The following is a 72,089-nucleotide window of genomic DNA, read 5'->3' as shown; positions in this document are numbered from 1 at the left end:
CTTCCGATCAACTTTTCTCAGCTGCATATGATATTGCTAACGCACCATAATCCAGCCCTGAAAACTCACAGCTGATAGATTCTAAAGCCAGACAAAATCAAAGCCATGCTTCTTGGATGATTGCCTGTGCTCTTCGTTTGATCCATGAAAAAGCAGCAGCAGGACATCTGTCTCACAACCAGCAGCCTCCTTAGTGTCTCAACAACAGTCCATGTCTCTTCTCCAAGCCCAAAAGACTTCTCTGTCACCACAATTTTCAAGGCAATACTGACTACAAACTAGCTCATACTCTTCTATGGAAAAGACACATTCAGTGGCCAGAAGAGACACAAAGGCTTCACATAAGCAGTGTGCAATAATGACTGGAAATAACACTAAAAAGCCAGAGTTTTGAGCCTGCTTGACCACTTGAATGAACCGAGTTCTGGCTTCCCTCTTAATAAAAGGGACTAATTCTTGCCTTGCCTTCTTTACAAAGTTATCAAGATCAAATGAGAAAAATGAAAGCATTTTTGAAAGTGCTTGTATGTTTGTGCATGAGTCGAAGAAAAACTCCTTTGGATCCTCTTAAAAAACTCTAAGGTCCTAGGAACTTAACGATGGTAAAATCCTGAGTGAGCTTTGCATTTCATGCCTTAGTTTTTTCCTTTTGCAAAACTGACTCTCCTCCTGGCACGTTAAGGGATATAAATATTAGAATAGTGAACCATTTTTGTCCTGTGTGTTTAAGAAGATTGGAGAGAAACCAGAGGGGGTTATGGGTAATTTGAAGATTATATTTTGGAATCTTTCCTAAAACAAGACCTCAGTAATACTAAACAATGCAACTCTCACGGCAAGGACTGGACTGCAGGATTCAAAATCTCTCCTCCTTTCCTCATTCTCATATAAACAGCAAGCTTGGGTAATTCTCTGTCACCAGGCAGCTATCCTGAGCCTTTCTTTCTCAGCACCTAGGGCAAGAAGGCAGGGAAGAAGGGGAAGGCTGATTAAAATGGCCACCCATTCAGAAGAATATTGAGTCCATGGAGGAGAAAGAGCACGAAGAGAGAGAGAAATGCTCAGAACTGGAGCACTGGAAAGAAAGGCAAGGACACAAAGGAGGGAAAGAGGCAGGAATTTCGGTGTTGTCTTGACAACCAAATCCGTCCTGTTCCCGGTTAAGTTCACCTCACAGGGAGATGTCCAGGCTCTGCTCTGGGCAAACCCCACCACTATTGGAAAGGAGGCAGGAGGGAGAGCTGGAGGACTGAAAGGAGGTGAGCATGTGCTCTGCAGGATGGGACTGGCTCCCAACTTCGACCAGATCACAGGTTAAAGCGTGCTTAACCATGATCTGGAAAAGAATTAGGGATTGGGTTTAAATAAGCAGACATAGTAGGGTTCCAAATCATGCTGTGAAAATGGGTGGAGGAAGCTGGAAGAGACTAGTTAAAGAGGACAAGGGATAGACAGATTCTGATGTCAAAGTCAAGAAAGCAGGAAAAATGCTGGAAGAAGCATGGGGAAAAGGGACTATAATGAACAGAATCACCTTGGGTAGAGGAGCTACCCAAAGGTAACAGTTGTTTTCAGTTTCCTGTCTATAGGCTGAATTTTAAAACCTATCCAAATAGAAGATTATCCATTCTGATACTAAGGCTATGAAACAGAGCTGTGTTGAGTCCAGATGTCCACATAGTACATATTTTGGGGGCACCACTTGTGGTTAGAAAACAAGAGGGAGAGAGGAGGAGGAAGTCAAGGGGCTTACTTGAAGCTGCATTTCCATAGCAAGCATACCATATTATGTAGATTGCATATTTACTGGGGAAATTCCCCCAAAGAAAACCTCTGGTGCCATCATCACATCAGCCCTAGATTAAGGTGTATCTCCCACTAGTTTACCCCTACTACCTCCCTACTCTAGTACCACACAGGTCCATTCCTCCACAGGGCACTTGGTGAAGTCTGTCTAAAAGAGGTAAAGATCAAACCTGAAGCATTAACATATGGCTGTGTCTCCAACACCAAGTTAACAGGAAAGAGCAAAATGATCTTCATCCATGGCTGAAAGCAAAACGAAATATCCTTGATCATTTATGAGGTTAATGAGATTCTCAACATCAGTGCAATCTACCACTGACAATGTCTACCTTAGTGACATACCTATCTAGGATTCTGGTACCCAAAAAGGCCTTGAGTGTAGGACCAACTAGCTTATAGAGAGTAGCAACAGAGTTTTTTCAACTTCAGATGTCCAGCTGGTTTAATCACTGTAGGCTCTCTGGTTTACTCTGGGTTTCTGAGTCAAAACTGTTCTCAATGAATCAGCTCCAGCACTGAATCCTTGAGGGGTGGAATGCACTCAAACAGGCAACTTCTGGCAGTACATACTGCTCAGAGAGGCAAGTGTACACTGAAGACTGATCAGAGAGAGGGGAGAGGGTGAAAGATGAAAGAAACTGGACTCATGTAAAAGTCAGTGGCCCAGAGAAGAGGGCAGATAAGCAGCTTCTGAATCATGGAGCAAGGCAGGGAATGGTTTCTATTACCATCACCACCAAGACAAGGACCTGTAGTTGCAAAATGAACACTCCCTCGAAGGCAAATGGGCACGGTTTAACTTGCAGCGCCACCTGGTGCCTAGAGGGAGAATTCCTGCTCCAACTCCCCCAATTGCTTGCCAGGCTTTCCAAGATGTATTTGACAAAATGATCTTTCTCTCTGCCTTCTGTGCGCGTTAAGATTCTCTCACACAAACACATCCTCTGTATCTGTCTCTGTCTCTCTGAGAGAGAGAAACGGGTTGAAAATATTCAAAATATGTTAAAGGTTACTTTTTATTTAAAAGTAGAAGTAATGCCGCTCCTCTGTCCACTGTCTGGACTCTTCTTTATGCTAAACCTAATTGATATGTATCTCACAAATAGCTTTAAACACTTACTTTCCTTTATAAAGCCTTTACCCCCAAGAATCCTTTTTTTTTTTTTACTGTGTTTATAGTCTATATCCAATGCCATTTGGTCTCACATTATTCAATATTTCTATTTGTTTCATATGGGTTATTTCTTCTCTTAGGGTGAAAGGACCTTAAAGTAGAAACAGTCACACATTAGATCTGAAAGGATAGCACAGAGGCATCAAATCTTACACAGACTTTTCAAAAATTATTTGTAAAGAGGTCACCATAACAAGAACTAAATAAAGTTAGTTTCCTAGAAAGCAAGTGAAGAGGGCTAGGAGCATCTGGATTACAGGGCAGTCCCCTGGTTCTGAAGAAACTCTGAGGCTCTGCTCTGGATATGACTGGGGGAGACTTTAAGTATGTAAGGTAGCATAGATAGATGAAAGAGGCCCTGATATGAAAGATGCAGAAAAGAATTTCTGTCTCCCAGGGTCTTTGCTACTAACAGATCCCAAAGCAAGCACAGCAGAAAGACCTCTCCAAAAAAACCGTTGAAATATACACATATTCTCTATATCAGATAATACTGCCACAGCAGTCAGAGCCCCCAAGGAAATGGAGCTTGTAAAGATGGGTGAGAACTCGCAGTTACTAAGTGCTGCCACGTGCCAGGCATGCATCAAGACGCTTTCATTATCATCTCTTACCCTCCAACGAACTTCATGAGTTAGGCACTCTTATTCCCATTTGGAGAGTAACGGAGGCAGAGGGAGGCTAAATGACTTGTTCTAAGTCACACAGACAGTAAGACACAAAGTAGTAGGATTTGAATTCAGATCTGTCTGACTTCAAAGCCCATATTCTTACTTCCCTGTGTGGAAGGAAAGGGACTGAGAAGGCCAAACAGCAGGAGATGCTTCCAGAGAAGTCAAGCCTACATGGGCCTTACAGTGGGAGGCCCAGGGCAGAGAGGGCACCATGTTCTTTTGGAAAGGAGAGTGCCACTAGGATAGGAGAAGGCCCGAGAGGCCCAAAGGAAAACCCTCTTCTCAGGCTCAATCATGGCTCTGGGAATTCAAGTTGCTCACTTAAAGACCTGTGGGGGAGGAATATAACAGAGGCTGAGTTTACGTTTGTGTGTCTTGTCCCCCAGCACTATTGAGGAATCCCTGCAATTCTCACTAGTGGTAAGAAGACGGACCAATTTGATTAGAATGGCATATGATGTTCACTTGACATAAATCTGTTAAGTGCTTTCCACATATATGGCTAGGTGCTTATGATAAAATGATGAATAAGACAGCGTCCCCACTCTCAGGATACTGACAGTCTGAAACTGTCCTTCAGAACTGTCCTGGTGCCTATTTTTTTTTTAATTTGTTTAAAATGTTGATTTATTTTTGAGAGAGAGACAGAGACAGGGAAAGAGAGAGGGGGACAGAGAGAGAAAGAGAATGTGAGTGGGGGAGGGGCAGAGAGAGAGGGAGACACATAATCTGAAGCAGGCTCCAGGCTCTGAGCTGTCAGCACAGAACCCGATGTGGGGCTTGAACTCACAAACCACGAGATCATGACCTGAGCCGAAGTTGGACGCTTAACCAACTGAGCTACCCAGGTGCCCTGGGTTCCTATTTGTAGTTATAAATGGGCAAGAGATACCAGTAACTTGCCTTGAAAGAAGGTTTTGAGGTTTAAATACCTCAGGATACTGTTTTAGTCATAACTGATGCAATGATCAATTATGCCTCTGCGTTTCAATGTATGAAAATTTATACACAGAGGTGCAAAACTCCACAGGCACAGGCACATAGCCAGTGCCACCTATCTGTTACAACTTTAAAGAGGTATTCAAGTAGAAATTGTCAGTATACAAAAGAAAAGTCATGATGTCTCTATCCTAAGATAGGTGTAGAGTAAGTGGCACCTAAGAAATCTGACAGGGAGGCCACTCATAATAGGAGAGATGTGGGGCCCATCCTGGCACGATCAATAGAAGTTGAGAGCTTCTCTTTTTCAAGGTCTAGTTCTAGGAAGAAGCATAAGACACACGATGTTCCTTTCCCCCAAGGAAGTACAATACAACCTAAGCAAAGCGATCAGTGCAGAAAATTATTTTCAGCAACCCTAAAAACTGCCTGAGTCAATAATGAGGGGCCAGATAATAATGTGACAGGAAAATTCGAAGACTTAGAGTCTGACATAATTTTATATCTGGAGCTCTTAGAAAATTATGCTGTTTTCTACAGAAATTGTGCATAGAAAGAGATCAAGTGAAATAAACCACAAGGTACCAAAGCTAAATCAAAAGAAAGAGAAATTTATGGAGCAAAGGAGAAAGCTATAATGTGTGTTTCTTGAGAAACTCCGAATCTTAGCTCTGAAAATCTTTTTCTGACTGGGAATAGGATGTCGAATAGGGATCCCTAAGGGAAACTATGCAATCTCTCATCCAGGAATGTTTTAAGAATAAAATCAGAAATATGCAGATGCGAATGAATTTATATACTACCATCATGTGCATGTGCCCCTCAATCCAGTCAGATGGAAAGCAAAAGAAATTAGATGGAAATAAGGCACTGGGACTTGCAAGGCCAATTCTAATGGTCACAGCTTTGTAAGGAAGCTTGCAGAGTAGGGAGGCAGTATGGTGCAGCAGAAATTTCATAGGCTTTGAGGCCAGGATGACTGAAGTAGAATCCTGGGTGTGATACTTACTAGCTCTGTAATTCTGGGAAGGTTATTTAATCCGAGTATCATTTTCCTCACTTGTAAAATGTGTAAATATATATCTATTTCACAGAACTGCACTGCACATTAGTACTTGAAGTACACGGCTGCTTACGTGGTATAGTTAGTATTTAACAAATGTCAGTTCCTTTCCTTTTGCACTTATTCGTACCCTCTGGAGGCAGGCCTGGAGTTTCCTTTAAGATATAATCAATGTCAAAAAGACCCTTTATCCATCTGCTACCTAGACATGCCCACTGAGAAAGAGGCCCCTGAATGGACTCCTCTTAGAGAACACCTAAGATTCTGGAGAGACCTAAGAGAATTAGTAGAGGCAAAAGAGTATATGGTCATTCATTCATAATTGTCTTTCTGGAAAATGCACATTCTTGCCTGGCAGCACAGGCCTCTCCAATGCTCCCCTACTCTCTCTCCACGCACCTTCTCCTGATTTTCTCTGGAGATGGTTTGTACAGATTGCTTTTCTAAGAAAATGAGTCCATGGCCTGGCATAAAGTCCATTGCTTGTTTAATTTTCTCATCCATTTAATTTTCGAGTACACTGCTTATTGGACTCCTTAAACCTGATCTTTCTTTTCTTTTTCATACCCATATAATTCCCGACTTAATATACTCTTCTAGTTTCCTTTGCCCACAGATCACAGAACTTTCTTCCTTTCTCCCTGCTCTTTCTACCACGCTGTTCCATTCCCACATGCCCCTCAACATACACACACAAACACACTCACTCACTCTTTAAGAAATCCTGATGTAGATGCCAAGAATGTGTCTGCTGCCCTTTTGACACAGAGTCTGATGCCATCTTCGGGGCCATGGGGAGGGCAGAGCCACGGGACGTGGCATTCGTGTACTCTACTGCTAGCCTGCCTCATATTTTTATCAGATCACTGCTCTGGGCATCTAGGCAGGGAACCAGTCCAGCTTCTTCTCATTCCTTTCCTCTATATCAGGACTCCATAATAATCTCACCCCTTACCTTGGCTGGATCTTCCTGCCCCAAACCTTCTACCATCAATGGAGCACAGTACATCTCTCCTCTTTCCCTCCAGCCTAGTCATGTCTGAGTACTCGTCCAATTTCTTAACCCTGATTCTGATGCATGCAGGGATACTGTTAAGTTTCTTCTGTTTTCGGACATGAGCAGTCTGCACAAGCTGGATTCACTCCTTGGCTTAGACTGCTACCCCCACTCCTCTTCCCCTCCCTTTGTCTCTAATTCCAAACAAGGAGTGCTCCTTCTTACATAATTGGATGTTCCCAGCACAGAAGCTGACATACGAGGTCACGCGCGCATGCGTGCAAGACTTCCCTTTGACTTAACAATGCCTTTTTTGGGCATCTAACTTCTCTTTAGCTCCCTTCCCCCACTCTCTCCACACCATCAACAATCAAGGGAGATTTATGAAGCCTGGCTCAGATCAGAACTCTTCCAACCTTGGCTTAGAAGGAGGGGTCATGAGGTTGAATTTACTCTCCTCTTTTTTTTTTTTTTTGCATGCTAGAGAGGGAGCAAGGGAGTGCCTGCTCATGATTTGGCAGGAATCCTTGGCGTCCAAGGCAGTTACGTATATAGATCTTTTAAGGGAGCAAGAGGAGTAAACAAAGTTGAAAGCAGAGCAACTTATTTTCTTAGAGATGATAATGCTGGAGGCTGGAAAATTATGACATTTTAAGGAGATGAATGTAAATCTAGGTGGCAGTTCTGTCCCTGATGCCCAAACTGCAGTGTGTTCACAATGACTAGAGAAGTGGTAGTAGCTATCAGTGCCACCAATACCAACTAGCCTTCTCTTTAAAGTGCAGAACTTAAAGAGCGAGCCCAAGTAAGCCCCAAAAAGGATACAGCTCAGATACTCATGGTTTCAGAGGCTGAAGAGACATGGTGCTTCCTGGGGACAATCTCAGAGAGGCCAACACTGAGCAGGCAGGGACCACACTGTACCTCTTCTCAGAGTAGCAAAGGTAGATGGAGTGGTGGGGGAGGTGCTACAGCTTTGGGGGGATATTGAATTCCAACTTATTTGCTTACCAAAGCACATAAAGCCCAAGAATGTAGCACTGTATGAACCTCTTTTTAAAAATAAAAAGAAGCGTAAGCTGTCCAGGGGACATGTAACATGGGCTGACCTTAGGATGCTACAGGGCTCTTTGTGGTACATAGAAATGTGCATATAGGGGAGTGTGGTTTGGATTTTACAAAATGACTGATAATCTCCTCTTGGGGAATGTAGACACTCTAAGGCCAAAAAAATTTTGTTGGTTTTTAATCCTTCAAATCCTAGAGCAAAACTCTGATCAGAAAAGATAAAGTCATTAAGCTGAAAAAATCAGACAAATATGGGTTCAAAATCTGCCTGTGGTATACTTAATGGCTTTGTGATCTGGATTAAATAACCACAATTATTGGTAAGCCTCAGCTTTCTCATCTTTGACATGGGAATCATAGCTGTTCCACAGGGCTTTGAGGGGATATAATATACCTGCACTTGTGTGTTTAGCACACAGTCTACACAAAGTAAACTCTCAAGTAAGGTTTGCTGGGCACTAAATACGCAGAAGGCGACAATGTTATCAATGTCTACACTTTGAGTCCTGAAGTAAGCCCTGTCCCATACCCTGTCTACCATGCACAGGGGAACTTGCTGGTATAGCCCACAGAGCACAGATACTTTGAGCCTCTGGAAGGGGAATTGGAATTCTTTTCTCAGATATCCATGGCTGCTTCTTGACTCCCATCTTTAAAACATTTCAAGAACACTGTGAACCCAGCACCAGCTATTTGAGAAGAGGACCATGTGCATCATTTAAAAGATGGGAATGATTTCTGGGGAAAGATGAAAGGCCTTGAATAGGGAAGGATGACACTCTCAATTCCAGTCTGTGGAGACTTAGGGTGTAAAGAGTGTCAACTGGCTATGTTCCCATTTCCATTGCTGCTAACACAAAACAAAATGGACTTAACGATAACATTTGATAGAAGTGAGAACTTTTTGACAGGAAGGAAATGAGAGAAGTGGATAAGTATAAAATATTGCCTGGAAAAATCTATGATGAACAAAGATAACAGACCACAGTTACAAAGAGTTTTCCACAAGTAACTAGCCACAAAATTCTATTCTTTCACAAGATCCATCTTGGCTTCATTCAAATTCACTAAGTACATCCAGAATTTCCCTCCTTTAACAAATAGAGATGCCACTCGATTAAAAGAGAAAAGGTTAAAGGAATGTCAAAGGAAATTTAGTTGTAAGCCCTCTCCCTGATTTTGTTTATGGTATGAACTCTACATAAGTTTTGCTCATATTCACTCACCAGACAGCTATCTACTTGCTTAACTAGAGATGTTAGAGATGTGGTTCTAGTAGAAGTCTCAAGGGCTGGGGATGAAAAGGTGAGAAAGTTAGCCTGATTCAAAGTTCTTCTCACAAAGAAAGGCACTACTTGACTCTAGCAGCTCTCCCCACCCATGTAACCAGAAGCACCTGGAAAATACCACTGAACTCTATACTTAACCTACACTTGTCTGTGCTGGAAAGAGATCTGAGTGGTCTGCTTGCCAATGTCAGACATAGGAATACTCTGGTTGTTGCTTTAACAAAGGAACCCATTGACACAAAGTCACCTAGAAAGCCCTTACATAGCTTTTATTGTTTAGGAGCCCTATTCTGTGTAACTTAGAGACATAGGTCCAGTGGGGATAGTAGTAGCTACAGGAGGAGATGGGTATAGGGTGGAGCATCCTGAAGACATGAAAGTAGAGCAAATCTGGGACCACTAGCTGGAGGAATTAGAAAGAGAAAAAATATTTTTTATCCTTCTTTCCTTTTTCTGAAGTGCAAATAATTAAGACCTATCATCTACTAAGTACCTTCTGTGCACCTAATGAGATTGATCCTATTATTATTATTATTCCTATATTCCAGATGAGGAAATCAAAGCTCAGAGAGATTAATCATAGCAGAGTAGTGGTATATTGTGTGGATAAGAACTTGGGCTTTGGAATACCTGGGTTTGATTTCTGGCTCCACCATGCATTAGCTTTGTGATCGTGGATAAAGCCCTCTGTTTTAACCCCCATTAAACTGTACAAAATGTGAAAAGCAGGGACTGTAACTGTTTTGTTCACTACAGACCAGCCTGGTGAATGAAGGAGTGAGACCAAAACAATTTCCCAGCTAGATAGAGAGGTGAGAGTATTTCTGGACAACTGTCTACCAGTCAAACCCAGAAACTGCTCAGATCAGAAGACACAATATATTTACTTCTGCACATTCCATGCACTCTACTTTATTCTTATCTCTTCCCTATCCCTGGAGAATTTATAATCATTGCCCAGTGAGGTAAATGAAATCTGGCTTAGAATTCTCAAGTCTGAAATTCTCTTGTATTTAATCTCCCTGTTTTAGATCTCCAAGAACCCTGACTATGTAAAATACTACTTCTTCAATAATCTGCCTATAATTCCCAAATATATTTCTCTCTCCTTATCTGGTATTGGCTCAAGCCCTTTGATATTCTGAGTTATTCAGACTTCAGTAAACTTCTTCCTACCTTTTTCATGTATGAATCCTAATCTTTGAATAATTTCTTCTGTTTTGAAACCAATTTGTTATGTAAGTGCCTTCAAGGACAAGGGTAATCAATTATCATATACTAGCTAGTTTTAGGATCTTCCAATTTTTGAAAAGCATTTGGAAGATCAGCAAGGGGAGGCTTAACAGAGGAAGAGAAACAAAGACTCAATTAACAACATTCACAAGTGATTGAAAACAACACAGAGAAACTCTGCTTTCAAGTATGAAGGCAATGAAACAGGAAATGTTTATTCTTTTATCTGGCATTTAATGAGCACCTTCTATATCCTGGGTCCTGTGTAAGTTGCTGGGGATATAAAGACAGGTCTACTCCCTAAAGAACTGGTAGTCTAGAACATGGTTTCTCAACCTCTATACTACTGTTATTTTGGGTAGGATGATTCAGTGTTGTTTGGGGCACTGGGAGTGGGGAGAGTGTTGTCCTGTGTAGTGTAACAGCATCCCTGGCCTGTGCCCACTAGATGAAATAGCTTCCTATCTCCCTTTCCAGTTGTGACAACTCAAAATGTCTCCAGATATTGCCAAATGCCCCTGGGAGAAAAACTGCCCTCCACCTGAGGACCACTAATTTAGGGAAAGAACATTATTTCTCTAATACACTGTGTTATATGTATTATGATCACAACTTTGAGGGTAGACCAGAGGGCTCCTTAGTTCTGGGAAAGGTGGGAGAGTATACCACAAAAAATTTCACAGAGTAAATAACATTTAGTGCTTAATTTTTGAAAAATATTTAGTGGTGGGCCAAGCAGGGAATGAGCTAGACGAGGCAGAATGAGTAGAAGAACAATGAATAGAGAAAGGCCATTCTGGCAGAGATAAGGTGAACAAAGGCCTAAAGGAAGAGAGATCACAAGAGTGTTCAGGCCATGATGAATGGTTTGCATGAGGGAGAACTAGAAATAAGGTTGGGACCAGACTGTGTCACATAAGAAAGAAGCTAGAATTCTAATATAATAAATAAATGTTTTAAATACAGTGGAGCCCTTTTTCAAACAAAAACCTACCTAGATCCCTAGCCTATTACAATGACCACAATGAAATAACTTTGATTAGATCATGGTCCGATCAGTTTTCCTCTTAGCTTCTAAAGCACCTCTGTGTAACTCTAGACCTCTGTGAACCATAGTAGAAAAATCATTTTTGTAGGCAACAGGCACCATGGAAGGACATTAAGTGCAGATTGTATGTCATATTTCCTCTTCAGAATAAAAGCCTCTAGTGGCAGAGTGGAGAATGGAGGAGGATGGAGGGATTTAGGCCGGGGAGGGGGGGGGTGGAGGAGGGTGGTGCAGGGGAACTGAAAGGCATGGAAGACTAGTCAGAATTTTATAAGTGGGTTTCACTTGGAGACCAGTCCTCAGCTACAACACACAGGAAAAAGCACATTGGCTTTGCAATTGTACACATGTAACTTCAAACTCCTGGTGTCATTAACTATGGCCTTGAGCATGTTAGCTGACCTTGCCAAGCTCTATTTTCTTATTCTATAAAGTGGGCCTACCTACCTCACTTGGCTGCTATAGGAAAATATAGGCACATAGAGGTCAGGTGCTAGCATATGATAAGCACTCAGCAAATAAAGTGCATTCTCTTCTTTCACTAGTCTTTTTATTATGAAAGCTTCTCTGATCCTATGTAATTTTGAATGTGGGAGGGGAGATTTACTTTTTTGTTAATGGATTTTCTACTTGTAGAATAGACACACAATTCTTTTTTAAAAGTAATTTTTCCTTTTGGGAGTGACCTATTATGAGCCACATGCTAACAGAAAAGGTCAGAATTTGGCTTCTTACTTTAGAATCTTCCAGAATGTCTCAAAAGAGATAAATTAAAACAATAATGGTCAAAACACAAGTACTCTGTGTATCTGTCTGGTTCTGAGAGAGTGTCTCTGGCCATTCTCGGTTTAGCAAAGCCTGTGTCAGTTTCACGGTTAGGAAGTCATCAACTAAAAACTCTATCTATGTACAGATCTTTTAGGAGATACAAGTGGTGCTGGGATCAAAATCCACATTTGAAATCCAAGTATACTTCTATTCCTTACTGTCCCGTGAAAGTACTTGCTCATCCTGTGTAAGTACTTTATTTACACATTTCTCCTTTTGGAGAAAACAATCTTTATTTTCAGAGCACTGATCTGTTTTCTCTTTGTCTTTCTCATTGCTTATCATCACAGTGAATACATACTGTCAGTGAAATGTCCACTGTAACAAGGTGAAAGGTATAGGGCTTGGGGGTTTAACTGCGTGGAGAATGGATCCCCGAGTAGTAGGCGTCAAAGTATTTTAAGACCACAAGCAATGTCTGTAACTTGGTGGATCATGCCAGAAATCCTATAGAAGCAGACCCGTTCACTCTTTAGACAATGAGGTGATTGATACAAGCCTTTTGGTACTCTTCAGGCAGTCTTCATCCCTGTACCCCTACAACAGAGTCTATGTCTTCCTATGGCTATAGATTTCCTGGACTGGACACTTTCCCGCTCCGGTGCAGAATTCAGTATCACATCCAACCCCTGTCCAACTTGAGACTCTAATATGATAGAGAACTCTGCAGTCTTACCTCTGAATCAGGGTCCCAAAGACAAGATGAAGAACTTTTTGCATGTTTTCTGTACATAGCCATCTCCACTGCTCCATTAGCAGCAAGAGGAGCAGATCCAGGGCTGTGTCAGCTAGCTCTGTCTCTGTTCCTGGGGAATGAAAAGGCATCAAAAGTAACTCAGAAGAGACCCATTCTGGTAGAACATATTTCAGTGCACTGGATCTTCACCTTTTTATCAATCATCTTATATTTCTGTAATCATTCTGTACTCTAATCAAGAGATGTTTACTTTATATATAAAAAGTTCAGTGATAGGCTCTGTATTTCTTTATAATTCTTTTGTTTATGTTCCTGAGTCACTTAGTAAACATTGTCTTTCTAAAAGATTCTGAATATAAATATTTTGCCTATCTAGCTTCTGTTTCTTCTGTATCCCCTCTCTCCCCCCAGGGAGCTGAATACATTCTGTTCCAAGTAATTCCTCCCAACTAGTGACTAACTGGAACTGGCAAGGTCCAGTATCTTCCATCCTTATATTCCACTGGACTCCAAAAAGCATCAAGGAAATGTTGTGGGCAGCAGACCTGGGGAAAGATTTTAGGATTCATTCTCCTGTAAACAAGTTGCTTTGAAAGCATCTCTATTACACAGAGCTGTTGGGTTGGGATCCAGGAGGCTTCAGGTTGATTCTGAGATAACATGTAGTTCTAGAAAGAACACTATACATTTGGTAAAATAGGCCATGACAATTACTGATTTCTTTCCTATTTCAAAGACTAGAAAGAAGACCACAAATTAGTTCACACCTATGCTAAGCTGAAGTCTCCTGAACAGATGTATTTCATGGATGGAAGCATCTGTTCTCTAACCCTGTTCAGGGGTTCCATGTTATCTGTGATTTGCCTCCCGGGAGACGTCCCTAGGAATATATAATGTTCCAGAGTGAATTTCAGCAATCTGGTGTTACTGCAGTGATGAACATTACAGTTAATCATAAATAATAATTTTGTTGGTCTAGGACAAACGGGTATTGTCTGGGCCAGTTTGCACAAGCTCTCCTCCTTAAAGGGTCCTTTGGAACATTAATGACTTCAGATTTGAATGAATCTGCGAGAACTGAATCCTTACTTTTTTCTTAATCCCACCCAATATATATATTCTTTCTGCACCGCATTTCAAGGGGGCATTAGAACTGGTATGTTTACTTTAGAGTCATTTGCTCAAAGAAGGATATTTAGGTCCTTGGGAAACAGCATCATCCTGAGCATATGCCCCCTTCTCAATTCTGTTTTTTCAGGTTTAGTGTTTACCTAGAGCTGCCACCATGTGGTGACAGCTGTCATAGCAGTAAAATAGAAAAGAGCACAACAAGCACCAAGTCCTCTGGAAGAAAATGGTGAATTTACTGTCATGTGAATATTTTGAGTTTCTTAGGGCTAGAAGAAAAGCTCAGGCAGAAACTATACCCTTAGAGTCATGATGTTCAAAATTTACAGCCTTGATTTGGCTACTTATACCGTTTTACCCATTTCGTCTTTCTTACAGTTCTGATGCTTTTGCTGTTACAACACTTTATTTATTTACCCAGTGACACATGTGTGAAGATGTGGGGTTGTGAATTTCACTTTTTGACACAGTTAAGCAGAGGTCAATAGAGTAGAGGTCAAGTGACTATTCACGGGCATCTAAGAAACAATGCTGAAATTGGCACTTTTTTTTTTCATTCTGAACCCAAGACTTTGTGAAGAGACTTTGTGGGAGACTTTGTCTTAGTGGAACTGCCCTGTCCTCACCTCTTCTCCTTTCCTGCTCTATGGTAGGGAACTGGGTGGGTCATCTGCCATGGTAGTAAATAAAACAGAAGGAAAAAATCCAGGGAAGAGGAAGAAGTCCCTTTTGCACATGTCGCACTTCAGCTGCCCAGTGCTATACCTAAGTGAAGATTTCCATTTCCAGTAGGCAAGAGAAAAGACAACGTCCAATACTGAGGCATCATCAGCATATGTGTTAGGTTTGAAATCAATAGTATAAATGAGATCACTCAAGGGGACTGTGCAGAATAAGAACAGAGAACCAGAAATAAAGCTCTGGAAGGCTAGTAAGAGAATCAACAAAGGGGACTGAGAAGGAACCACAAGAGAAGGAGAAAGAGAACCAGGAGACGGGGACCACAGACATGAAGGAAAGAAGTTTTGCAAATAAAGCGAGTAATCCAAAGATGCCAAAGCATGCCAGAAATAACATACATAAGATAATGATATCGTAAGCATGGAGTTTATCTTGCAGGATCAGAGCTCCCTGTTTTCATGCCATGTTCCCGTTTGACTCAGCTCTGGGGACTGTGCCGGATTCTTCTTTGTATGCCAGGCTCAGCTGAGTACCTTAAGCATCGGTTTTTAACACATGGCTTGCTTAGCTGAACAGAAGAGAAATTAAATGAACAAATCCCAACTGTCACAAGTTCCAAGTAGATGGTACACTGGCTCCCTTCTCTGTGGGAGCAGGGATCTTGTCACTTACCTGGATCACTGGTGCTGAGGTCTTGGGCTGGCACGGCTGCATCTGACAAGTAACTGTCCACACAACCTTTGGAGGTTTGTTCTGGGGCTTCTGCTGGATGCATTTCTAGTAACTTTGTCTGTTTTTCAATAAAGGACTCCATCCCAGACATGGATAGGATCTCTGACTCCTGAGGAAAGAGCCAGTGGCACGTCACATAATGCATGAAGAACATACGAGAGCAACTGTGGCACTTCAGAGTATCCCTGTTCCTTCCCTGCAAAAGTATCATGAGTACAGAACCCAAATGACTCTGTGACCACCTCAGGGAAGTTTTTAGCTTCTACCTAAACTGCAAGTAAAATAACGCCTTTATTTTCACACTTGCTGCAAATGCATTTGGGTCATCTGCTCTTTTCCAGGAACTGACTTTCCTTCTCATTCTGCCACCTTTTATTCCAAACCCATGGCCCTTGAGAAGCCAACCTACCGACGCAGAGTCAGTAGGAATTACACACTACTCAGAGAAAATATTTTAGAATAAAAGTTAGAGACCCAGATGCTGGTTAGGTCCTTCAGCAAGGCACCGACATTCCTCCTAACTTCGGAAAATGTCTCAATTGTCTATAACGGCAGGGTCAACCTCCCAGTGATTAATTCCAGGAGTTATCTAGTTATCTTACCATACTGCCTTCCTGGAGACAATAGAGAATCTTCTCAGGTGCTTCTGTTATATTCAGTGCTGGAGCAATCTTACTGGATGAGAATCTCAGTCTGGACCTGGTATAGACACAATGAGCAGAAACAGAATGTAATTTTTGGTTTTGATCCCCATATGAAGGGCTGATGGGTATTAATACCTTAAAACAATGACATACATACTTATTTTAGGGATCTTACTGTGGTCAGAGTTGCCAGGAGAGACCTGGCCCTGAAATTTCCCCAAGTGATAGACATTCAGGCAATTCTCAATACACAGTGCAACCACTGTGCGTTGCTACGGCTACGGCCACAGTGCGTTTGTGAAAGGGCTTTTGCTAATGTAAAACAGGGACCAGTCTATCATGGCTGTATTCCCATAAGCTAGAAGAATGGCTAGCATATACCACATTCTCATTAAAAATTTGTTGAGAATTAAAGAGACATGTGGAATAAACCAAGGTTTTTGGTGGTGGTGGTGGTATTCTATTCGCACATCCATTTATTATTCTTGTATTCCAAATAAAACCAGGGAAGGGCCAACAAGTGCTAACCTCAATTTTTCAAGGATCTTATAAACACAGATATCATGGTCACCCTTCAAAATATGGGGTCAGTAAAAAAAAAAAAGGCTAGAAATTATGAGTGTTACTGCTGGTCCATCAGACATGAACACAGAGACAAAGATAGTCAGTCTGACATACAGACACAAACATACAAACTCCATTCTTCCCTCTCCCCACTCCACCACACACATAAACACACACTGTCTCTCTCTTTCTGTCTCTTTCTCTTCATAATGGCCCATATACAGATATGGAGTTTGAACTAAATGTTAAGTGTGGTGTCCTTCCCTTCCTCATGTTGGCTTTGAAAGGGTACATTTGGGACCTTAGTGCAGGAGAGAATAGCTGGCCCCTCCTGTTTATTGCTAGTATATGCATCTTTGGATCTAAGATTTACAGAAACAATGGCAAACAGAGATCAGTTATAACCCTTAATTCTTCATAGGAAAGAAACATCTCAATCTTCCAGGAAAATAGGAAAAGTAGAATATCTCTATTCTAGAGTTTTCCTTCTAATTAAAAATTGCTGGTCAGTTTAAGTCATGGGTTCCCATGGGGAGACAAACAATCAGCAGGGATGCCTATGCTGGATCTTAGGCTCTTTTGGGTTGGTGGAGCCTGGTTTTGCTTAATAACTGGTATGTGTGACCCATCTCCTCTATCCGAGGGCTTGACAGTGGGGATGGGTTTCGGCTGAAGACTGGCAATCAACCTGAGAAATGGAAAGGGTCCCTGGATGACTGAAGGGCTTCTCACTTGCTAGGCTTCTTGCCTTCTGTCTGGGGCTTGCTTTCTGTCTCGGCCTCACTCAGCTCTTCTGTGGGGCTCTGGGGTTCAGAGCGAGGAAATGCTGTCTTCAAGGTGTCCACGATAGCACTCACCACCATCTGCAGGGGTCAGAGGTGCAGGGTCAGACAGGAGCCACCAAACTGCAGTCGTCTCACGCTGCTTTATGTAATTAGGATGAGCAGACAGCTAGGCTAGCTAGTGGGGTCTTACTCACCAGCACAGTCAGGTATCAGGCAGATTTACTGGCAACTATTCTCCCTTTTCTCTATGGCCATAAAAATCATCTTCCTCACATAGTTAAGACAAACAATGCCATGGGAAAAGAAGTCAAAACAAACAATGAGATAAAAACCTGGGAGTTCTCTAGTATGGTGAAATACTTTTCATTTTTCAATTTCTTTCCTTGTACATAAAGGAATGATTTTTAGTTTTGAAATCAATAACACTTTCACCAAGATGTAAATCAATGGAAGTAGTAGTATACGTAGGAATATGTGGAAAAAAGTAAGGATTATCAAATAAGAAATGCAGTCTAGAAGCATACATGCTCAGAGTAATTCCCAAAGTAAAGAACTGGTTTTTCCGGTTAATTCAAACAATTTCTCTTCTTTACAGAAAGAATAACCAAAAATCACTCATGTCAAAATTAAGGAATCTTGAGTTGATATGAACTCATAAAGACCAAATAAAACATTTCTCAGTGAAGAGTAAGAGTTGTCTATATTTGTCAGAACAGGAAAACGGCATATAGCTATTTGATAGAAAGGAAAACATACAAACAAACGAAACCCTAAAATACCCAAGAAATGAAATCTTTACTTTTCCTTTGGTGCTCCTTTCTAACTGACACTGCTGGCTCAGAGCAGCATCATGCCTTCCTGAATTCATGCCTATGTTTACCCTCTACAAGGAGCACAGCCAGCACAGCTGAGACAAGGCTGTAGTGGCTGAGTAAGACTACAGTAAAGCATAGGGGATAACAAACTGGGGAAAGAACACAGAGGACAGCATGTATAGGTAACGTCACTTAGAAAACAGAACTTGTTCTCAAGGCTCACAAGATTGTAGGTCTGTGGGGAGGGTCTTTATCTGCTTTGTCACCATTGTGTCACTGGCAGCTAGTATTGTTCATGGCTTTGAGCAGGCAAGCAGTAAGTGGATGGTAAGTCAGTGAGTGAACACATCTGTGTGGATGGACATATCTGCATGGAACTCTGGGGATTCTACCTCATTCTTTTCCAGTTTGCAGCTTTTTCCTTACAGGAATGAATGTCTCCTAATTCCTACCACATGAAATTCCACTTTATCATTTTATCCCCTGAAGTCTAGAGTGAGGCCCCCCGCTTCTGCCAATGAGTCAGTGCTTTCTAACCTTTCAAAAAATATGCCATCTTTTGATAAACATATGTCTCAGACTTTTGCCCTGGGGACTCTAAAATCAGCTGGTCATCACTGTTTACAGGATATAAAGTATTACATGAATGTCCTCCTCCTATCATCTCCAAAGGTTCTGAGATCCCCTCTTGAAAGTACAATTCTCTCCACTCTCTGTTCTCTAGCAGACAATCACCACACCAGTCTAAATTCAGCTTAGTGTGCTGTCTTGGGGCTCTTTTCCCTGAGTGACCAACACCAGGAATGATCCTCACCTCCAGAAGAGACTTTCCTGCCCTCACCTATCTATAGATCTACAGATCTATCCTTACCTCCCTCCACTAGAGTAACAATGTCATAAAATCCCCTAGGAAACATGTGTACATGTTCAGTGTCAGGGGGAGTGTATCTTTATAGTTGCTCACTATAGTCCAGGAAGGTGATGATCCAAGCAATATTTGCAACAGGTCCTGGAAATTCTAGTCCATGTTCTACTGGCTCCTTTCTGCTGTCTTTCCCCACCCTTAACCTCTCCTAAAAAATAAATTTTTCGGTCCCTGCCTACGCTCTGATGGGACACTAAAGCTGAGCACGGTGGCCCTGCAGGTACCTTGTCTATTCTTGACACCATGAATGGTTTCTTGACAAAGGCAATACGAGCATCTGTGTTCAGAGCAAGGAACTCCTGCATCTCCTCACTGTTAGCGATCTCCGGAATGGCACAGAGTTGCTGCAAAAGACACAAGACAGACTTCAAAGAGAAATTCCTGTCCCCAGGTCTCTCCAGCTTGGGTTGGGTATCTGGTAATTAGAATGATAGCATAACCAAAAGAGAAGGATACTGACCTTTAGGAAGGATTCCAGGAGGCTCTTGCGGGCTTCTACTCTGTCACTATCCATGTTTCCAAATGGAAGATCTGGAAAGAGCTTTTTAGGACCCTTTACATCTTAAAAATAAAAACAAAAACAAAAACCCAAACTCATTCACTTAACATTTACTGAGAGGTATCCATATAAATCATAACATATATGTAAAGAAAACAGAACTGTTGAATATATTCCTGGGATTTTTTTAAATTTCAGGAGTTCCTAATATATCCCAAGGAAATAATACCTATAATCTACTCTCCCACTAAGGTATATGAGGCCATATACTACCATGGTTATAGATGAGTGCCCTGACCTCCAATTGACCAAGTTTATTATTTTTTTAAGGTTTTTTAATGTTTATGTTTTGAGAGAGAGACAGACAGACAGAGTGCAAGCAAAGGAGGGGCAGAGAGAGGAGTAGACACAGAATCTGAAGCAGGCTCTAGGTTCTTTACTGTCAGCACAGAGCTCGATGCAAGGGTTGAACTCACAAACTGTGAGATCATGACCTGAGCTGAACTTGGACGCTTAACTGACTGAGCCACCCAGGAGCCCCTTTCTTCTCCAACTTTAAAGTTTTGCTCCCATCCCTACTATAAGAATGACCTAAGGCAAGTTGTTTAATCTTCCTTTGACTTTGTTTTCTGTATAATGATAGTACCTGTTTCATAAGCTGTTAGGAGAATTAAATGAGCTAATATATGTAAAGTACTTAGAAGAGAATCTGGCATATATTTTCAAGCTTAATTCAGTAGTAGCTATTGTTATTGAGAAAGAAAATGCATAACTGAAATCCACAACTTATGCCTAAAGTTTATTTGGGTGATCATCAGTTTGTTTGTTTTTTTAAAGAAAGTAGCTGCTTACTAGCTTATATTCAGAATTACATTTTATTAATTTTCACATTGTTCCTACATCTTATAGGAGTCAAATAATACACACACATAAAGCCTAGTTGTTAAAAGAAGGATGGCAAGCATTTCTGGATACTATTTTAAGAGCAACCCATCTATGCATCTGGAAAAGTTAATTTAATGCCTCACACTGCCTCACAGACACAGGTGCAAATGTGAGAGCTTATTAAGCTTAAACTAGATGGGCCCCAGAACAAACCATTCAGCGGCAAAGAAGTGCCTCAGAAAGAAAGTGATCAGTGCTATCCAGCACTAAAACTCAAAGCATCTGAAAGCAAATCAAGGCGAACACAGGCCCCTTGATGCTGTGTTCTTCTTCACCATCCCTCCTCACAAGGGGCCTCCAGCCTCTCAGATCAGGTAGCTAGATATGTAAAGCAAGCAGGCAGTCCAGCCTGGGGAAACTCTGACTTTTGATGAACTTCCGTAGATCTGATTTCTCCTCCAGACGTGTCTGTAGATTTAGGAACTCGCGGTAGCGGCGATTCACAGTGTGGTAGGCCAGCTGCTGCAGGCCACTGCTGTTCTCACCGTCCAGGGCCGTCTCATACTGTTGAATGAACAAATTTGTTTAGTGCAGCAGCTCAATGGCCACAGAGTAAGAACGGAGTAGGGGAAGAGGGAGAAAGATGTTCCTATTCTGTTTCTGAACCTATTAGATCTGATTGCCGCCCTGAGTTGTAATGAGTAACTCAAATTCCCAGGGCAGCTGAATTAAGGAATGAGATGTGTTTCCTAACACATGGGGCCCAGAAAGAGCAATGAGTTTAGCTGTTCTCCATTCCCTTCTTCCATCTCAAAACTCCCTCCTGCAAACACTTTCTTTACTTATAACATTGGCTACATAATTAATTTTCAAATCTCAAAGACACAGTATAAAACAGAAGATAAAACAGCAATAAAAGTGACACTGTCTCTTTCACTCCTAAATGATGGGTTTGGACATTACAAGGGGTTCACCATTTGCTATTATACTCAACCAGTGATTATTTATGTTAGTTGGAGGAAGAACAAATAATCCAAAATAGCTGACAAATAAAATCATTTGTTTGCCTGGAATGCATTAGGACCATGTGTTTTTATTTTGCTTTGGGCAGATTAATTATTATTCTTGGAGCTCAACTGAAATTTGTTTTCCTAAGTACATATCATCTGTATGACTGGAAGTCACGTGAAGACTGGAGATGTTGTAAAGAGTCAGTCTGCTGTCTTGATATGTGCGGAGGGCCCGTATGTGGGAAAAGACAACTTGTACTAGATGTTCCCCCGGTGTGAACACCCTGAGCAGCATGAAGGCTGTAACTTAGTACAGGGTAGACTTTTTTGACAGAGTAGTTATAATGACATAATGAAATGATGTGGAAGAACTATGTATGTACTTGTCATTAGGAGTAGGTTACTATTATTGTTTAGAGAAGGTATTATAGTGTGGGGCAAGTGATGGAAGAAATGATCTCTTTGTTGGTGAGATTTAAAGCTCTTAAAATTCTCTAGAGCCAGAGAGAACTATTCATTATGCACTAACATGAGCAAAGTAGTAGTCCCTTACACTAGCACTGAGAAGGCCTAGCTAGGAGACAAGATGGCATTCAGGGTGGGGCTCTCAAACTTGGAAGCACCTGGGAGTTAGGATGCTTTCTGTGGAATATTCTCCTCAAGGGACACTAATCAACACTCATACATTCCCAAACCTGGCTGCACTTCAAAAATCACTTGGGCTGCTTTTTAAATATATAGATTCTGACAGGCTCTGATAGATTCAGAATGAGAATTTCCAAAAATACCATCTTCAGGTGATTTGGAGGCAGCCTATCCTACAGCCAGTGAAAGGGAGCCTCTGCTGTAAATGAACCCACCATTTCATACATGAACACCTTCATATCATCTCTGCCCAGTAGTTCCTACTTGTGCTTAAATCTCTCTAGGAATGAGGCACTTGCTAACTCTGAGGTATGTATAGGTACATAAACTTCCTTCCTAAACAAAGTACAAAAGATACTAGTAATTAAAAAAGGAAAGAAATTAACAGATTAGAAAAAGAATTTTTGGACAAAACCCTATACATTGGGAACCACTGAAAAATGACCCTCAGTATCCTAAGAACCCTGAGATTCTAGCATTTTTTGTGTGGGTATGAAACAGAGGCCAAAGTTGCTTTACAAATGATCTTCAGACCACTCACATATAGATTCTTGTCGAATTAAACATAACAAGTGAAGAGTAGCCTCTCTCCCCTTAGGTTACTAGCTTCACTGACTCTGCTTTCCAAACCCATTCCCAGCCCACTGGGGGTGACCACAATTCTAATGTTACCTTCACTGTGTAGAGTGTGTATGGGTGGAATCCAGTGCCACTGTGCTCTCGAGCAGTAATGGTACCAGTGATACGAAGGTTCTGGATAACAACTGGGCCATCTGGACTGCTCAGGGGCTCAAAGCTGAAGGTGGCTGAGCTGAGAGGACCGGTTGGAGAGGAGGAAAGTAGAACCTGTGGGAGACTAGGATCTAAGGAGCTCATGCCATTGCTGAGATCCTTCTCTAAGCATGAGGGTCGTGGGGGGCAGTTCCTCTCTGGATCTGTCAGCAAAGATGTGAGAGAGGTGACATCTCCTTGCTCTACTTCCTTGTCTGCTGTGTCAATGTGGATCTCTGGGCAGGAAGTCAGCATGGAGACCAGCAGGCCTGTTTCTGTTTCTGTTCCTGGACCCTCCTCGGCCTCTGCTCCTTCAATTCCTTCAGATCCCTCAACATCCTTAGACTCCAGAGACTGGGGACCCTCCAGTACACACAGGGCATTCTGGATCCTGTCAGAGAGGAAGTGGCCTGGGGTCATGAGCATGATGGTTTCTTTGCTCAGTTCAGACAATGGAGACTCCAGCTCTGTGTCTTCACATAAGAACAAAGGGCCTCGAATATCTGGATGTAGGAAGTGAGACGCGTTGTTTCCTACTTTTCTTTCTTCTGGTACTCCACCCAACTCTCCCTCTATTGCTTCTTGGCCTTCTTCAACTTCTGGGGAGTGGTGGGAAGGCCCCTCTGGCTCACTACAGTTTAGTAGCACTGGTGCTGCTGCTGGAGAAGGGGCTCTCACCTCTGGCGGACTCTGTACCTCAACAATCAGAGGCAGGGATGTGGGCACTGAGGGCTTTTCCAGGGCACTGGCTGGGGAGGTTGGTTTAACCGCTTCCGTCGGATTATTTCTGGCCTTGGAAAAGATGCCCACAAGTACAAGGTGGATCCAGTCAGGATCTGACAGCTTGCTGATTAGTGGTAAGATTACATTACAAGTAATGAGTTCCACCACCACATGGCGCCCGGTCCGGGTCTCCAAGTGGGGCTTTGGCACGAGTCCTTGCAGCAACGAATTTACAATGCCACGCGTATAGGTGACCTCAGCGCTGGGGCTCTGTACAGCAGGATGTGGGGCAGTAGCTCGGCAGTAGGCCTCCCAGAGCTGGGAGGGCTCAACTGGACCACTCTGCTTCTCAGCTGTGGACTCCTTTGCCTGAATGTAGCTCTGCAGGTGACAACCGCAGAGAGTCAGAACCCTCTGGGCAAGGGCATGACTGTCCACCATGCCCATCCTCCTCCGGAGCTCCTGGACCAGGCCTCTCATGGCAGCCTCCATTTCTGCCTCAAAGGCTGGCTCCTGGCTCACTGAGCGATACCAGGAAGACACAAAGTCCCGAATAATCATCTGGATGGTGCGGTCGATCTCCCGCTCCAGCTGCCTCTCGGCCTCGGGGTTTGGAGGACAGGCGGCCACGGGGATGAAGCGCTCCAGATGCAGTCGGCCTGAAGCCCCCACAATGGCGTCTGAGCCCAGCCATCCTCCCAGCACCGCTAGCAAGGCTGACAGAAGGCAGAGAAGCCACACGTTGACCAGAAAGTGGATGACCATGAGCCAACCGAGCACGATCCCCACAGCCATCAGCTTCCGGCTACTCAGCAGGTTACTGAGGCTCCAGCTGGACTCAGCTGGAGTCTCTTGTACCGAGGACGCTGTCTCTGCCTTCATGGTTGAAAGGGGCAGGTGGCTGCCCGGACGACCACCCTCTTCTTATTTCGCTTGAGTTAGGGAGTGGGGCATTAACTGTGTAGGAGACGAGGATATACGGGGTGCTAATCTGGACCCAGGCGGGGCTCTGGGCCCTCCACGTCCTACAGGCAATGCAAAGCGACAGAAGCGGCTCTGCTTCTCCCCCTCGCTCCAGCCCCTTCCAGCGGAGACGCTGCTCTGGACGAAGACTCGGCTGCTGCTGCGTTCATAATGCCGAGGCCGGAGAGCCTCCGCGCAGCCCGGGGAGGGCGGGGCCTCCAGCGGCCCTCACACTTACAGACGCCGAGCGCGGGGTCACATACCGCTCGGGGGCGCGCCCAGACAGAGGCCCGCTGTGAGAGGGACTCAACCGCGTCTTCGCCGCTGCCTTCGGTGAGACCCTCCCCCGGGTTGGGGTCCCAGGCGACGTTGCTCCGCAGCCCTGCTTCTGTCACGGCTGCCGGCCGGCGGCCGCCGGCGACAGCTTCCGGGTCGCTATTGGCGGAGCGGGGCATGCTGGGAGAGCGGCCGCGGGCCCCGAGGCGCGGCGCTACGTGGCGCCCCCTGGTGGTAAGAAACGACCGCGACACCATCGGCGGACGCAAGTCTCCCAAACTGCTTGCAGAGCTAGTGTTCAAGGGTGGGCTCAAAGTGTTGTGAAACGCAGAGCGGCCTTGCAGGCAGAAACCCCGAAGGACTGAGGCTTCTTAGCTTTAATTATTAAATAAAGTCGGCCGACATTTCTTACTGCTTCGGCAGTCTCCGTAATCCAGCTTGTTTTAATCCCATGTGGACATTTTTTCGTTGGCATGATACCTTTCAACATTTACCCCGCTTCCCCCAGCGCCCCTCTCGAGACCGCAATACAGAGCTCACCTACCTTGTTCTGAGAAATTGCAGAACACAAGGCATAAAACATTAAAAAGGGATAGATTTATTCCTTAAATTTAATATACTGCGTAACAAAATCATATTTGTGATTTGGGGGGTTTTACTGATGGAATTACCCAAGCTATTAGATACTTTGAGCATCTGCTATATTTAATCACTGTAAATAGGTACTGTGGAGGAATAGAAGCAGTACTTGTCCTCAAGAACCTTGTGGCTAATTGGGGAGATGACAAATTTTTCGATCATGATGGATAACAATGCAAGTAAGTATGGTGTACAGTAAAATGCAAAATCTTACAGATATTCAGGTAAAGGACGGATCACTGTGGGTTACAGTGGTATGGGGGAATCTCACAGAGAAAATAGTCTTTATATTGAATCTTCAAGTGCTAGAATTTGTTTCTACCCACTCCATGTCTTCTCCCCCTTTCCTCCCCAAATATATAAGAAGGCAGAAGCAGAGATGAATTTACAGACAATTGTCAAATATAATTGCTTTGAAATGTACTGTTTTGTTGTTTTTGTTTTAGTAAATTTGCCTTCAGTTATCTACACAAATTTACCTATAAGAAGATTGATTACCTGACAGTAGTGCTGACCATGTGTAAGAATGTTTGTGCCAGTGTCATTGGAAGCTAGCTTTCTTCCCCATCTTGGTCCTTAGGAGCTCTGCCTGCAATGTGGCTATCCTTTTTATTTTGGCACAGGATGTATGTCATTTGTATAGAGCTATTTATGATTGCTCATCTTCAGCTTTCTCAATGCTGTTAGCAGCCTCCATCATTATAGCATCAGTTCCCAGATGCTTAGAGGAATCATCAGGCAAACTCCAACCAAAATCTGTGCGAACAAGAGTCAAACACATTGTATCTTCTCTCATTTCCACTGTTGGGGCAAAGATTTCTTTTGAAGACAAAAGGAACTATCATAATTAATGCCTATCAATTCTAATGCAAATAGTTTGATTTCATATCCAAATGTCCATAAAGTTGACTGAGCACATCCCTGAGATCCTAGAATGTGGTTCAGTGTTTCCATGGCAAAGATTACTTCTCTGCTCTTCTCCTTCCTACAGAAAAGGAACATAAGAAATGGGTGCTGCCCCCTTTGTTGTCCTGGACAATTTTATTGTCCTTAGAAGATCACAATGGTGCTCTGGAGAAATATCCTTGCCACTTAGTCAAGAAATAAAAGAAGTGGGTGAAGAAGAGACTAATGTGCTTTTGAAGATTTTTTTCAATGACAGTTCAGAGATAAAGTTTACTCTGCAGCATCATCTGGAGTGTTCAGGGCAGTAAGAAACTGACCTTGTAAGTGGGCGCTGTGCCACCTGACCAGATGGTCTGGAGCACAGAATCAGCCAAGACTGATTCTGAAATGGATTTGATGAAACAGGACTCTCAGATGAACATGCCGGTGCACTTGTCATTTTGACTGGAATGAGTCTTTTCCCAGAGATCTGGGGCCAGTCTTAGTCTCCAAACAGATTAATCACAGGGAGGAGGTGAGGGGCAGCACTGATGTTTGGTGGTGGTGATGCTGTGTATATATGCAGACAGGAGGCTGGCTGTTGGGTCACATCACTCACCATCTCAGTAGGTTCTTCCCTTCCTTCTTACTATTTCTTAAAACATTATAGGAAAAGTGCTAGAGTGTTGGAGATAACAAGACAAGTAAGACATAGTAATTCACCTCAAGGGACTCTCAGTCTAGTTATAGGAGAAAGACACATAAATAAATCAATGCAACAAAACATTACCATGTGTGGTCTGATAGTGGCAGTAGAGATATGTACAATAAAATGGGAACACAAAGGAAGAGTGGTCAACTGGGGAACTGGGTGGTGCTAGTATAGTCTTCATAGAAAGTTGGAAAACACTGGAAAAAGAAAAATAAGTAAGTTATTTTAGGTGAGTGTAGGATAGAAAGAGCAAGGGGAAGAGGGAGGCAAAATCTGTCAGGCAGAGGCAGCAGAGGGAAGTAGGCATTGACAATGAGAACAAGGAGGGTTGTAGCAAGGGGGCATGCTGGAAACAGCTCATGCCACACCTCAATTTTCTCTCAAAAATAGAAATCGGGGTAACTTATTAAAGAAAGAAGTAGTGATGGAGCAAGTGATTTGGTTTAGAATGATTGCTGTAAGAAACAGAAGGACCTACTGGAGGTCATGTAAAGGATAAAGAGGGGGGCGCCTGGGTGGCTTAGTCGGTTAAGCGTCCGACTTTCGCTTAGGTCATGATCTCGCGGTTCGTGGGTTCGAGCCCCGCGTCAGGCTCTGTGCTGACAGCCAGCTCAGAGCCTGGAGCCTGTTTCAGAGTCTGTGACTCCCTCTCTCTCTGACCCTCCCCTGCTCACGCTGTCTCTCTCTCCTAGAAATAAATAAAACATTTTAAAAAAAGTTAAAATCATCATGTCTATGTGTCTTAGAAAGGAAATGAAGCCAGGAGAGAGATCATCAATTATGAGATAGGGTTGGCTATATTGGAAGAGACAGAGTGAGCCAGAAGAACCAAAGCTTGTGGTTAGAGATGGGTTTGTTGGAGCCTGTGTTAGTTTCCTATTGCTACTCTATCAAATTTCCATAAACTTAGTGGTTACAGCAATGTAAGTTTTTTTTTTCCCTGAAAGTTCTGAAATTCAGAAATCTAAACTCAGCTTGCAGGGCTGTGTTCCTTCCTCCCCTCTTCTCTTCTCTAGAGGAGAATCTGTTTTCCTGCCCTTTCCAGCTTCTGGAGGCTGCCTGCCTTCTGTTGCTCATGACCTCACGTTACATTGACTTCAGCCTCTGCTGTCACTTGTCCCCTCACTCTAACCCTCCTGCATGTTTCTTATAAAGATCCTTGTGATTATTTTGAGCGTTCCCAAATAATCCAAGGTTATCTTCTGATCTTAAGATTCTTAACTTGATCACATCTGCAAGTGTCTCTTGCTATAGAAGGTAACACAGTCACAGATTCTAGAGATTAGGATAAAGGCATCTTTGGGGGTCATGATTCAATTTACTACAGAGCCAAAATATCCAGAGGTGAAAATCTTTGTGATGATGAAGTCTGGGTGTGGCCAAGTAATGAGATCCTGAAGTAGGATGTAGATAACATGTTAGAGCTGAGGAAGAAATTTTGAAACTGTTTTTGAGAAGGATGATCTACATGGCATTGGAAGGTACTGATGTTAGGGTAGCAAGAACTGGGGTCTTGGTACACAAGTTCTTAATAAATGAGGAGAATGACCAGAGGTTGCTGGATGATGTAATGAGAAGAATGGTATATAGTAATATCAAAATAAGAAAAGAGAGTTTTTCATAAAGTGGAAAACAAGTTATCTGGAAGAAGTCATGAAAAGCTACCTTAGAAGTGGCATTGGAAAATAAATACCCACCAGAAGGCAGCAGGGAGAATGGCATCTTAAGGGGACATTCCATCTCCTTCATTTGTTCATTCTTCCTTTCATGTATCCATTCATCCATTCATTAGCATTAAGCTAGGTATTGGGAATTCAAAGATGGACTTTGTATGGCTGCTCTTCTTAAAGGTTGTACACAATCTTGTACAAGAGACAGGCACTGACACAATATTCAGAGTGCTACCAAAGAAATATGTCAGAACACAGAGAACTAGGAAAAGTTTCACAGAAGTGACATTTGCATTAGCCTTGAAGAGTGGGTTAAATTTCTCGTGAAGACTAGAGGAACAAGTCATTCCAGGAGTAAGGAAAACATGAACACCGAGTAGGCTGCTATATTAGTTTGCTAAAACTATTGTGATAAAATATCACAAACTGGATGTGTCAAACAATAGAAATTTATTTTCTCACAGTTCTGGAGGCTGGAAGTCCAAGATTAAGATGTTGACAAGGTTGGTTTCTCCTGAAGCCTCTCTCAGTGGCTTGCAAATGGCTGCCTTCTTGCTATGTCTATACATGGTCTTTCCTGTGTGTGTGTGTGCCTTCTCTCTTTTAAAGGCACCAACCATTCAGGGGTGCCTGAGTGGCTCTTGGTTAAGCTTCCGACTTCGGCTCAGGTCATGATCTCGCTGTTCATGGCTTTGAGCCCTGTGTTGGGCTCTGTGTTGATAGCTTGAATTTGGAGCCTGCTTCAGATTCTGTGTCTCCCTCTCTCTCTGCCCCTCCCCCCCCTCATGTTCTGTCTTTCTCTGTCTCTCAAAAATAAATAAAAATAAAAAATAAATATAATGACACCACTCATTTGAATTAGGGCTCATCTATATAATTTCATTTAACTTTACTCACTGTTTTAAAGTTCTTTTAGTCAGAATTCTCCAGAGAGACAGAACCAGTATATATGTGTACACACACACACACACACACACACACACACAAAACACACATAGATTCATTATGAGGAACTGGCTCATGCCAGTGAGGCTGAGAAGCCCCACGATCTGCCATTAGCAATCTGGATATCCAGGTATTATTCAGTACAAGTCTAAAGGTCTGAGAACCAGGGGAGTTGATGATGTAAAATCCCAGTCTAAAGGCTGGGGATGAGATGACATGTCCTAGCTTAATCTGTGAGGCAGTAAAAACAGGGTGAAATTCTTCTTCCTCCACCTCTTGTACTATTCAGTCCCTCAATGGATTGGCTGATGCCCACTCTTATTTGAAAAGGCAATCTGGGGCGCCTGGGTGGCTTAGTCAGTTAAGCGTCCGACTTCCACTTAGGTCATGATCTCGCAGTTCGTGGGTTCAAGCCCCACATCAGGCTCTGTGCTGACTGCCAGTTCAGAGCCTGGAGCCTGTTTCAGAGTCTGTGTCTCCCTCTCTCTCTGACCCTCCACTGCTCACGCTGTCTCTCTCTCTCTCTCCTAGAAATAAATAAAACATCAAAAAATTAAAAAAAAAGGCAATCTACTGAACACTGATTGAAATGCTGATCTCTTCCAGAAACATCCTCACAGACACATGCAGAAGTAATGTTTAATGTGGGCCCCCCAGGGTCAATCGAAATGACATGTAAAACTAACCACCACAAGACTTTATTTCTAAACTCAGTCACATTAGAAGCTGTACTGGGGGGCTAAGACTTCAACATATGAATTGTGGGGAGACACAATTCAGTCCATAACAGCTCTTTTCTGTCTGTGGGTTATCTGGGCGGTCACATTTTGATGATCAGGATACTGGAAGGGAGAACGATGGTTTTAATAGTTGTCAAGATTTACTTTCATGGCATACCAAAATGAAAATAACATTGAACTACAAGTCAAAGAGACCCGACTTAAATATCTCATCTGATTGCACATAATACTAAGTGCTCTAATAGGTCCTTCCACTGAAGAACAGCTAGATCCTCAATGGAAATACTTTTTGGCGAATTGATGGGTCCATAGGAGAAAAGAAGTAGGTTATGAGTTCAAGCTGCACTATCCTTTCGCTCTTCCAAAGCAAAAGAGAACAGAAAACAAACTCTGAAATGGAGGCAGAACTAGGGTAGTGGGCAGCTTGGCCCTAAGGACAGACGTCCTCAGCAGGACTATAATCCAGGTCCTGAGCCTTGGATCAGCAGAGGGATATCAGCAGAGGGAGATAGAACCGAGCCCCTGACTCCTGACTTACCCACAATCCTTGAGGGGAGTTTGAAGAGATTCCAGGCCAGTGACACTCCCTAGCTCCTGGAGGACAATGATGCGAATCCTTTCTGGAAGAAAATATGCTCATTTTAAACCCCCCAAATTATATCACATTTAATATCGACTGAATATGAACCTAAATCCAAAGTCATCAGGTATGCGAGAAGGCAAGCCACCCTGAGTGACAATCAGAAGAAATAACAAACAGATCAGATTTAGACCACCAGGATTGTAGAAACGGAAATTAGCTGATACTTATCTTGGTATGAACTCCAAAGAAATGAAACATAAATATGGCCTAGCAATTACAGATGATCAAATATGACAATATATATTTTTTTAAAAATTTGCCAAATGGAACTTTCACAAAGAAAAAAATCTATTACAGAAGTTCAAAACATGCTATTCCAAAATATGCCACTTTGGCATATGGATTATTTTGAGCTAAAGGAAAAAAACCGGCTTCAGATAAAGTTTAACTTTCTCCTTTTATAAAAGAGATTTACACTTGTAAATGAAATTTCCATTAGTAAATGTACGTGTACCAGGAAGAGAGCTGCTCCCAGAGTTAACTATTTCCATCTGAGGGACTCTTAACTGCATAAGAAGGCAACTTTGATTTACCATATATTTCCTCCTCTCTTCTTCCCCTACTTTGCCTCCCCACCTGCAGAAGCCTGAAACCCCTCTCTCCTTCTCTTAGCTCAGGATGATATATAAGTCTCAAACATCTGGCTGCCTCCTTGAATCATGTTTGTTTGTTTTTTTTTTTTGAAACTCCGATGTACATATGCATGATTAAAATGGTTTTTTCCTGGGGCGCCTGGGTGTTTCAGTTGTTTAAGCTTCCAACTTTGGCTCAGGTCATGATCTCACTGTCCGTGGGTTCAAGCCCCATCGGGCTCTGTGCTGACAGCTAGCTCAGAGCCTGGAGTCTGCTTCAGATTCTGTATCACCCCCTCCTTCTCATGCTCTCTCTCTCTCTCTCTCTCTCAAAAATAAGTAAAAAATATTTAAAAATTTTTTTAAAATGGTTTTTTCCTGTTAATTTGTTTTATGTCAATGTAATTCTTAAATAAGTCACAGAACCCAGGAGGGTAGAGGAAAAGTTTTTCCTCTATCACACTACTGAAATAAAAATCTTAATATATGTCTTTAATAGTTAATTATATATAGCTAAGGAGAAAATTAATGACCTGGAATATATGTTTAAAAAAATTACTTAGACCACATCACAGAGAGCAAGGGGATAGGATATATGAAAATCTATAGAAAATAGAAGGGAGAAAAGGAATCAAAGAGCTGTTGGCAGATAATTCTCTAAAACTGGAATGAAAACATAAATCCACACACAGATTTAGGAAGCATCAATAATATAAAGTAGATCAACAAAGTCAAAAGTTGATTGTAAGAAAGTCAAAAATTGTCATAAGAAATAAGAAAAAATCAAGGAAATAAATTGAGAACAAAAAAGAGAAACACAATAACAATATTGAGTTAGAAAAAGGAGACATAATTACGGATATAGGGGAGATCAAGGATAAAAAAGTAAAACAGGGGTCTCTGGGTGGCTTAGTCGGTTGAGCGTCCAACTTTCGCTTAGGTCGTGATCTCGCGGTTCGTGGGTTCGAGCCCCGCGTCAGGCTCTGTGCTGACTGCCAGCTCAGAGCCTAGAGTCTGTTTCCGAGTCTGTGTCTCCCTCTCTCTCTGACCCTCCCCTGCTCACGCTGTCTCTCTCTCTCTCCTAGAAATAAATAAAAATATTAAAAAAAAAAGTAAAACAGCCAACTTAAACTCGAAGATAAAATGGAAAAAAATTTATAAAAATGTAAATTATAAAATAATTTCAGGAGGAAATAAAATGTCTGGATAAATCTACTCTATTAAGAGATTTAATAATATTTTTAAAGTTTACTACAAAGAAAACACTGGAGAGTTTTACCAGCCAATTCTACCAAACCAATTCCAAATGTAATATGGTTGTTCCAAATATATATAATATCATGTACTTCTTAAGAAGCTAAAAATAAAATAAAGTGAGATAAAATAAAATAAAAACAAATAGCCCTCAAAGCAAACTGTGATAAGAGGGCAATAGTATCATTTTGAGTGGGAAACAGAAAAGCATTTCCCCCATGTCATTAATTTCCTATGTTTAATATTTTTAACAACTCAACGGAGTTAACATAAAATTAATTGCACATACTGAAAGGGTGCAAGTTGATTAAGTTTTGACATAGATACACACACATGAAACCATTACCATGATAATAACGAACGTATCTGTCACCTTCAAAACTTTCCCCCTGCACACTCAACATTGTCCTGCCCCCTCCCCCCCGCAACCATTGATTTGTTTTCTTTCACTTTAGATTAGTTTGCATCTTCCAGAATTGTGTATAAACGAAATCATACACCATAAACTTTTTTGTGTCTGGCTTCTCTTACTCAGCGTAATTGTTTTGTTTTTTCAATTTTATTTTTATTTTTAAAAAAGTCTTTCTTTCTTTCTTTCTTTCTTTCTTTCTTTCTTTCTTTCTTTCTTTCTTTCTTTCTTTCTTTCTGAGTGAGAGAGCATGGAAGGGGCAGAGAGACAGGAAGACAGAGTCCCAGGCAAGCTCCTGGTTGTCTGCACAGAGGATGATGAATGGCTTGAACTCATGAACTGTAAGATCATGACCTCAGCCGAAATCAAGAGTCCGATGCTTAACTGATTGAACCACCCAGACGCCTCAGCATAGTTGTTTTGAGGTTCATTCATACTGTTGCATGGATCAGTTAACAATTGATCCATTCTTTTTATATGTGAGTAGTATTCCATTGTATGGGTATGTCATAATGTGCTTATTCATTCAACTGTTGATGGATATTGGATTTTTATTAAAACATAAACATTAGTTTATGACTATGAAATAAAACTGTAATGAACTTTTGTGTGCAATTCTTTATGTGAAGATATTCTTCTCTCTCTCTCTCTCTCTTTCTGTCTCTCAGGAAAATACCTATAGGGGCCTTAAGACTCTAAACAGCATCCCATTCTGCCACTGATCCTTCAAGCACCACTGACCTGATGGAGCATATGGCCTGAGTGCCAGAGCAATTTGCATGTCAGCCTGGACATGTTACAGAGTATTTTCTTGTTCCAAGCCCCACTCAAAACAGCTTTTTGGGTCACTTAGTATATGAACCAGAGTAACGTGCTCAAATGAGGAATATGTTTCCTCTAAAATCCAGAAGATCACTAGGTATTGTGTGTAGGAGATACAGGAGTAGCTTGATATGTACAACAACACTGGACTTCTAGAAATTTCACTGAGGTGGAAGACATCTGAACTTTTGTTATATTTATTTCCCACTTTATGTTATGCAAATTTCTTACCAATAAGCCTAGAATAGTTGCCAATTTTAGCTTACTAGCATCAATGTCATCAATGTAATGGCACAGTGTGATACCTGTGGAAGGGAAAGGCAATCAAGTTTCTGCAGATTGAATTATGACATAAGGCTGGAGCATTGATGTACTCCTAAATCAGGACAGTTAAAGTATATTTCTAGCTCAAGCAAGGTAAATTGCTTCTGGTGGTCTTTATTAATAGGCAGCAAGATAAAAAGGCATTTTCCAGATCAATAGCTACATACTAGGTATCAGAGATGTGTTAATTTGTTCAAGCACTGAAATCACATCTGGAACAGCAGGTGTAATTGGAATCATTACCTGATTAAATTTATGATAATCCACTGTCAGTCTTCAGGATCCATCTGTTTTCCACACAGGCCAACTAGGGAGTTGAATTGGAATATGATGGAATTACGGCCCCTGTGTCCTTCAAGTCTTTGATGATGGCACCAATCTCTGAAATCCATCCAGGAGTATGCTACTGTTTTTGTTTTACTCTTTTCCCAGGTAGAAACAGTTTTAGTGGCTTTCACTTGACCTTTCCCAACTTACTAGCCCTTCCTCTACAGGTTAGGGAAGATATTGTGGGGATTCTGCCAGTTGCTCAATAAGTCTATTCCAATTATGCATTCTGAACTGTGGTTAACAGGATGGGTTTGGTGACCCACTGTACTCACTGTGGGATGGACTTGAACTAAAACCTTATTGATAATCTGACTTACATAAGCCCCTAAAGCCCCTGCTCTGACTAGTGGGCCACAGTGACATTTTGGGTCTTCTAAAGTTAGTGAAAGTTCAGAGCCAATGTTTAAACAACCACCCAAAAGTAGAATTATTTTCCTTTTCAGTAATGTACAATCTCTCTGGCAAAACTTGATCAAGTCTTAAAATTGATTGAAGGGCAATACTTTCATTTTGGGGATTCAAGTTAGACTTCTGTTTACTTGACATAAAACTCTTCTGCTTGATTTAGTAAATTGCCCATCTATTTCTCTTCCAGGGGAAATGATTAAATAGCCAATAGTATATATGTCTGGTTAAGATTATTCTGATTACTGCCTAGACCATGCTGTCCATTTGTAACCACATCCACCTTATTTTTGATGACTAACTGCCACCACTGGACCCCCAGCTATCTTGAGATCCAATAATATCCATTCCTTTAAGTATCCTAGTTTGGAGGCAGCAGATCCCATTGGAACTTCTGGCCTAAGGAGAAATGTGCCCACAGTTAAGAACACTAGAGCTCACTTCACAATTTATCTCACGTAGTTGTGGTGAAAGGCAAGTCACTTGGATCCTCCCACAGAAGTAAAGCAAGTCTTACCTGATAAAATCACTGTAACATTCAAATCTTCCTAAGCCTTTGGATATGTTACGCTATGGTATACCAAAGCAGTTCTGGCATTTCAATTTCATTTAGTGTTGGTCAATTTTTGGCCTATGTTTCAGCTAACAAACCAAACAAAGTATTAGAGCCCTTTCTAACCCCTGGAGCTATAACACTGCAATGAGAGTTTCTGCTTAGTGGACCATATCAATAAATTTGATCTGACCCAATTTTATGTTCCTTCTACCATTTTCCCACACCACTAATAACTATTACCATACATATTACCCAGATTTATCTCTGTATAAATGGGAAAAATCATGCAGTGCTTTAGAGTGTATGGATTTCCTAATGGGTCACACTTTGTATCTTACCCTTGAGGGGCTGCTGGGACTTGAATTTTGCTGTAGTTCTAGAAATAGTGAGAGGTCATGTGGGGGTAGATCCTGAGAAGAATCAGTAGTGTCTTGCAAGGCAACTACCTCAGGAAAGGCTATTACAGTTCTCTCAAGCAAAGTGGGGGCATTTCTTTAGACAGGGGTAGGAAAGCTGTGTGCTGGCAAAGAAGACTCAGGATTCAATTATCTCCAGCTTCATCAGGATCTGCTCATATGCTCCCGTTCTAGTTTTCCGGATTCTATTTCTTCTTAGACAATGTCCTTAGTTTAGCAGAATATGCCTTATGAAGCTGAGAATTCAATTTGCTTTGTAATTCAGCTACTTGGAGGATGAGACTCTGAGTTTGGTTTTCAGAAATCTCAGTTCTGCTGTTATAGGACATAAGACTTTCTTTGAAACATGGCATAGACACTTTCAGTCGATTTATGCTGAGCTTGAACTAGGAACCTGAAGCCTTGAGCTCAACTTCTTATTTTCCCACTTTGTCCAGTGCATTTAGGAGCAACCAGCCAATCTCATTATTACTTGTTAGTCTAAATAAAGTAGGTATCAAACAGATGGTCACCCAGAGCCTTGCCTTTTGTCAGTATTTGATGAGAAGTATCCAATAATGGTATTTTGTATATCTTTATTGTCACATCATGCCACAGACTATCACTGTCTTTACCACTGGAAATAAAGTCATTATTATCTTTAAATGTAGTAAGATTAGGGGTTCCTGGGTGGCTCAGTCGGTTAAGAGTCTGACTTCAGCTCAGGTCATGATCTCATGGTTCGTGGGTTCGAGCCCCGCGTCAGGCTCTGTTCTGACAGGTAGCTCAGAGCCTGGAGCCTGTTTCATATTCTGTATCTCCGCCTCTCTCTGACCTTTCCCTGTTCATGCTGTCTCTCTCTCTCTCTCTCAGAAATCAATAAAACATTAAAAAATTTTTTAAATGTAGTAAGATTAGAGAACCAATTTCAGAAACCCACAAACCAATTCAGAAATTTATCCTTAATATTCTGTTTATCTATCTATCTCTCTATCTCTATCTCTTATATATATAGAGAAATTAAATAATAATATACGTTTATTATAATGTATATATTTTAAATATATTAAGTAAAAATAGTTATATTCATAAATTTTCTATATAACTATCAATCAGGAAATTTATTTTAAGGAATTGCCTCATGTAATCATAGGGGCTGGCATGTCCAAAATCTGTAGGGTAAGCTCAGGCAGGAATTAACACTGCAGTCTTGAGGCAGAATTCATTATCTGGAAAATCTGATTTTACTCTGAAAGTCTTTCAACTGAGTGGATGAGCCTCCCTCCCCCACCATGTTATCAAGAGCAATCTCCTTTACTTAAAGTCAATTGATTGTAGATGTTAACTACACTTACAAAATACCTTCACAGTAACACCTAGATTAGAGTTTGATTAAATAACTTGGTACTGTAGCCTAGCCAAGTTTATACATAAAACTAACATTGATATCATGAAATACATGTTTTATGTTTACTGAGAGAATCATATAGTCTGTTAATACTAGTTTGATTGACTAATGTTCTAATGCTAATCCAAATGGGAATTTTTAGATCCTGCCCCATTTGGTCATAATGTATTATTTTTTAAAAACATTATTAGAGAGGTACCTGGGTGGCTCGGCCGCTTAAGCATCTGACTTCAGCTCAGGTCATGATCTTGCATTTCATGGGTTTAAGCGCCATGTTGGGCTCTGTGGTGACATCTTGGAACCTTCTTTGGATTCTGTGTCTCCCTGTCTCTCTGCCCCTCCTTGGCTCGTGTTCTCTCTCTCTCTCTCAAAAATAAATAAAATATTTTTAAAAAACATTTTAAAAACATATTATTAGATTTGATTGACTAAAATTTTGTTGATAGTTGTGCATCAATATTTATGAGGGATAATATGTGTGTATATGTATTTAGAAAGAGAGAGAGGGAAAGAAAAATGTTGTTTTTTCCCTATAATGTCTTAGATTTGGGTATCAAAGAAATGGTGACCTTATAGAATGAATTGGAAAGAAGTCCCTCATTTTCCACATCCACCATTATTCTTTTTAATGTGCTGCCACAGATTTGGCTAACAAGATCCCTTTCAAGCTGTGTTCCAGGTTTCTTTTGATTAGTGTTAGAATAAATAATATGTACTTTTCATGCATTTACTTCTAACAATGTGTTATGTTTAAAGTGGGTTTCTTGTAGGTAGCTTTTAGTTAGGTTTTGCTTTTTTATCCAGGTGGATGTTTAGACCACCTATATTTAATATGACTATTTATATGGTTGAATTTTAATCTACCATCTTGCTATTTGCTTTTCATTTGTGCTATCTATTCTTTGTTTTCTTTTAACTGCTTTTTCCCTTTTTTTGATTAATTGAACATTTTAATGATATTGTATTTTCTTCTTTGTTGCCTTATTTGCAATAATCTTTTTGTGTTTCACTTAAGGTTTATAGTACACATCTTTAATGCAGCACAGTCTACCTTCAGGTAATATTATACCACTTTATAATTGTATTGTACATGTGAAACTAATATAACACTGTATATTAATTATATTGAAATTAAAATAAAAATATTTTAAAATATATCCCTTTACATATAGTTTAAGAATATTACAAAAACATACTTTTATTTTTCTATTTCTCATCATTGTGGCATTGTCATACATTTAATTTCAGCATATTTTGTAAATCTCAGCGTACATTTTAGTATTTTTGCTTTTGCTTTAAAGAATGGATTGTCTGGGGCACCTGGGTGGCTTAGTCGGTTAAGCGTCCGACTTTCGCTTAGGTCATGATCTCGAGGTTCGTGGGTTCGAGCCCCGCATCGGGCTCTGTGCTGACTGCCAGCTCAGAGCCTGGAGCCTGTTTCAGAGTCTGTGACTCCCTCTCTCTCTGACCCTCCCCTGCTCACGCTGTCTCTCTCTCTCTCTCCTAGAAATAAATAAAACATTAAAAAAATGTTTTAAAAAAAAGAATGGACTGTCTTTTAAAGAGATATAAGAAATAAAAATTAATTTTATATTTACTCATGTAGTTACCAGACCTTGTGTTCTTCCTTTTTATATTCATTCATATTTCTGGTATCATTTTCATTCTGCTCAAAGGACTTCCTTAACATTTGTGTGTGTGTATGTGTGTATGTGTATGTGTATGTGTGTGGTAACATTCTGTAGGTAATAAAAGTTTTCAAACATTTTTATGCCTGAAAAAGTCTTTATTTCACCTTTGCAAGATATATTTTCTGGGTGTGGAATTCAAGGTTGGTTGACAGGTTTTTTTTCCTTTCTCTAGTACTTTAAAAATATTGCTTCACTTCCTTTTGACTTTCATTGTTTCTTATGAGAAATCTCCTCTCACCCTTACCTTATTGCTCAGTATGAAATATGCCTTATATCTCTTGCTTCTTGGACATTTTTTCTTAAGCTTCGGTTTTAAGTAATTTAATTGTGATGTTTCTTCTTGGAGTTTCTTTCATGTTTCTTGTGCTTGGGTTGATTGAAGTACCTGGACTTGTGGATTTAATAAGTTTTTATCAGTCTTGGAAAAATATTGGCTATTAGTTTTCAAATTTTCAATATTTCTGAGCTTCGTCCTCTTTCTTCAGACTAAAGAATACATACATTAGGCATCTTGAAATCACCAGACAGTTCATCGATGCTCTGCTCATTTTGAAAATCTTTTTCCTTTCCATGTTTTATGTTATATAGTTTCTTCAAATTCACTAATATTTTCTTCACTTCAATTTTCTTCTACTGTTAATCTCACCCATGGTATTTTCTACATCAGACATTGTAGCTATCTCTTGAAGTTCCATTTGGGAATTTAAAAAAACTTTTCATCACCTCTGACATGTTAAATATTTCTCTAGTTTCTGGAACATATGGAATATAGTTATGATAATGTCCTTGTGTACTAATACTATTGTCCATATCATTTATGGGTTGGTTTCTATTGAGATTCATTTTTCTTCATTATATTTAGTGTATTTTCCTCGTGCTTCTTTGCATGTCTGGTAATTTTAATTTTAATAATGTTTTATTAAACAATAGTACACAATACAATGTTACATTAGCTTCAGGTGTGTTTACAACATGAAATGCTCACCATGTATAAATGTAGTTACCATCTGTCATCACACACAGTTATTACAATATTATTGACTCTATACCCTATGCTGTACTTTTCATCCTTGTAACTTATTTTATTTTACTTTTAAAATTTACATCCAAGTTCACTAGCACATAGTGCAATGATTTCAGGAGTAGAATCCAGTGATTCATCCCCTACATATAACACCCAGTGCTCATCTCAACAAGTGTCTTCCTTAATACCCCTTGCCTTTTAGCCCATCTCCCCATGCAAAAACTCCTCCAACAATGCTCAGTTTGTTTTCTGTATTTAAGAGTCTTTTATGTTTTGGGGCACCTGGGTGGCTCTGTCAGTTAAGCATCTGACTTCAGCTCAGGTCATGATCTAATGGTCTGTGAGTTTGAGCCCCATGTCAGGCTCTGTGCAGACAGCTCAGAGCCTGGAGCCTGTTTCAGATTCTGTGTCTCTGTCTCTCTCTGCCTCTCCCCTGCTTGTGCTCTGTCTCTCATTCCCTCAGAAATAAACATTAAAAAAATAAAAAAAGAGTCTCTTATGTTTTGTCCTCCTCCCTATTTTTATATTATTTTATATTCATCTATTTTGTATCTTAATTCCACATATGAGTGAAATCATGATATTTGTCTTTCTCTAATTTTGCATAATTAGTATAGCATAATATACTCTAGTTCCATCTACATTGTTGCAAATGGCAAAATTTCATTCTTTTTTATGGCCTAGTAATATTCCATTATATAGGATACAATATATCTATATTATAATCTAAATAATCTATCTCTATATCTATATCATCTATATCTATATACCTCACATGTTCTTTATCCATTCATCAGTTGATTCACATTTGGGCTCTTACCATACTTTTGTTATTGTCAATAATATTGCTATAAACATTGGGGTGCATGTGCCCTTTCAAAACAGCACACCTGTATCCTTTGGATGACTACCTAGTAGTGCAATTGCTGGGTTGTAGGGTAGTTCTATTTTTAAATTTTTTGAGGAACCTCCATATTATTTTTCCAGAGTGGCTGCACCATTTTGCATTCCCACCAGCAGTGCAAAAGGGTTCCCGTTTCTCTTGCCAACATCTGTTATTGCCTGAGTTGTCAATTTTAGCCATTCTGACAGGTGTGAGGTGTTATCTCATTGTGGTTTTGATTTGTATTTCCCTGATGATGTGTGACGTTGAGCATTTTTTCATGTGTCTGTTAGCCATCTGAATATCTTCTTTGGAAAAGTGTCTATTCATGACTTTTGCCCATTTCTTCACTGGATTATTTGTTTTTTGGGTGTTGAGTTTGATAAGTTCTTTATAGATTTTGGATACTAACCCTTTATCTGATAAATCATTTGCAAATATCTTCTCCCATTTGGTTGGTTGCCTTTTAGTTTTGCTGATTGTTTCCTTTGCTCTGCAGAAGACTTTTTTTTTATCTTGATGAGGTCCCAATAGTTCATTTTTGCTTTTCTTTCCCTTGTCAAGTAAGAACTTGCTGTGACCAAGGTCAAAGAGGTTTTTGTCTGCTTTCTCCGCTAGGATTTTGATGGCTTCTTATCTTACTTTTAGGTGTCTCATCCATTTTGAGTTTATTTTTGTGTATGGGGTAAGAGTGGTCCAAGTTAATTCCCAACACCATTTGCTGAAGTCACCATTTGACTGCCTTTTTTCCATTGGATATTCTTTCCTGCTTTGTCAAAGATTAGTTGGCCATGTGTTTGTGGGTTCATTTCTTGGTTCTCTATTCTGTTCTATTGAACTATGTGTCTGTGTTTGTGCCAGTACCATACTGTCTTGATGATTATAGCTTTGTAATACATCTTGAAGTCCGGAATTGTGATTCCTGCAGCTTTTTTTTGTTTTTTTTTTTAGGATTTCTTTGGCTATTCAGGGTCTTCTCTGATTCCATACAAATATTAGGATTGTTTGCTATAGCTCTGTGAAGAATTCTGGTGTTATTTTGATAAGGATTGCATTGTATATGTAGATTGCTTTGGGTAGTATCGGCACTTTAACAATATTTGTTCTTCCAATCCATGAGCATGGAATATTTTTCCATTTTTTTGTGTGTCTTTTTCAATTTCTTTCATGGTTTTCCATAGTTTTCAGTGTATAGATTTTTCAAATCTTTGGTTAGGTTTATTCCTAAGTATTTTATGTTTTTGATGCAATTGTAAATGGGATCAATTCCTTGATTTCTCTTTCTGCTGCTTCATTGTCTATAGAAATGCAACAGATTTCTGTGCATTGATTTTATATCCTGCAACTTTGCTCAATTCATGGATCAGTTCTAGCAGTTTTTTGGTGGCATCTTTTGGTTTTCCACATAGAATATCACATTGTCTGTGATGAGTGAAAGTTTGACTTCCTCCTTGCTGATTTCTATGATTTTATTTCTTTGTGTTGTCTGATTGCTGAGGCTAGGACTTCCAACATGATGTTTAATAACAGAGGTAAGAGTGGACATCCTTGTCATGTTCCTGACCTTAGGGGGAAAGTTCTCAGTTTTTCCCCACTGAGGATGATATTAGCAGTGGGTCCTTCATACATGGCTTTTATGATCTTGAAATATGATCCATCTATCCCTACTTTCTTGGGGGTTTTTATCAAGAAAGGATGCTGTATTTCATCAAGGGCTTTCTCTGCATCTATTCAGGTGATCATGTGTTTTTTCTTTCTTTTATTAGTGTGATGTGTCACGCCGACTGATTTGCAGATATTGAACCAGCCCTGCATCCCAGGTATATATCCCACTTAATCATGGTGAATAATTCTTTTAATGTATGGTTAGGTCTTGTTGGCTAGTATCTTGTTGAGAATGTTTCCATTCATGTTCATCAAGGAAATTGGTCTATAGTTCTCCCTTTTAGTGGGGTCTTTGTCTGGTTTTAGGAATCAAGGCAATTCTGGCCTCGTAGAATGAGTTTGGAAGTTTTCCTTCTATTTCTATTTTTAAGAACCACTTCAAAAAAATAGGTGTTAATTCTTCTTTAAATGTTTGGTAGAATTCTCCTGGAAAGCCATCTGGCCATAGAATTCTTGTTTTTTTGAGAGATCTTTGGTTACTAATTTAATCTCTTTACTGATTATGGGTCTGTTCAAATTCTCTATTTCTTCCTGTTTCAGTTTTAGTAGTTTATATGTTTTTAAGAATTTGTCCATTTCCTCCAGATTTCCCAATTTATTGGCATATAATTGCTAATAATAATCTCTTATTATTGTTTATATTTCTACAGTGTTGGCTGTGATCTCTCCTCTTTCATTCTTGATTTTATTTATTTGGGTCCTTTCCTTTTTCTTTTTGATAATTCTGGCTAGGAGTTTATCAATTTTGTTAATTCTTTCAAAGAATGAGTTCTTGGTTTCATTCATCTGTTCTACTGTTTTTTTTGTCTTTTGTTTGTTGTTTTGTTTTTATTTCAATAGCATTGATTTCTGCTCTAATGTTTATTATATCCTGTCTTCTGCTGGTTTGGGGCTTTATTTGCTGTTCTATTTCCAGCTCTTTGAGGTGTAAGTTTAGGTTGTGTATCTGAGAACTTTCCTCCTTCTTTAGGAAGGCCCAGAATGTTATATACATCCCTCTTAATGACTGTTTTTGCTGCATCCTAGAGGTTTTGGGCTGCCGTGTTATTTTCATTGGCTTCCATGTACTTTTCAATTTCCTCTTTAATTTCTTAGTTAATCCATTCATTCTTTAGTAGGATGTTCTTTAATCTCCAAGTGTTCATGGTCTTTCCAAATTTTTTCTTGTGGTTGATTTTGAGTTTCAATAGTGTTGTGAACTGAAAACATGTATGGTATGATCTTGATCTTTTTGTACTTGTTGAGGGTTGATTTGTGTCCCAGTATGTGATCTATTCTGGAGAATGTTCCATGTGCACTCGAGAAGAATACGTATTCTGCTGCTTAGAAAGACATGCTCTGAATAAACCTGTTAAGTCTATCCAGTCTAGTGTGTCATTCAAAGCCATTGTTTCATTGCTGATTTTCTGCTTAGATGATCTGTCCATTGCTGTAAGTGGGTTGTTGACATCCCCTACTATTATGATATTATCAATGTGTTTCTTTATGTTTGTGATCAATTGATTTATATATTTGGGAATTCATGTTGGGGACATAAATGTTTACAATTGTTAGATCTTCTTGGTGGATAGACCTCTTAATTATGATATAATGCCCTTCTTCATCTCTTATTACAGTCTTTATTTTAAAATCTAGTTTGTCTGATATAAATATGGCTACTCCAGCTTACTTTTAGTGACCATTAACATGATAGATGGTTCTCCATCCCCTTACTTTCAATCTGAAGATGACTTTAGGTATAAAATGAGTCTCTTGTAAATGGCATATAGGTGTATCTAGTTTGCTTATCTATTCTTATACACTCTGTCTTTTGATTGGAGCATTTAGCCCATTGACATTTGCAGTGACTACTGAAGGATATGAATTTATTGCCATTGTTTTGTCTGTATAGATGGAGTTTCTGGTGGTGACCTTTGGTACTTTCTACTCTTTTTTGCTTTTGGTCTTTTTTGTTTTGTTTTATCTTTTCTCCCCTCAGAGAGTCCCCCTTAAGTTTTTTGTACAGCTGGTTTAGTGGTCAAGAACTCCATTAGTTTTTGTTTGTCTTGGAAACTGTTTATCTCTCCTTCTACTTTGAATGACAGTAGTTCTGGATAAAAAATCATTGGCTGCATATTTTTCTGATTTAGCACATTGAATATAACTGACACTCTTTTCTGGCCTGCCAAGTTTCTGTGGATAGGTCTCCTCTGAACCTGATCTGTATTCACTTATATGTTAATGATTTTTTTCCCTTGCTGCTTTCATAATTCTTTCTTTCTTTGTGTATTTTGTGAATTTGACTATTACATGCCTTGCTGATGGTTGTTTTTTGTTCAATCAAATGGGAGTTCTCTGTGCTTCTTGGATTTTGATGTCTGAGTCTTTCCCCAGGTTAGGAAAGTTTTCCACCATATTGCTCACATAGCTCTTCTACCCTCTTTTCTCTCTCTTCATCTTATGGAACTCCTATGATTTGGAACTTCATAGGACTCCTAAGTCCTATGATCTGGAACTTACTTCTTTTTAATAAGTCGTTGCATTCTCTAATTCTTGTATCATTCTCTTTTGCTTTAATTTCTCTCCTTTTTTCTGCTTCATTGTTCTCCATAATTTTGTCTTCTATATCACTGATTTACTGCTCTGCTTTGCCCATTCTTGCCAACATGGCATCCATTTGAGATTCCATCTTGGTTATAGCATTTTTAATATCATCCAGACTAGTTTTTACCTCTTTTATTTGCGCAGAAAGGGGTTCTAAGCTTTTTTCAACCCCAGCTAGTATTATGATGATTGTGATTCTAAATTCTAGTTCAGATATCTTGCTTATATCTGTGCTGATTAAGCCCCTGGCAGTCCTTTATTCCTGTTCTGTCTTTTGGGGTGAATTCCTTCATTTTGTCATTTTGAAGGAAGGAAGAGAATTAATAAAATTAAATTAAAAATTTAAATTAAAAAATTTAAAACAACACAAAAAATCAAATAAAGGAAGCTAGATCCTAGGTGTGTTTTCGTCTGGTTGTTGGGAGAAGCTCGATAGACTAGGGTAAAAAGGAAAGAAAAGAAAAAAAAGAAAAAAGTAAGAAAAAAATTTAAAATAATAAAAGTATACAAAAAACAAAATAAAATATAATGAAGAAAGAGAAATAGAATTAAAAAGTTTACAAGAAATAAAAAACATAGTAAAAGAATTAAAAAATTTTTTGAAAAAGAACATAAAAATTTTTTTTCACTTTTTGTATCCAAGAAAAAGAACAAATGGAGAAAGAAAGGAAAACCAACTTTAAAAAAAGCAAAAAAAACCCAAAAACCAAAAAACAAAACCCAAAAAAAGATGAATAGATGAACCAGTAAACAGAATGAAACCTGAATGAAGTTACATCCAGTTTCCCCTAGAACTCAAACTATGAAGCACTTTATAGTCCATACACTATACTGGCAAAGAAACATTCACTGTCCACTAGGTCATGTGCATGGAGGGCACATTTGGGTGGCACTTGGTGTGATGGCTCCATTCTCCACTAGGTGGTGCTGCTTAGCTGACGGGAGTGGATTGATGTGGTACATGGGTGCATGTGTGCACATGCATGGGAAAGGTGAAAATGGCATCACCCAGCTTCCTAGTCTCTGGCCGAGGAATTCTGTGGTCTCACCGACCAGCAATCATACCCCTCTTTTATTTCAGGCTTCTGTCTACTCCCTACTTTTACACTGTCTGTTCCCAAGCCTGCCAGGTGGCACCTCCCTTCCAAATTTTATCTCAGATGGGGCTGTGTTTCCAAACCCTTCATTTCTGAGAATGTCGTGGTCACTCTTTTTTATTCTTTTCAGACTTCAGATTCAGAGTGTGGTTAATCCTTGGAGTTCATGTCAAGAAATGACATGGATATACACATGGCTCTTTGCTTATTTTAATTCTCCACATTTTTCTTTTGACCTCTACTCTTACTTCTTTCCCTCACCACAGGTAACCATTGTGACAAGCTAATTTGTATATTTTTGTTGGAATTTGACATATATGTATTGTTAGATTTTGAAATACATTTTACATTTATATAACTGGTATTAAGGTTTTTTTGTACTTAGCACTGTCATTAAGCACCACATATCTAATCTACTGCTGCTCTCTGCTTGCCACATGGTAAATCTTACATACATCTATTACATTTATATATTTATTCTCCCAGAGGTTAACACTTAGATTTACTTCTACATCCCATCACCAAATAATGCTATGATGATTATCCTTGTACATTTTCCCTCATAGAATTGAGTTTTCCCTTTATGGCATCTAGGTTTTCATGTATTCCCTCCGCACCCCCAGCAAAACTCTTCTCTAATAACTCAAAGCCCCATTCAGTCAATGGACCTGGTTCCAAATTCAGGTTACCTGTATGATGCTTATTTCTCTCCATGAGGCCTTATCTTAGCTTCTTGTAGTTTACTGATGAAAAAATAAAGGACAAAGGCACTTCATCCCAATACTTCACGTTCAATATAAAATAATGAATTAATGTGACTGCTGGCTGTGTCCGGGAATTCATTCTCCCTTGCCTCCTTCAGTAGCAGAGTTTCACAATGGGGACATGACCAGTCAGCTACAGACCACGTTTTCTAAACTCCCCTGCAGCTAAGGGCAGACATGTGACAAAATTTGGATCAATGAAATATATGTAAAAGTAATGTGTGTACCTTCTGTGATACCTCCTTAAAGATACCTCACTATGGACTTTTACCTAGTAAGGAATTCATAACAATGTGGACACAGCAAAAGAGGCTATAGTTATGTATTAAGGATAACAGCTCTACCTTGCCAGCCTATGACCTTGGGTTGTTTCTTAGAGTCTAGTTTATTTGGAATATTAGCTCAGAACAAAATAAATTTCTATTTTGGTATTTATTTGGAATATTAGCTTAGGACAAAATAAATTTCTACTTTGGTATCTTTTTCTATAACATCTTAGCCTACATATTTACTAACACAAATAAGAAAAATACAATTAGAATGAAAACTCCCACTTGGAAAGCAAAGAGTGAGAAACAGCAAAGGTCATCAAATCTTGCTGAGCATGAATTATGAGCCTCCCTGCCCTAGCAGTAGAGCAGATTCTCTGCTTAGCACAGCTGGCTGCCCTTGCTTCTGCCCTCTGGAAGTAAGTCCATTGTGCATTTTTCTTTGCCTTTGCCTTCTGGGCTTTTTCCCTTTTCCATGTCTCTCTATACATACATCTAGAATAAGTACTAGAAAATATGCCTTTTTTTGGAACTGCACATCATCACAGCCCAATTCCTGTTACTGCAAGTTTGGGACCCAGGTGGCTTTAAGAATTGAATGACTATACTTCTAACTGCAATTTTTGTTTTTTGCATTAATATAACGCCCCACAAACTAAATAGCTTTCAATCTTTGAGTTTCTAATAGATTCCATGTAAAAGTAAACACATCTAATGATCTCTTCAGATTGTGGTTTTTACATCTGTCAAATCTCTTTTAGGTATTAGCTTTTGTGCTCAGTTCATAAGTCAGTCAATTTAGTCATAGCTGTATTCAGGCCACGTGCAATGATAGTCTGGTGTGAGAAGCACCATTCTCTTTTTTTTTTCTTTCATAGTTTATTGTCAAGTTGGTTTCCATATAACACCCAGTGCTCATCCCCACAAGTGCCCTCCTCCATGCCCATCACCCCCCCTTCCCCTTTTCCCCACCCCCATCAGCCCTCAGTTTGTTTGCAGCACACAAGAGTCTCTCATGGTTTGTCTCCCTCCCTCTCCCCAACTATTTTTCCCTTTCTCCTCCCCCATGGTCCTCTGTTAAGTTTCTCCTAACCCACCTATAAGTGAAAGCATATAGTATCTGTCTTTCTCTGGCTGACTTATTTCACTCAGCATAACACCTTCAAGTTCCATCCACGTTGCTACAAACAGCCAGATTTCATTCTTTCTCATTGCCATGTAGTATTCCATTGTATAGATAAACCACATCTTCTTGATCCATCCATCAGTTGATGAACACTTAGGCTCTTTCCATGATTTGGCTATTGTTGAAAGTGCTGCTATGACCATTGGGGAATATGTGCCCCTATGCATCAGCACTCCTGTATCCCTTGGGTAAATTCCTAGCAGTGCTATTGCTGGGTCATAGGGGAGTTCTATTGTTATTTTTTTTTGATAATTTGTCTTGATTTGTTCATTTTAGCCACTCTGACCAGCATGAGGTAGTATCTCAGGTGGTTTTGATTTGTACTTCCCTGATGATGAGTGGCGCTGAGCATCATTTCATGTGTCTGTTGGCCATCTGGATGTCCTCTTTGGAGAAGTGTCTGTTCATGTCTTCTGCCCATTTCTTCACTGGATTATTTGTTTTTCGGGTGTGGATTTTTGTGAGTTCCTTATAGATTTTGGATACTAGTCCTTTATCCGATATGTCATTTGCAAATATCTTTTCCCATTCCATCAGTTGCCTTTTATTGATTGTTTCTTTTGCTGTGCAGAAGCTTTTTATCTTGATGAGGTTCCAGTAGTTCATTTTTGCTCTTTATTCCCTTGCCTTTGGGGATGGGTCAACTAAGAAATTGCTGCGGTTGAGGTCAAGGAGATGGTTTCCTCCTTTCTTCTCTAGAGTTTTGATAGTTTCTTCTCTCACATTCAGGTCCTTTATCCATTTTTTAGTTTATTTTTGTGTATTGTGTAAGAAATACACAATACATTCTTTTGCATATTGTTGTCCAGTTCTCCCAGTACCATCTGTTAAAGAGACTGCCTTTTTTCCATTGGATACTCTTTCCTGCTTTGTCAAAGATTAATTGGCCATATGTTTGTGGGTCCAATTCTGGGTTCTCTATTTTATTTCATTGGTCTATGTGTCTGTTTTTATTCCAATACCATACTGTCTTGATGATTACAGCTTTCTAGTAGAGGCTAAATTTTTGCCACTAGATTATCTCTCATTCTTCAGTTGATGAGAACAGGTAAGGGGAGATTCTTGAGAAAGTCTCTGAGTATCAATCTCCTGCCTGCTGTTTGGGGATATAGAATCAGTTAACTTTTCTAAAACAGACAAACCCAAAATCCTAGCCTCAGTTAATTAGATTATACTCGGTTCTTATGGTTACAATGTGGAAGTTTCACATATTTCTGCTCACAACTGACTGCTCTGAACTTGGCCAGTTGCTCACACCTAGCTACAGTGTAGCAATAATCCCAGGTGAAATTCACAGTATTTTATTACTAAAAAGAAAGAATATATTTATACATATTATACATATGTGTCTATCTATCTATCTATCTATCTATCATCTATCTATCTATCTATCTATCATCTATCTATCTATCTATCTATCTATCTATCTATCTATATATATATTAGGGTTAGCAGTCCCTGCCACATATGCATATCAGAATAAAAAACAAAACTGTTATCTTTTTCAGATACAATGACTTATATATATAGAAATTTTAAATAATTCATAGACAAGTTATATATATATATAATTAGAAATAATGAGAGGGTTTATCTAAGTTACTGCTTGAAAAACAACTATGGAAATTATTTACATTTCTATACTTTATCAACAAAACATTAGAAAATAATATTAAAAATAAAATTTACAATATCAGAGTTAAAAAAAAAGATTTAGGTATAAGTGTAACCAAACTTATATATATAAGAGTTTGTGGAGAAGATGATAAAACTTGATTGAAGCACATTAATGTTCAATGTGCTTCATAAAAAGAAATTCTCAATACTATAAAGATATCAATTCTTCTCAAATTGATTCATAATATAATCTCAGTACAAACCCCAACAATGTTTTGAGTGGAATATGACAGACTGATTTTATAATTTATATGGAAATTACAAAGGTTAAGAATAAGTAAAATACTAAAGGTGAAAAAGAAGAAGGTAGAAGGACTTGCCCTAATAGATACAAAGTTTTACCATAAAATTGTATTGATTAAAACTCTGTGGTATTGGTGCCAGAGTAGTACAAATTGTTCAATGACACAAGACAGTGTCATGAAACAGATTGATGAATATATAGTACACAAGAGCCCTGCAAATCTGGAAGAAACGAGGGGCTATTCCATAATAGTTCTGGGACAATTGATTCTCCACACTTAAAAAAAAATGACATTAATCTTGACTGTACCGAGAGCACAACAATTAACTCCAGATGGATTAAGGACTTAAATATGAAAGTCAATTTTTAAAACTGTTAGAAGAAAATGTGAGAGAATATATTTTAGACCTCAGGGTAAAGAAATATATCTTAAAAAGGAAAAAGTTACTAAGATAGAAATAAATTTTATTACAGTAGAACTTAGAATTTCTGTTCATTGTAAGTCACAGTGAAGAAAATAGAAAGAGAACCTTCTATACTAGGAAACGTTATTTACAACACACATTGAAAACATATCTGTATCTATAAATATAAAAAACTACAAACCAATAAGAAAAATCCCAAATAATGCAAAATACAAACTGCCAAAATACACAGAAGAAAAATACAAGAAAGCATTAAAATTATTTTAAAAGTCATTAATAAATCAAAGAAATATAAATCAAGACTGTGGTAAGTGCATCCATTAAACAGGCAAAAATCAAGAAATCTGACAATACTCAGTGTTTGAGGAAGTGTGAGTTAATAGAAACTCTTACATATTCCAGTAAGTCCGTAAATCTAAAAGCACTTTGGAAAATTTTTGGCATTTAAACATTTATGTAGTTCATTTCCCATCAATCCCACTCTTCGGTATATATCCTACAAAACCTCTTCACCTATACGGTAGGAGACATACAAGATTATTCATAGTGGTATTCATAGTGGTATTTTTCCTAATATAAAAAACACCTGGAAACATTCACAGAACTATACCTACATGTAACAACTTGGATAAACCTCAGTGATAAAATGAATCTTTAGACCAGGGCTTCTCAAACTTTAATGTGTGGGCATCTTGTTAAAATGAAGATTCTCATTAAGTGGATCTGGCCTAGCACCCTAGATTCTTTGCTGCTGCTGCTGCTGCTGCTGCTGCTGCTGCTGCAGGTCACATTTTTGATTAGCAAGGTCCCAAGGCCATATATATATATCTTATTTATGAGCTCAAAACCAAGCTACATCAAACAGTTTGTTATGTGGGTAAACGGTACATACACATGGCATAAATTAAATACAATTATAAAATTCAGGGTAGTGGTTACTATTTGGGGGAAAAGGACTCAGAGGGGTATATTAGATACAAAGTACTGGTAGGTTTATAGTTCTTAAGTTGTATGGTGGATCATGGATTTGTTATATTGACTAGATCTATAATTTTGACGTCAATCTTTGGACAGTCATTCACAATCAGTGAAAAGATAGGATTAGGTTAGTAGGCATGTTAAGCCCTCACTATGCTCCAGAATCACTTAGGGAGATTTAAGAAGCACCTATATGTACTACCAATCACCAGCTATTCTGAATTAATTGGTCTGGGTGAAAATTCAGGTATTGGTGTTTGCTGACAGAGTACCACGTAGGGCTAATGTGTAAGTAGGTTTGAGAACTACTGTAATATTGCACCTCTAATGTCCCTAGTAATGTTAATAGTCTGTAATTGGAACTTACACATTTTTTTTTCTTATTAACCAGGCTTTTGGGGAAAGGTTTTCTGCTTCCACTTAACTATTATTTTCTTCAGTAATTAAAATAGGGACCTTTAAAATGTCATCTTCCTGACCAATAGGGACTGTGTCATCTGGCTCACTGTTGTTTCCCTATCATTTGGTTCAATGCACAGCAACTTTGTCTGTTAATGCATGGACGAAGGTATCAATGGATGATGGTTCACTTAGCATTGACCAAAGGTTTCCTCCAAGCCATCTTTCATCTCTTTTAAGGTCTCCCACAGCAATTGACATTTACTTCATTGAGTCTCTACTACTCAGTTCAAGCGATTATTTGCAGGTCTGTTTCTCCCACTGCACTGTGAGTTCCTCAAAGGCCAGGGCCAGGGTTGTATTATTTTTAGACCCTCAGGGATTAGTCCACTGACTCAATAGCTGTTTAGTGAAGTAGTAAAGAAATAATTTTTGAAAAAAAATTTTACAATGCATTAGGACCCTTTGCCGTAGGACCCCAGGATTTCCGTTCTGGTCATAATTTGATTGTTCAGGAGTCAGGACTTCAGAAGCCTTAGTCTGGAGAGATTTGCTATTCAAGTTCTGCAGAAAATAGACTTAATATTGTAGAGTGGTTTTGTGTTCACAGAAAAATTGAGCAGAAAGTATAGAGTGTTCCCGTATGATTTCTGGCCCCACAACCTTCCTCCTTGTTGGCCTCCTCTGCCAGAGTGGTACGTTTGTTGCAACTGACACATTATTATCACCTAAAGTCCATAGTTTCCATTAGGGCTCACTATTTGTGTTGTGCTTTTTATGGGTTTTGTGATGAATGTATAATGACAATGCATGCACTATGATAATTTCATATAGATTAGTTACTCTGCCCTAAAAAGCCTCTGTGCTGCAACCATTTATGCCTCCTGGAGACCACAGATCTTTTTATTGTTTTCATAGTTTTTCCTTTTCCAGAATGTCACATATGGATATTCCTCAACTTACAATAAGGTTATGCCCAATAAACTCTTTATAACATCATAGGTTGGCCTGCTCTATCTTAAACATGCTCAGAACACATTTGTCTACAGTTGGGCAAAATCATCTCACAGAAAGCCTGTTTTATAATAAAGTGTTAAATGTCTCATATAATTCATGAATTCTATACTGAAAGTGCAAAACAGAAAAGTTTATGGGTATGGAATAGCGGTATATGTTTAAGTTGTTTTCTCTCGTGATTGTGTACAGCTCACTGCAGCTCACTGCTCCTGCCCAGCATCCTGAGATAAGAATGTACCACATATTACTAACCCAGGAAAAGATCCAAATTAAAATTTGGTGTATGATTTCCACTTAATGCATATCATTTTCACAAATTTGTAAAGTCAAAAATTCTTAAGCCAAACCATCATAAGTCAGGGACTTCCTGTAATTGCAATCATACAACATATATTCTTTTCAGACTGGCATTGTTTCATGTAGTAATATACAGTTAAGGTTCATCTATGTCTTTTCATGGCCTGATAGCTCATTTCTTTTTAATATCAGATAATATTATATTTTTGAATGTACCACAATTTAACCATCACCTAGTGAAGGACATCTTTGCTGCTTCCAAGATTTGGCAATTGTTAATAAAACTGCTGTAAACATCTGTGTGCAAGTTTTTGTGTGTACATAAGCTTTCTGCTCCTCTGGGTAGACACAAAGGATTGTGTTTTCTGGATCAAATAAGAGTATACTTATTTTGCCAAACTCTCTTCCAAAGTGGCTATACTATTTTGTATTCTCGCCAGCAATGAATGAGAGTTCTTATTGTCCACATCCTTCCCAGCATTTGGTGTTATAAGTGTGGCCATTTTAATAGATGTGTATCTCATGGTTGTTCTAATTTGCGTTTCCCTAATGACACGTGATGTGGGGCATCTTTTCATATGTGTTATTTGTTACCTGTATATCTTCTTTGGTGAGGTTTCTGTTCAGGTGTTTTGCTCATGTTTTAATTGGGTTGTTCTTTCTCTTTTGTTGAGTTTTATGAGTTTTGTATATTTTGAATAGTAGTCCTTTATCAGGTATATCTCTTAAAATATTTTTGTCCAGTTTTTGGCTTGTCTTCTCAATCTTCTGATATAGATTTTTAAAAATGTATATCCTACATCAATCTGAAATCTGATTATTTTCCTTTTATGCCAAAAGTGGAAATATTTTTAAAAAGATCTAATTAATTGATGATTTAGGTTAGCGTTATCCTGGTTGATCAATATTTTATTATCTTTGGCTTTGGCAGGCAGTGACATGCCTCTTATTTCCCCATTCCTTAAGTTGGGGTATGACAAAAAGATAGTGATACTCTCACACTCACCCCATCTTTGTGCCTGATCCCATACTATATCCCCTTACCTGGTCTGACTACCAATGGCCAAAATCCTGGGAGAATAGGAGTGACGATGAGTCCCCTTCTTTTTCTCCAGCACAGTAGTCTAGATTTTCATGGTGGTTGATAGCCACTGAAAAGGAATTAAATGGATGGAAATAAAGAGATAGACTTGACTCAGCTAAGGGACGAGTTGCACTGTATATTCCTCCTTAGCATTCTATGAACTAATCACTCAGTGGATAAAAGATTTCTTTGGAGCTTAAAGTTAGAGAGAGGGAGAGAGAGAGAGAGATTTGTGAATGTGCCCAGTGTTACACTTGGGGTTTTTTGGGAGGTGAAAGAGGACACACAGAAGTTAATTCTTTGTTGGATCAAGAAGATGTGGTTTATCTATAAATGGAATACTACATGGCAATGAGAAAGAATGAAATCTGGCCATGTGTAACAACATGGATGGACCTTGATGGTGTTATGCTGAGTGAAATAAGTCAGGCAGAGAAGGACAGATACCATATGTTTGCATGTATAGGAGAATTAGGAGGAACTTAACGGAGGACCATGGGTGAGAAGAAGAGGAAAAATAGTGGGGGAGAGGGAGGGAGGGAGGCAAACCATGAGAGACTCTTGAATGCGGAGAACAAACTGAGGGCAGATGGGGGTGGGGGGGAGGGGAAGGGGGGTGATGGGCATGGAGGAGGGCACTTGTGGGGATGAGCACTGGGTGTTATATGGAAACCAACTTGACAATAAACTATTAAAAAAAAGAAGAAGTTAATTCTTTGTGAAAGACAGAAGTCTTGATGACTGACAGACAAGAGGCTGTGGGTATTAGCTCTGATTTGGTCTGTAAACAGAGAAAAGAGCTTTGGGAAATTTCTTTAACAAGTGGCCTGGCCTTATAAGAGGAGAGCCTTGAGACCTAAGTTTTATCTTCCAAATATCTCTGGAAAGCAAAAGAGATGACAAGGTCTTTGAGAGCAGAGGGGAAGGGCCTTGGGAGGACAGTTTCTGAGTGTTAGGGAAGGATCACTAAGTGTAGCTCTGGCGGGGTTCCTGTCCATTCCACCCCCTGCTTGAGTAGTCCCAGAAGAAACCTTGCCTAACAATTTACTCTAATGTCCAAGGCCATATGTCATCTTTCCAGTTCTTCTTTCCACCTAACTACTATCTCTTTATAGTTTCCTGCGTGAATTCTATGCTGCAGAGACTTTCCTCCCCACACTGTCTCTCTAACATGCAAGGTGCCTCCCTTTCTGGCTCCTTCCATCTGTGTTGGCTTTTAGCCCTTATTTTACACAAAGGGAAATAAAGAACACAAACATACTAGAAAAAAGGACTGTCCTTTCTCTTTTGTAGAATTTGGAAAACAGCTATAAACATGTCTAGGTCCACTGAAGCTGCAAGAGAAGCTGGGGTTTATTGTCTTCTACTTTTAGGCACAACTTCACTGAAAACATTGCCAGGAACACCCAATTCTCAAAAAGTGCCCTCTGGGAATTTCAGTAACATGCAGTTTTGAGAGAGGACATATAGTGTGATGGCTAAGAGCACAGGCTCTGGGACAGATATCTAGATCTGATTTCAGTACCACGATTTGAAAACGCTCTGCCTTTGGCCAGGCCACTGAATCTGAGTTTTCTCACATGGAGTTAGTGATAGCTTTTACTTCTTGGGATTGTAATAAGGGCTAAGCAGTATATGCAAAGTACTTCAAAATCTGGTACATAGCAAGTGTATGTATATGTATATGTATATATATAAGTCTTTGTATGCCTAGAATACACAAATGTTTGCTATTGTCTTTAATGAGGAGCTAAAAAAATTGATTTTTCACTAGACCACATCTTTTAGGCTCTTGTCAATCTCTACATTTGCATGCTCACCCTGGTTAGGGTAGTGTGTCAGGGATGGGCGCAGAGGTGAAGAAGTGAAGATCCTTCCAAATATTGAGGTTTGGTGCTCGGTCCCAGGACAGACCAAACACGAGAGGCTAGTGCTGGCTATCAATAGGTTTCCCATGAGTCTCCTCCTCATGTTATATTCCAGACAAAACCATTTTTCTGCTGTACGCTGCGGCTCAGGTTTGCCTTCTGTAGCAGTCTGCAGTAGGGACTTGTCAGGGCTGACATGAAAAATTTTATCATTACTTCTCATTTTTCTTGATGTCTCAGTCATTGACGGTTTCACATTCAGGGCCATTTGGGTGTCATCAATGTATCAGGTTTAAAGAGGAAAGATGATGAATCGTGAATGTTTATGAGAAAACGGCAGCAATTATGATGATGGTAATGAAGAGGGAAGTGAAGAGATAGGCCCACAGGGATGTTTCTCCTGAGCCTAGGACGATGGAGGAAAGTGCTCCAGTGGACTCGGGCATTACCATTGCACCACGATGGATGGAGCGTCTTACCCAACAGCCCTTCCAGATTCATTATTTTTTAGAAATATGCCTTGTGGAACCAGGTTTGCAAGTTTTACATAGAGTGAACAGCTATTTCTTATGTTAAGTTATTTCAGCTGTAAGAATAGAGGATTGTCGAAATAAATGGCTGGAGAATTCAAATTGTATTCATTCTTGACATTGGAACTGACAAATAGCTTCATTCCCCCACTGAAATGGAAAGTTTATTACTCTGAGACACAGGCAAGCAGGAGAGAGGGGGTATCCACATTTTATTTTACTGTAAGTCTCCTAAGATGCTGTGATAGAGTAAAATAAAATGCTTTTCTGAAATCCTGTGGGGATCCATCCCTTGCTCCATTCTCTACATTTTACTGGAAATAAAACCAATTAAAAGAGATTAATTTATAACCAGGATAAAACCCGATCTGACAGCTGGTTATTACCTCAAGAGCATGGATTGTCAGACGAAATGGAACTGGTGGGTGGTGGAGGTGGCATGAGAACTCAGCGTCCTGATGGGTTGAGTTGGAGAACATGTCAGGCTGAACCAGCCCACTGGGTGCTGGGCATTTCCAAAGAGAAATGATCAATGCTGGGGACAGATGTATGGGGTCTGAAGGACAGTTTTGCCAGAAATCTGGAAACTGTTCATATGATATTGAAAGACTTTTTGACACTTCCTCACCATTGGATGCCTTTCACCTCCTTGCCATCAGGAATCACCGCAAGGATAGATGCAAGGAGTGTAGTGTTCAATGAAGCCATGAACACAGCAAGGCATATGGAAGCTGCAGTCTTGCCGGAGGTTGCTGGGCTAGATTCACCTGGGCTCTCCTGTTGCGAAACAGTCTGATCCTTCTAATGGTGTCATCAGAGGAAATGGGACACAGCTGCTCATTCTCTTGACACTATCCCTTCCTGTCCTAAAGTCCTTGATCACTGCATCTCCTTACCTTTTCTTCTCAAACTTGTCAGAGGCCTGCACATCTAACAGACTTCATGAATCATAACTTACCCAGTTCTGCACTAGGGAGCAGCCACCCCACTAAACTCTGTTGACTTAATGCTGATCATTAATTTATAAAAGCCTGATGAAAGCGCCTCTGGAGCCCTGGCATTGTCCATATGGAAATCACAGGTTTCTTCTTCATGTCTCCTTAGCATCATGTGCCCTTCATTCTCCCACTCCCCGGCAGGAATCCCCAATGCAGAGCATAGTAATCAGGGCAACCATATGTGTGACACTTGTAGGTATTTCTTGCCACTTTGAAGTTTGAGCTATGAGAGCTGGGGAGCAGGGCCAGACCCTGGGAGCTAAGTCTATATTGGAGTTGGAATTTGGCCTTGACCATTCAAGCACAACACAGCCCAGGACTTCTGGGGCCCTCACTTCCACAAAGCTTGAGAGGAGTTTTCTGTAGTTGTACAGTTCCAAAAATCACTGATCAGAGGATTGTGGACATGTCAAGTTTACTTAAGGAATACTTTTTCTTAGATGACCTCACCTCAGCCTTCCAATAGAACTGGTGCTGGTTTCTTCTAGAAGCTGCAGAATCCTAATGGTAAGTATGTAATCTCTGATAGCATTGTAGATAAAATAAAAGAAATAACTGTATCTGCTCCCGAACTGAATCCTCTTCTGCCATGCTCATCATGATCCTCCTCAGTGTAACTCCTTTATTTATATCTGCCTTACTTCAAAGCTCAAGCTTTCTCCATACTATCTCTTATTGGAAGGGAATCAGGAACTAAATCCAATGGTTAGAGAAAGAACAGGTAGGAAACAGAGAGATCTCTAAATTTGAGACAAGATAGATTTTTTTTTTTTTGCAATTATTCATCTGAGCTAGGGAGTCCTGGTGTGTGAGCCAGAGCACCAAGACATAATTTTAGGGGGCGGCAGAAGCTGCTATCATGAGGACCACCTTAGATGTATGCATCAGAATGGGTCTTGAAGACTAGGAATTGAGTGTACAAGGTAGAAACAATTATGGCTCTGCCCAAGAGTGGTCTGAATGTTAATTTTCTTTAAGGGCTTTAATGTTCTATGGGCTAGATATTAAAATATTGGTAGTATGGTGATGATTTCATGAGTTAAATTTCATTATACAGCTACTGTTGCTAATGATGGCAGTCATCTGTTTTGAGCTCTTACTATGTGCCCATCATTATACTAAACACTTTAATATTTCATTTTATTTGATCTTCATCTGGCTTAAGTTTTCTATACCCTAATATTCAATGAAAGGAACAGAATGATCTCAATTTTTTTGGTTATTCTTGCTCTAGACCCAGGGTTGACATGATAGCCAGGGCTGTTGTCAGCTGTTTCCAATTTAAGCATTGATAAAGATTCAGAAGTGAGGAAAGAGATTTGAACTCTATCAGTTTGTCAATAATATGGAAGACACAATCCAGCTTTTCTGCTACCTCAGGAAAGAGTTGTAAATTAGTATCCCTTCTCTGTTAGATCCTGGGGACCTGGATTTGCATGACAGCCTTTACTGATTATTGGCATTCTTCTCATTACTAGTGAGCTGTGACATAGGAGGACACAGTAAGGCCTCGGAAATGAGGTGTGCAAATTTTTAGGACATGTTAGAGGGATTAGAAGGGACAAGATAAGATGAAGCATAGATTCTTCAGCTTGAACCAGAAGGCCAAGTTTTATCCGAAGTGAGTGTGTCGCCTTAATTTGGTGTTTCTAGGACATGTCGTGTCTACTCTTGTCTTCTATGTCTTGTGCATTGTTTCTGTATCTCTAGATGGTCTAATTTCTGATTTCTACTCTTAGCCTTACAAATTCTTCCAAATCTGTCCTACCTTCCTTTCTTATATTCTTTCCTTTTTTCCTTCTCCCTCTTTGATTCTTGTCTATACCATTAAAACTGTGGTCATCACACTGTTCAGTATAGAGGTTAAATGTGAAACAATGTGGGCTTTGTAGCAAGATTGTTTACATTTCAATCTCAGCTCTTCCACTGCCCATGTGCATGATCATGGGAAAGCTCCTAAACTTCTCTGTGCCTCATTTTCCTCATCTATAAGTAGAATCAACATTAAAAATACTTATCTAACAGAATTAACAATGACTAAGTTATTATAAAGAAAGCATGTAGAATTTTTCTTGTCATACAGTGAGCTCTCAATAAAGTCAACCATTTATTACTATGCTATCAGTATCTTTTTTTATGTTTACACTACAAAGTAAAAAGGCTCATTCAGGTTACTGTAAGAAAAAGAGAAATAATGTTCAGATACAAAGATTGGGACTGGGAATGCATCAGGATGGGGAGGCACTTTGGGGACTGGCTACTTTCTCCATCTTTTGTCTCAAAGACTCCATGGTGTCTCAGTAAAAGTAACTGCTTATTTCTAAGCAGAAACAAGCTCAGTCAAAGCATCTGCTTATTTCTAAGAGTAGTGGATCTACTGATCAATGAAATCTCTTCATACCCTTCAGTGCAAACTTTAAGAAAGATAGTCTGATCAGTTTTCCTAATCGCTATCACTGTTTCTGAGTGGAGCTCTTCAATGCAGGCCACCTTAGGATCACCTGAGATCAGGTGACACATATTAACAGACTCACACACCTCAAACACCTAAGGGAGAATGTGCAGCCTGTTGAACTGCTGTCATGAATGCATTCTGTCAAACCCTGAGGCACTAACTGAAATAAGTTTCCTCAGAAAATCCCATTAAGATGTTTCCAGTTTTCAGAGGAATGAAGTAGTTTCTATTTGCCATGTGGGAATTATCTCTCAACTTCCCCTGACTACATGCAATCATGTTTTTCAGTTATAACAATTTGCACCTGGGGTGTTCCACATACCTGGTAACCTTGTTAAACCACAAAGCAACCCAACAACCCATAGCAGAAGACTAATGGGACTTTGCAAAGAATATCTGCTATTTTAAAAATATTTATTTATTTATTTTAGAGACAGTGTGTGTGTAAGCAGAGGAAGGGAGGGAGGGAGAGAGAGAGAGAGAGAGAGAGAGAGAGAGAATCCTAAGCATGCTCCACACAGTCAGCACACAGCCCAATGTGGGGCTCAATCTCATGAACTCGCGAGATCATGAACTGAGCTGAAACAAGAATTGGCTGCTTAACCAACAGAGCCACCCAAGGATATCTGCTTTTAAACTTTTAAAAAGTAAGGTTTATGTGCATTTTGTCTTTATCTGCATGGAAAGCATGATGTTAAATAACTTAACTGTGGCAACAAAATTTCTAGTAGTTTCAAATCCAAAGTTCATCCTGGACATAGAAACAGTCGCACTCAGATCCTTGTGTATTTGATGATAGTAATTATCTGAATTTGGCTCTGGGACTCTAAAAGGAAAGTTCTATTCAATTTCAACATCCATATTGTCAAGAAATTTTCTTTAATGCCAAGATTCTGAGGCTAGAATCTTGGAACTAGAGTCCTTATGGCATTAGAACAAGGCAAGGCTGCTTATTCTACAGTGCTCAGGACAACCAAGAATAGAAGAGCTCGCAGCTTCATGTTCAATTAAACTATCAACAATGGGTGAATTCTGAGGTTTCATAAACAAAGGTTCTGAAGTTCTCCCCCTTCCTGAGGTTTATATTTGTTTCATAATGCACTTGTGTTCCACTTAAATCTGTTTTAAAAGTCATATAATCTTGAACTTATAACTGGAAAAGGGACATAACTTTTCAAAGGAAGCTGAACCATAAACACTGCCCAAGGTATCTGCAATTGTAATGTTTAAAAAGCAAACTTAAGCAATGTATAGAAATTTCCCATATATGACAGGAACTGTGGGGTATGAGGTATAAGGTATGGAGTATAGGGCAGAACAAGAGGCTGGCTTCCTCTCTGTCCAGAGATCTTCATAAGAAGGGATTGCTATGGTATTATACTATGGTGTATTTATCTTTTATCCATTTGACATTTTATCTGTGTTGGCAGACTGAAGGGTGATCCACTGCTGGTGACCCATCAAGCTGCCGGAAGTGTTACGAAGGTGAAGAGGAGATGAAAAGAGGAATTAGGATAGGACCGTGAGTCTGTGTTTGCTTGGGGAACATAGAAGCACCCAAGGAAAGCAGTGAAATAAAATTGCTGTGGGTGGAGGTACTAACTGAGGGAGCACTTTATATACTTCAGACCGTTGTACAGCACAGGAGATTTATATTACACACTGAAGCCCAAGGGATCTCAAGGTGAAAAAATTATGGAAAAGAATAACAAATTAACACCAATTGAAACAGAATTTTCTGTGGATACAAGATGTTTTCTCTAATAAGTAGCATATATAATTCTATAAAAGGTTAAGGTTCTTTGTTGGTTTAAGTGATTGATATTATTGGTATCTGTATGTATCAGAATTTTATAACACAAAGACTAATGGCAGACTTTGAGATAATGAGAAAGAATTATACTTCATGATTAAGAGTCTATGTTCCCTTCCTTGTTTAGTTAGCACTGGAGACTTAGCAAGTATTTAACCAGAGAAATGAATCCCCCTGCTATCTGCTTGCTACGTATACCTTGGTGTTCTTGAGGCAAGGTGTGATTCCCCGTAGGAGTGACTACATCTTTGATCACTTTATTGGGGTGTTGGGAAAAGAGAGAAATGTGTGAAGACAATACTCACTGTGGCTTATCCTCTCGCTCTCCCCCTTTTACACCCAAAGAGCCATCCTCATTGTCTGTCCGGATCCTATCCCAGCCTTCCATAACTGAGGTCTCAGAGCACTCAGGCAAGGATCCTTAACAAAAGCCTTTTAAAACTGTACACTCTTGTCAGGACAATTAAGGGCTCTATAGAAGCAAGACGGCAGAGACAAAACTGATGAAAATGCTGAAAATGAAAATTTGTGTATCTCTCTGGAGAGGGACTTTCATAGAGGTATACAAATTTAGCTGAGCTGAACAAATTATTCAACTCAAATCTGCAGGGGAACCCAGCGGTAGATTAAGCAATGATTGATCAATTAAGTGGGTAATTATTTCTATTTTTTAAAAAAATTTGCCTTAATTGCATTTCCTTTTAAATATGCATGGTAGAAGCCTTATCTTGAGTTCAGACAAGTCATTTGCTGTTTGGCAAACTGGTATAGAAGCTACCAGATGTAGTTTGGGGTGAGAAACTCCGGAATTGCCAGGAGGGTGCTCATCCTTAGGGAAAGAGTGCCTGGACTATAAACTTGGCCGAATGCAAAAGGGAACCTCAGAGTCTGAAAAGGGAGTGATTCTGGGTCCAATGTAGAGACAGCCACTTGGATTTGTAGGAAGCACAGAGCACGCCCATCCTGCTCCCAATTCTCATGCTTGGAAGAGCATCTTGGAAGAGAAGTGAGTATGTAGGAAAAAAACCAAAAAGCTATTGCACTTACAGTTCTTTATGGCTTGGAAGCACAAGCAGCATGGCTTTTGTATCACTCTGAGCCATCCACTCCAAAATGGCAATGGAGGCTCTCTACTCTACATTGTTGTTGTTGTTGTTGTTGTTATTTTTAATGGTTTTTTGAGATGTAATTGACATACAATAAGCTGTACATTTCAATTTGGGAAAATATATATTCAATTATATATATATATATAATATATGAAGTGTATACCCAGAAAATGTTATTACCATAAAGATAATAAACATATCTATCACCCCAAAACTTTCCTTATGATCCATTTTAATCCCTCCCTCAATAATTTCCCAATGCCCTATCCTTGGGCAACCATTAATCTGCTTCCTGTAATTATAGATGAGATGGCATTTTCTAGAAATTTCTAGAAATAGAATAATACCATATTTGCTCTTCTTTTCTGGACATTTCATTCCAGCATAACTATTCTGAGTTCATCCACATTGTTGAATGTATTATGTATCCAAAGCATTTTCTTTTCTATTTCTGAATAATATTTCACTTTACAGATACAATAATTTGTCTATCCATTTCACCTGTTGATGGGGATATGAGCTGCTTGTTGATTTGGGTTATTACAAATGAAGCTGGTACAAACATTTCCATACAAATCTTGGGATGAACACATGTTTTTATATCTTTTGGATATACAACTAGGAGTGGAATGTCAATTATCTGATAGTTGTATGTTTGGCAATTTTAGAAATTGCCAAATTGTTTTCTAAAGTGGCTGTGATTGTTTAATATACCCACCAGCACTGTATGAGTGTTCCTTTGCTTTGAATCTTTACTAACACTTGGTATTATCAGTCATTTTTAATTTTGGACATTCTAATACATGTGTAATGTGGTATTTTGTGGTTTAAGCTTGCAATTCCCTAATGACAACTCTGTGAACATCCTTTCCTGTACCTATTTGTTATCCAGCTATTATTTTTAGTGAGGTATCTTTTAAGTCTTTTGCTCATTTTTAATTGACTTGTTTGTTTATTTCTATTTTATTTGTTACTGAGTTTTAGAGGTTTTGTCATAAATTCTGAATACACATTCTTTATCATAAATGTAATGTGCAAATACTTTCTCTCTTTAATTCTCTTAAAAGAATCTTTTGGAGAACAAAAGTCTTAATTTTGATGAAGTCCAATTTATCTTCTGTTTCTGTTTTTGTTGTGAGTATAAATCATGTTTTTGGTGTTGTATCTAAGAAACTTTTGTCCAAACCAGGGTCACAAAGATTTTATTCCAGGAGTTTTATAATTTTATTTTTATTTATTTATTTTTAAAAGTTTGTTGGTTTATTCATTCATTCATTTATTCATTCAAATTAGGGAGGAGCAGAAAGAGAGAGGGAGAGAGAGAGAGAATCACAAGCAGGCTCTACACAGTTAGTGCAGAGCTCGATGTGGGGCTCAAACTTACAAACTATGAGATTATGACCCGAGCTGAAGTCAGACATTCAACCAACCGAGCCACCCAGGCACCCCTATAATTTTAGTCTTATCTTTAGATACATAATCCATTGTTAGTTAATTTTTATGTGGTATGAGATATGGATTAAAGTTTATTTTAACTTCCCCCTCCTCATATGGCTATCCAATAACTTCAGCAAATCTGTTGAAAGAACAATCATTTTTCTACTAATTTGCCTTTGCACCTTTGTGGAATGAACATTTAACTTGTCAAAGTCTACTTTCATGTTACAACATATTGTTATATGTATAATATAAGAATCTTACAACAGTGTATTTCCATTTCTTTCTTTCCTCTTGGTCTTTGGGCTATTTTTTAAAAAATGTTTATTTATTTATTTTGAGAGAGAGAGAGTGAGGAGCAGGGGAGGGGTAGAGGAAAAGGGGGAGAGAGAATCCCAAGCAGGCTTCATGCTGTCAGTGCAGAGCCCAATGTGGAGCTAAAACCCACGAACTGTGAGATCATGACCTGAGCCAAAATCCGGGGTAGGATTTTTAACCAACTGAGCCACCCAAGTGCCCCTGGGCTATTTTTTAAATGTAACTATTACTTTTATATATGTTGTAAAATCCACAGCATATTGTCCTTATTTTTGCTTTACATAATAAATTATCTCTTAAAGATATTTAAATAATGGAAAATTATCTTCACATATATCTATATAGCTTACATTTCTATACTTTTTATAAGAATAGAAACTATATTATTTTGGATTATTTTTTTACTCTTTTGCTTGAAACAACTTCTTCAACTTTTCTTATAGAACACATCTTCTGACAATTAATTCTTTCAGCTTTTTAAAATGCCTGAGGTAGTTTTTATTTCACATTCCTCTTTGAAATATATTTTCATTGGGTAAAACAAAATGTTGCTTTTCTCTTTTAGTACTCTAAGGTACTTCTGGCTTGCATTGTTTTTAATGAATAATTTGCTGCCATTTCTATGACATATGTTCTTCTGTGTACAAGATGTATTATTTCTATAACTACTAGATTTTCTATTTATCACTGGTTTTAAGAAACTTGGCATAGTGAAACTTTTTTTCACATTTCTTGTGCTTGGATTTGTTGAGATTCTTTTTTTTTTTTAAATCAATGGACACTAGGGCCGCTTCCATAATTCAGCTGTTGTAAATTGCTACAATAAATATAAGGGTGCATGAATCCCTTTGAATGAATGTTGTATTCTTTGGGTAAGAACCAGTAGTGCAATTGCTGGATCATAGATAGGGTAATTCTATTTTTATTTTTGAAAGGTTTTATTTAAATTCCAGTTAGTTAACATATATTGTAATATTAGTTTCTGGTGTACAATAGAGTGATTCAATACCTCCATACAACACGTGGTCCTCATCACAAGTGCAGTGCTTTATCCCTATCGCTTATTTAACTCGCCCCCCACCTCCACCCTGGTAACCATCAGTTTGCTCAGTTAAGAATCAAAGAGTACAAAAATACTAATTCAAAGGGATACATGCACCCCAGTGTTTATAGCAGCATTATCTACAATAGCTAAATTATGGAAACAGATCAAGTGTCCATCAACTGATGATGGATAAAGAAGATGTGGTATATATACACAGTGGATTATTATTCTGCCATAAAAGAATAAGATCTTGTCATTTGCAGTGACATGGATGATGCTGGAGAGTATTATGCTAAGCAAAATAAGTTAGTTAGAGAAAGCAAATATCGTATCATTTCATTAATATGTGGAATTTAAGAAACCAAACAAACAAGCAAAGGGAACACAAAAGAGAGAGACAAGAAACAGATTCTTAACTATAGAGGATTTGTTGAGATTCTTGGATCAGTGGGAGTATAGTTTTCATAGAATTTGGAAAAATTTAGCCACTCCTAAAGAAAAAAAATTTCTTCTCTCCTTTCTATCTCTTATTGCTCTTGGTAACTCCTAGTTTACATATTGAACCACTTGGAAATTCCCTAAAGCCCAAAGATGTCATTTTCCCCCCAGCCTTTTCTTTCTCTGTTTGGAATAGTTTTATTGCAGTATATTCAAGTTCACTAATATTTTATACAGTGTCTAATTTGCCATCAATTCCATCCTGTGACTTTTCAATTTCAAACTTTGTGTTTTTTAAATCTGCATTTGTTGGATTTTTAGTTGTCCTTGGTGGGAGGTATATCTAGTCTCCAGTTACTTCTTCTTAGCCCAATGTCCATGTTTTGAGTGTTCTAGGACATTGATAGAAGTGCAGGGCAGGAGGCTATTCTGCCTGAAATGTGCCAAGTCTCAGGATTACAGCATATGCTGTTGCCTCTGCAGAGAACATTATTTCACCTATTGTTCACCTAGTTAACTCTTATTAGCCCTCTAAGTCGCAATCTACACATGACTTGTTCAAAACCCTGTGCTATGAGCATCTTTTCTAACTTCTTCCTCTAAGTAATTCCATGGTACTTTGTACTTTTTCTTTAGCCACACTCATACACAACTGTATTTTTTTTTCCTTGTCTTTCTTCACTGCTGGGTTATCAGCTCTGTGAGGATAAAGACATAGCTGTCTTATTCCCTGCTGGATCAAAGTAGGTATTTAACAACTGTTTGTTTGGAGAAGGTAAAGGCAGTTGTGTGTAGCAGAGGCAATGGTACTTGGTCAGTGATAGGTGTTCAGAATAAACATTAACTGTGGCTGATGTGAACTACATGGTAACTGACTAAAATTACTGATTAGAATTATCTATAAGCATATCTGAGAGGTGTCCTAAAAAATTCCAGAAATACTTTGGGGTTGGGAAAAGAAGAAACTCTATAGAAGAGCACAGTTCCTTCATGGCTAAATTGGCAGAGTAGGGGGTAGGGTCAATAATATCTAGGTGATTATTATTGTGATATGTCTTTATGGATGGGTGTGCTTAGGAATATACTATATATATTATACCATTATATCATTATATATTATAATATCATATATCATAGTATAATGTAATATAGGATAAATATTTTTTTTTATTTGTTGCTTGTTTTACTCACCTTCCCTCCACCCCAGTCTGTAAACTCTATGAAGTTAGGTACTTGGTTTGTCACATTCTCTGCCCCATTCCTGATTCTAGAGGAAGATTTGTCATATAGTAGATACTCAGTAAATATTGGTTAAACACATGAATAAGATGTCTTTATACTACTCGATTTTAATTCTGGTTAACTAGTATACTAAACTACTATTTTTCTTTTTTTTATACAAAAAAGTATAGTAGTATACAAACTACTATTTGTTTATTTTTTTTAAACAAAATTAAGTGGAAATCAAACTACATCTTCTCTTCGTTTTCCCATGTCTATAGGGAGTCTAGCTACTGAGATTAAAATGGCTTAACTGAGGCTCCAATGTCCACCTGGTGGCAGCTTAATTTAATCACACTCAAATTACCTCCGAGGAAATTAACAGCTTTCCAAGAGCTGAGCTTGACAACTCAAACATGTAGAAGCCCTAGGGTGCCTACGTGCCCACACTACACCTCACTCTGGAGACAAGAGCAGCACCATATTAAGCAGTGGGGAGACATCATTAAGTTTATGATTAAACTGCCTTGCAGGGCAAAAAATATCCTGCTGAGAGAAGGCCAAAGTCCTGCCAAAAACATCACTGCTTTGCTACTTATTACAAATTTCTAGCGATTTTTCTTCTCAAATCAAAAATAGCAGTAGGAAGCATTCTGCCTCAATATGAAGGTTGGCAGGATAAAGACCGGGATGTGCAAGGTTGGGTGTTATAGAAGCAATGAATGAATGCTCAGGAAGTAGAGTTATGGGGGATAGTCAGGATCAAGTACAGAGTAGTGTGCTCAGCAGGGAGAGTTGGGGCTGACCCTGGGAGGATCAGAGATATGGCCAAGAAAGAAACCTGATGATCAGTACTTTGGGAAGTAGTGTGGGAAAGCATGTGTAGCACTGGTGATGAAGGCAAAGCACATAGTTTCCAGCATGGTCCTAGAGCAAGACGATGGCATCTTTCCTCGGAGCTGCTTTTAATGAAAAGCTCAGCATGTGCCAGCTCTTGTTGCTTGGATGGGGTACCTCTTGGCCTTTCATTCCATAGCTAACGTGGCTCATGAAAACAGAGTGAGTTCCAGATGGGGAAGTCTTGACTTTATCTAGATACTGGATTTGATGAGTCTATTAGGGTAAAGCTAAAAATGAAATACCACTGCCATTTTTTTTTATCCATTGTTGCTGTGAGAGTTCCGGGCATAAAACAGAGATCGCTCAGGTATTGTGATGAGAATGGAACTTACTATGGAAAATTAGGTGCTTCAAAATAAATTAGAACTGCTGCAGCAATAGAGTCAAGGGTGGAAATAATTGAGCTCAAGGACACAATACTAGAGCTGCAATGCAGGGATCAGAAAGCCACTGTCGTTACCACAAATGCCTCTTGACACTCATAGCTGCCATGTTTGGCTGCCACTGCCGCTATTGCATCTTGATTCTCCTATGTTCAAGCCTTTACCTGCCAGCATGAACAGCAACAGAGGTCATCTGCTCACTTCTGTCTTCTAAGTATCATTCAACTGAACCCAATTGGTAGAACATAAATTAAATGCAGAATCTGAGAAAATGTGGAAGGTGGGATTCTGTTTTTGTTCATAGTGTTCATGATTTTCCAGCAAGGCCAGGCCCAGAGTGAAGTAAGAGAGGCACCTAGGACAAAATTTACAGAGGCACCCACTCTCAGTGTCAGGCATTTACAGGTGTCCACCTCATAGGAATATTGTGATAATTAAATGAGATAAATTTTTACAGAACTTAGCATAGTTCTTAATACATAGTGTGTGCTTACTAATTACTAGATCAATAATAATTAGCTGCAGAGAGAAAATTAAAATGACATAAATTTCTCTACTTCTATGAATTCTCGTCAAAGAACTCTCTCCTTCAATAAATCTCTAGCTTCATGTTATACATGTTTTTGAGGGGGATGGCCATAGACCCAGTATGGCCACTTTTAGCGAGTCCGACTGTTTTTGTGTAGCATCCCTATAGAATGTGTGAGCCTCTAATACCGTTATCCTAAGCCTGGAGCCTTTATCAACAAGGAAAGACCTTTTAATATCTTGTCACCCCTGCCCAATTCTTTCACACATAATGGCATTCTCTGAAAAGACTATTTTAAAACATCACCAATTTTTACTTAATGATCATATGAAATGTAGATACTTATGGGAAAGATAACACTAAACCATGACCATTGATATCTTACATAAATTCAGAATATAGTTTTAAGTGGCGAAATAGTGGGAAGAACATTAGGACACTAGCCCTTGAAGAGGACAGAAAAAAAGGAAAGAAGAGGGAGAACAGATTAAAATTAGGAGTTGGTCAATGGCTACCAGGGTCTAGCCATAATAATGATCCTAGAAAAATCACTTCATCCTTTTAGACTTCATTTCTGTAACCATTAAATGATGGTATATATTATAGCCAGGTGATTTTCAAACTCTTGTAAGAGTGGAAACATTTTTATTCCTCCCCTACCTCTAAAATGAAAGTCTCACACCACGTACAAAAATTGATTCTAGGTAAATTTTAGATACAAATGCAAAAGGTAAAGTAATAAGCTTTGAGAGGATAACAGAAGAGAATATCTTTATCCCTGGGATAGGTAAATTTTTCTTTAAAAGGGCACAAAATAATTTACTTCAGAAGGAAAGTTTGGTAAATTGGGCTACAGTAAAATTAGGAACTTCTGGTCACCCAAAAGAAATCATCAAGCGAGTGAAAAGGTGCTGGATTCTAAGACATCAGAATTGGGATTCATCCTCACTAATCCTGTGGAAGCTGGCGCCTCCAGGGGAAAGGGTATCTGAAGACGTCAGAAAAGCTTACACTGCAGATCAGGAAACAGCCTCACCCTTCCCCAGCAATAGACACATTGTTTCACATATACTGACCCAGCCTTCATGACCTATTGTTTCTCTTTTTGAATACTGCCACTGGCCAAAGGATGTGAGGCTGGCCAGAAGGAGGCAAAGAATGACTCAGCTAAGCTCTTGGAAACTTTCCCTGCTTACCTGATGGGAAAAAATTTACTGATGCTGAGGAATGTAGAATGTTGCCAAGCACTAGCTTGTCAAAGAGAATCCTGGATTTGCCCACCCATCTACTGAAACTGTGGCTTCAAGATTAAAACCTCATTACCATTCACAGTTTGGCGTCCCAGTCTGCTGCACTCCAGATTAAAATCACCTCTGTAAAACCAAGCCAAGCAGGCATGTTGGGCCTGACTTAGTAGCAGTGAAAACAATAATGCAAAGGAGTTTGCGGGAGGTGGAGAGAGAGAGAGTCACTAAAACTAAGCCACAAGAGTTCCAGAAATCACACTGAAAAGAATCACAAAGACCTGAACTTCTGAGTATTAAGTCATATAAGAATGTTTTATTCCAGCAGGAAGGGATGTACTGTTTTACCCAGATCGCAGTATCCTCAGCGACCAGAGACCACCGGGGAGACCGAGTCACGCATGCAAAGGCAAAGGGTTTTATTACGGGCTCGAGCTCGGGCTCCCAGACCTCACCAACGCAGTGGATCCGTGCTGAGAGCCCCGAACAAAGGTTTTTATGGGGTTTGTGATGGGGGAGTTACAGAAATTGTGGCAGGGGAACAGTGATCCAATTATAATTATACAACATTAGTGACAGCGGGTTTAACCATACATGTTATCCAGAGTATCTGTTACTTTTGGCAGGATCCAATTACAACATTCAGGGTACCCTTAAATTCAACCAACCATAGAGCGAGCCTAGAGTCTTGTTCGGCGACTAATGGGTTAACTTTTACATTAGGCAGTTGGGATTTATCTATAGTTGCTGGCCTTTCTTGATTGGGCATTGCCAAGGTAGTGTGGTGGCGTGAAGTGGTGGGCAGTTTCTTCGGCCTTGGGCAATGTGTAGCTGCCTGATAGTTTCAGGGAAACTGAAACTGAAACGCCCAGAGTTCGAGAGACCCCAAAAACAGACCACCAGAGACCAGAGTCAAAGCCAATCTGCAAGGGTTGTTTATTTGCAGG

General features: G+C 39.5%; 1 protein-coding gene across 1 annotated transcript; it reads right to left on the bottom strand.

Annotated features, from left to right (window-relative positions):
* Positions 1-12,789: 12,789 nt before the first annotated feature.
* LOC120224370 (sorting nexin-19-like) lies at positions 12,790-24,519 on the bottom strand. Its single transcript, XM_039222613.1, has 8 exons — positions 22,802-24,519; positions 20,900-21,038; positions 19,551-19,651; positions 19,315-19,434; positions 17,298-17,428; positions 15,960-16,056; positions 15,298-15,466; positions 12,790-12,925 (listed from the first exon to the last, which is right to left on the bottom strand). Exons 1-8 carry the CDS (start codon positions 24,503-24,505, stop codon positions 12,792-12,794), a joined length of 2,595 nt encoding a protein of 864 aa, XP_039078544.1. The 5' UTR covers positions 24,506-24,519; the 3' UTR covers positions 12,790-12,791.
* Between the last annotated feature and the right edge of the window lie 47,570 nt (positions 24,520-72,089).

Source organism: Hyaena hyaena, unplaced genomic scaffold (assembly GCF_003009895.1).
Source record: "Hyaena hyaena isolate Hyena2069 unplaced genomic scaffold, ASM300989v1 scaffold_1164, whole genome shotgun sequence".
NCBI classification, from domain to species: domain Eukaryota; kingdom Metazoa; phylum Chordata; class Mammalia; order Carnivora; family Hyaenidae; genus Hyaena; species Hyaena hyaena.
This window is presented reverse-complemented; position numbering and strand designations above follow the sequence as displayed.

What these genes read in the sequence shown, in the direction of transcription:
- LOC120224370 (XM_039222613.1), bottom strand. Translation starts at nt 24,505, where the DNA reads ATGAAGGCAGAGACAGCGTCCTCGGTACAAGAGACTCCAGCTGAGTCC. An exon ending in TCTACGGAAGTTCATCAAAA is followed by an intron (nt 19,652 to 20,899) that starts GTCAGAGTTTCC and finishes TTTATTTTTAAG; the next exon opens with ATGTAAAGGGTCCTAAAAAG. An exon ending in TCCTGGAATCCTTCCTAAAG is followed by an intron (nt 19,435 to 19,550) that starts GTCAGTATCCTT and finishes TGTCTTTTGCAG; the next exon opens with CAACTCTGTGCCATTCCGGA.